The sequence below is a fragment of the Brachypodium distachyon genome, chromosome 5 (assembly GCF_000005505.3).
Source record: "Brachypodium distachyon strain Bd21 chromosome 5, Brachypodium_distachyon_v3.0, whole genome shotgun sequence".
Classification (NCBI taxonomy): Eukaryota; Viridiplantae; Streptophyta; class Magnoliopsida; order Poales; family Poaceae; genus Brachypodium; species Brachypodium distachyon.
In genome coordinates, this window is record NC_016135.3 from 22,989,791 (window position 1) to 23,060,069 (window position 70,279).

Sequence of the window (70,279 nt, forward strand, 5' to 3'; positions counted from 1 at the left end):
CTCGTGGCGCAACTGCCGCTGCGCGTCTTCGGCCCGCGAGTGGACTCGCTGGCCAGCGCGGGCAGCGTCGTGGCCGCTCGCGCGACTGGCTCTGGCGTTGGGAGCCGCTGGCCCCCTCAGCTGGTTGTCCGCCGACGACCGAGGAGACGGAGGTGGCAGCTGCGACTGCTGCTGCACCCGGGAGGGCTCAGGGTTCTCCTGGCCTTGCAACGTGGGCTGCACGTCGTGTGATCGCGTGTGCGCCGCTGGGGCACCACGCGGGTCGATCCGAGGGTCGCCAGCCCGCTTGTGAGGCATAGCGACGGGTTTTGTCGTCGGAGGAGACGAAGCTGATGTAGCTGCAGACGTTGGCGCCGGCGGTCACCGTCGAGCTCTCCGCACGGGCCCCCTACCTGGTGCGTCAAATGTCGTAGCCCGGGGCTTGGACACCAGGGATGCGAGGCACCCCCTTTTTGGTTCGGCAGTGGGTGTTGGGGATCGCTCCGGCGATCGCCGGCGAGGCCAATGACGAGCGTACAATGCACAAGCCTGTTTACCCAGGTTCGGACCACCCGGAGGTGTAAAACCCTACGTCCTGCTTCTGAGTTCATATTAGCCAATGAACATGTGTTTACAGGTTACCGGGGAAGCCCCGGGGTGTTCTCTTCCCTTTTCTGATAAGTGGCTACTTGCTACTTCTAGGCTAAAGGCTCTCGCTCAAACTCCACTGGAGTGTAACCTAGAAAGAACCCGACCCCCCAACCGATGGCGATGGTCCTCCTGTTATACTCAAGGGGATACCAAAGGTGCCTCGGTGCATGGGGGACAAGTGTCGAGTAAAGAACCTAGGCAGCTTGCCCTTACTGCACTGGCATGCATGCATGGTGCAAAGTGCTCTAGCTAGGGCGGTACGTGCCTTAGATTCACTGCGAACCACTCACTGTGGGCTGACTAGACGGGGAACAACTCTTCTGTCAGAGCATTTAATGCTTGCTTGTGCCATACTCCACGCCCTGACCAGCCCTGCACATGAGGAGCCTGCCGGGCGGCCACGTGGTGCCAATATTCTGCTTGCATTGGGCGCCGGCCCTGTTGTAAGCGCCTGCACCAGGGAACACCCTCCCCGGCAAGTGACCTTCCTGGGGGCCGTCCTAACGGGAATCTTCACGCTGCCATCCGAGGCAACCCCCGCAACCCGGCTAGTCCTGCCGGGCTGGTGGCTTCCCGGACTGCTCGCACCGGGCTGTCCGGGGTGCCGTCCTTGCGGGGAGCAAGTGAGGCGACCCACGCATTGGGCAAAGGTGGTACCCTGGGTGCCACTGGTGCGACAGAACAACCCCAAATGTACAAATATTTCGAAATTTAGAAAATATACGAGTTATGCCAAGAAAAATGTATCCGACTGAACCTAAACCATTCCGAGGTGCTCTCTCTGTTTCCAAACAGCTGTATATTTAGGATTGTTCTAAATCAAACTTCTCTAAGTTTGTCCAACGTAGGAACACAAATTAATCTTCTTCCATGCAACCAAAAATGAGAAGAAGAACAAGAAAACATATCACACAAAATAAGAATGGTTTAGGAACACAAATCAGTTTTCTCTCATTCAGAGTATATAGGGTGTATATATCTCATTCATGCCTACGTAGCAGACACATCACAAGTTGCGTCAAAAGAAATTCATACACTTCATACATATCGTCACACGAACATTCCCATCTAAAAAGTAATAACATATCGAACACAGACATTACAATCACGCATGAGATGCATCGACCATATGCACGAAAAAGGCCCCATCAGGCCCGTAGTGAACAACGATCAATGCAGTACTTGAGTACGGATCCTCACTTCTGATTGGCTTACACAACCTAGCTAGGTACGTACTTACACTAGAGCAAGAAAAATCTCCCAGTCTCGGTGTTTGCTCGCTCTCGACAACACAGCGGCACGGTTTCTCGGCATACGCCGGTAAAAAAAAACTTACTTACGGCCACGAGGACGACAACAAATTAAGGAACGCACCTCCTATTGGACCTCGCGGCAGACGTCGACAGAGACGTTTTTAACCCACGAGACAACGTTAAACTAGTTTAACTACACGTACTGTACTTAAGTGTGTATGTGTTCTAGGATTTAACTGGAGTTATAAGTACATACGTAACTAGATTATTTTGATCGCCTGTCAACTTGACTGCGACTCGGTAATTCGAAGTGAATGTGCGAGTCAAAGTGGAGATTCTAGAAGCGAGAGTGGACTAGTTCTTCTTGCAAGGACATGTACGTAGGGCGAAGGAACCGAGGGGCTTAGCTAGCTGCTTTAATCTAAACAAGAGATATATACATGCAACAGCTAGCTAGATAATATAATTAACATGAGAGGAATGTGAGATAGTAGTATGTGCAACCGTCTGGCCCCGCGAGTTTAGTCGTTATATGTGTGGAAGGAAGAGATTCACTGGGCCAAAACACCTCACAACAGCTCAAAATTAGTTCCTAGCTAGTTTAAGACCTGGAGTCTAGTACTATCAGACACGCTGTTTACCTAATTTTGGATTTCCTTTCCGAGGGAAACGTCACCGAGCATGTCCTGTGCACGTACTGAGTAAGAGGTATTATATGTAGCTGACTAGCTGGAACGTGAGCTGCTCTTGTTCTGTATATATGCCGCCGGCAACATGCATGCCAGTTGCTGAAATCTTTATATGTATCAGCTGTTGTCCCTGGGCGCGCCTTTTACCTTCCAGGAAAGCAATTGACTAGCTATGGCTAGCTAGCACGAAACCGAATGAGAGAAGCGCTAGTGAGATGCAGGTTCAGGTTCGGAATGTTTGTTTTTGGATGATACATACTAACCAAAGTTTCCTTCAGGTAGAAGTTAGTCAGGAGTACATAAGAATTATCCCTCTTTTTTATTAGAGAGATTTGTAAAACTCCACATATTATGTACAAGCTGTGCAATTAATAAATGGCATGCTGTTTCTGTTCTGCCAAAAAAAAAACACATGGGAAAATTTCCCGCAACAATAGTTTGTACTCCCTTCGATCCTGAATTCTTGTTGTTGTTGTTTTAGTTTTATAAAATTGCACAGCTTGTACATAGTGTAACTAAAAAAAGAACAAGAATTTAGGATTGGAGTGAGTACAAATACATGGACTTTTGTGAATTTGACTTACTTTGGTGTTTCAAAAGTGTGATCGTACATTTTGAGTAGAAGATAGGGACAACATGCAGAATGATTAAGGCGTTTCTTAAGAATTATTAAGAGCTTTATATAGGTAACATTTACATAGCATCACCAGCATGTCATACATTGGCATTACTCAGCCAATCCACATGCATTCACTGCTCTCCAATGATGCTTCCATGGCACAATAGTGAGCAACTAATTAAAAACCCAAGTCTCTCTGGCTAGCGCTTCTTGTTATAGTTTGATTTGGTTTCAGTGAAATTTGATTCGTTCTATCTAAAACGACTCTATGCTGACCGTTATCTTTGCTGAAAATGTGGCTCAATACCATAAATAGCACAAGTAGTTCAAATTCCCACCCATATTAACTCCAAGACCTCATTAGCCCCATAAAATAGACCGTTCGGTATATGCCGATTCAACAGTACATATATGTACATCTCGCCGAATATCAGCCAGATGACACACAATTGTGCCAATCCACAAGAGAGAGTTTGATCCCTTAGCTATCCCTCCCATCGATCGACTCAGCTCCTACATAGCATGCATGCACACCTAGGTGATACTACCCATGCCAGTCCGGGCAAGCTCTTCTGCGTGTCGCACCCTTGCAGACATGAACAAAATGTTGACAGCGCGCGACACAACCGATGCTCCTCTCCTCCCCTTTGTCTCTCTTCCCAGCCCGGACAGCGACCACCGCCCGCCATTCATAAATACTCCTCCCCGAAGCCGCTCCAACGTCGTCTCGTCGGTCAGTCCCTACCAAAACGAGCACACACAGCTTCGAAGCTAAGCAAGCCGATCGAGCTGAGCTTAATTAAGCTTGTTAATGGCGCCCGCGAGCAGCACCGAGACGAAGCACATTACGCTGCACAACTTCCTCAAGCAGCAGCACCTGCTGCAGCAGCGGCTCAAGCCGGCCGCGGCCGCCGTGCTCTGGAGCTGGCCCGTGCCGACCCGCGGCGCGCCCGCGCACGACGAGGATGCCGATGGCGGCGCGTCCTGGCCGCCGCGCTCCTACACGTGCGCCTTCTGCCGCCGCGAGTTCCGCTCGGCCCAGGCGCTCGGCGGCCACATGAACGTGCACCGCCGCGACCGCGCCAAGATGCGCGGCCACTACGCCGCTTCCGCCGCCGCCTCGGCGCTGGCGCCGCCTTCGTCCCCGTCTCCGGCCGATGAGCCCGCCGTTGCGGCGGCGGAGTACGCGCTGATTTACCCCGTGCTGAACTCCAACAATGGCGCGCGGGGGGTGTTCATACCGGGCGCCGGCGGCAACGTGCTGCTCTCGGCCGCGCCCATGGAGCTGGGCCGCCGGTGCGAGCTAAGTGACGATGAGAACGAGAGCAGCATTGACCTAGAGCTGCGCCTCGGCTGGCCATGATCGAGGACGAACGACGATTAGTGTTTTGCGCGCTGTTCTTTCTTGACGTGTGATTCTTTATTCGTGCTCTAGCTCTACCATTTCGAGTCATTGTTTCATCGAATAATGGCGTAAGATTAAGCTACCAATTGGGATTAAACAAGCAGCCTCCAAAAGGAGGAAGACGTACGAGAGGAGAAGAGAAAAGGGTGCAAAGTAGTACTAAGAATATTATCACTAATATATGGAGTACGGGCCTTGACGCCTCGATTGATCTCAGTTCCATCATGTCGCTTTCTCTGGCAGGGTTTACCAGTATCTGTATTTCCGACAGTTTGAGGAAGCACCGAGGAGTCCGGTCCCAGGATACCCATCTAGAAGCCGCACTTTTCGATTTTTTTTGTTTCTTTAATTAATCGATGGTCTGTCATTTCATTCCATTGATAAGCTTGCATAATTTTAGTGCCAGCATGGCAGCATGTATCATGTACGGAGTATGATGCAACACCCAATGGTTATTATTTGTACCTGTAGATGCAAGAATTGACAATTTTTTGTGCGCCCTGTTTTTTTGTGCGCCCTGTTTCTGTGTTTCAAATCATCAATTTTTAATGGGGCATTGCAAATCATCTGCTAAATATAAGTGGGGGGACAATCAGGGTAGAGCACTTAACCGGGATTTTTATCACTGACGGCAGCGCACCATGCGGAACTCTAGATGTCGAATTCCCAACATTGTTCTGTCTTTCTTAGGCAATTGTTTTTTTTAGGAAGTCTTCTCAAGCAATTATAACCACAAGCCATTGGTTACCAGTAACAGTACACACAATAGATACATTGAATCGTATGGCACCCATCTATTTGGGTGCCCAGCTCAAAATAATACAATTCTCATGATAGTTTTGGAGCTGTCGTGAAAACAGAGCACACAGAGCTACTACAGCAATACAGCTTGAACACAGAAAAACATGTCCAAGGAAATGAAATTTCTAGTTGAAATCATTTTGATGTTAATTGAATAGCGTTTCCAGCCCATCAGTTTGTCCGCTGAAATATTTCCTGCAATTTCAGTTCCATAAGGTTCATTGTGGACTATAGCCTATAGGCTGTTCGATTTGGATGTCTGCAACATATGAATATGGAGGTGAGACTCACCTGGCGAAGCTGCTACCCACATAATCTACTCATTATGTTGCACTTTCTCCTTGCACAAAACCATGTTCATTCAAGTTTTCCTCCAAAACTCCATTCTTGTTCAGTGAGGATATTTCAATCTGTAAAATAAAGTGGAAACCCTATTAGTTTTCATATAGCACAGCTTAACGGAAATAATGTTCATAAGCTAACACAGAAGAAAATTATAATTGAATTCCATTCGTTCATACTTCCAGCAAAAGAATAATATTGTAAAGATCTGTTTATAACTAATCATTTGAAGAGCATTTACACTAACTTGAACATTTGAGTGCATAAAAGTGAAAGTCGGAGCACTTTTTTTGCAAGGAAAGACTACTTTACATAAATTCTCATTCAAAAAAATACTATACATAAATATTCATTATACAGACACAAAATAACACTTTAAAGGTATGAGTTCTATGATGGTTCTACTTCGCTTTCATCTTTAACAAGCTCTTTTTCGACACTGCCGGTCACACGTCTCAGTCGGGACGCCGCTTTGTCAATTGCAAGGTTCAGTTGGCTTATCTTGTCGCCCAGTGTTTGACGAGTTTTCTGGAACACCACAAATATTTAGTTATCAAAATAATACCTTCCATGTAGAAGTCAGGAAATGAGCTACTGAATTAGGCTCCTTACCTCTAAACCTTCATCATAGTATTGGCCATTGCGTGGCCTTGATACCCTTTCGATGCCTTGCTCATCAGTCTCACCATCTTGTCCATCGTCATCCAACAATGTATCTAAAGTTTTGCTGATCTGCTCAAGAATGACAAAACAAATGTCATGTGGGGCCATGGCCAGTCATACACCTGGCTGCTAGTGTTTGCAGAGACAGAGGCGCATGCAGCAGCTGCAGACTCCTAGAGAACTAGGACTCCTTTTCCTTGGCCATTAAGTTGCGTTTAGGTTTTTCAATAAGGAAAAGATAGATTGAATTAGTTGTATTCTAGATTCAATTGTAAACCGATATGTGAGGGGACTGAATCATCAAAACGAGGGAAACAGGAAGTAGAAGGATGGCCCTTCTTTCCCCCATCCCTCTCTTATGTTGCCAGAGAGGCACCTTGCATCTGCCGAGCGTCACCACGGTACCCAAGCGCCGACCTACTCCTCCCCACTCAGATTTTCTGTCTATCTTAGAATATTTAATTTCGTTTGCCAAGTAGCAATAGCAAGCATTGCTTCATTGTCAAGACTTGCTATGCAGTAAGGCAGAGCATTGTTGATCAAGCATGATGGTTCTATATTTCCTTTCTAGAAGGATGCACATGTTACAATGAAGAATGGTTTGACAATACCTGCGGAGCAAAGACATATCCAAGTGTTCCAAAAACTGCTCCTCCTATAAGAAATCCAGCCAAGAATCCTCCCCCGCCTTTAGAATCTTCACTGTGGAATCAAATCACAGGAGACAAAATCTGAGAAAAGCATATAGCACGCAGCTGAAAGCATATCACATTACACTAGTTTATTACAAGATATCCAAGCATGAAAAACTTTGTCCAAACCCAAAATTCCAGGAGATGTCATCGGTGATGATGACAGTCCAAACCTAGTTGGGAAGCACTTTAGCAAACACTTTTGACTTTCAAGACAACATGCCTTAACTGCACCGAAATGTAAGAAGGACATCTTCAGCACAGATCATTTTCAGCCTGATATGAATGGTACATTCAGTATACAATTGCCCCATTTCAGCTTGCTGGTTCTCAAATCATAAGCAACTAGAGTGTAACATGAACACAGACTTAATGATTACCAGTCATCTCTGGTTCTCTGCTGTCACTTAAGCTATAAAACTCTAAGTGAACCAGGCTACATGTTTTCTGCCATAAAACATAGTATAATAAGAAAAAAAGAAATTCTCGAACACGCCGAGCGGCGTGTCTTTTCCATTAAGAAGAAGGCACAAGAAGCTCAAGTACAAGCAGGCAACAAAGGAGCGCCAAGGGGACTCGAAAAAAGAAAAGAAAAAAAGAAAAGAAAAGGAACAAGGAAAAAAAAACTATAGTATAATAAGATGGAAACTGATTGTAGCAACTCTGCCTACGGTCAACTACTTCAGAGTATTTAGTGCTCCAGCTGTGATCATTCAAGCATAAGAACATAAATAATCGAGTAACAGATCGAAAACAATACCTCTGTGCCCGGCAGATGGTTAGCTTTCCACAAAGATTTGCATTTTTTGAACTTGAGGGAACTGCCACCTGCAAGCCATTTCTGTTCGAGATCAACTTGTTCGGCTTGCAGCCAAATGCATTGCTATGTGCCGCACCTTTGACAAAACAAAAGGAAACAAAACTCTCAAAAAACAATTGATGGCACACAGTGTAATAAATACTTCTACAAACTGCATAGAAATAGCAAGGCCCACTTATATGTCAAGCAAAAACACAAGCCCCGTAATGATTTGATTTCAAAAGGGCGGGAGATAGAATCACTATACAGTTGCACTATGAGTAGAACAAGCAGCAGTTAGGTGTTCATACAACCACGCCGCATCAAAAGACCTAATTTCTCAAAGTGTGACAAGCTTGAAAATCTCGTAGCCTCCCTTACCTGACCTGAAAGCTCGTCCTAATTTCTGAAATCTTTTTAATAGTAGCTCGTTTCCTTGGACTCAGTACAGAACACGGCGCAAAGTAGCTACCTAAACCAAAATTCTGTAAATCTACTCCTAGCCCTAAACACAGAACCAGCATGGTAAACATCTCGTTGCTCAACTAATTTCACAGAAGTGATGATGGCCAAATCGATACGTATCCATGAGGGTAACACTGAAGCAAGAGCCCAAGAAATACAAGACTAGAGGAGCAGAGAAGGCTCACCGGAGATGGAGAGGGCGGCGGAGGGAGCGGCCATCGCCGCCGAGCAGGTGCGGAGGAAAGGAAAGGGGAACGAAGCGATGAACTCGGCGGCCTTTCCTGCTGGCCGCCGGCTTCAATCAGAGAGCGGTGCACACGTGGCCGGATCGAAGCGGGGGAATGCATCAGCCGGAGAAACGAGAAAGGCGTTGTTGGGCTCAAAACAGTTTCAGGATAAGTTGGGGTTTAAGCCATTAATAGCCCAGTGCTCTGGCCTTATACAGAAAGCTAATTGGGCTGTAACCCTAAGAAAAAGCCGCTAGCTAAGATCCTAGAGTCCTCTAAAAAAAAAGATCCTAGAGACTAGGGATCCCCCGATCCGTGAAAGAATCACCACACGGCGCGGTACTAGTACTCTGTACTCCGTATAGCTAGCTGCTACATATTTTAAAAAAAGAAAGTAGCTGCTGCATGGAACTAGAAGTAGTAGTACGTACAGGGGTGGATGGATCCTGTCAATAGATGGATCGACATGCATGCATGGAATCTCTCGTCGCGCATATACACCATGGGTCCTTGGCCAATGTAGACTTCTCGATCTATTGGACCACGTCCAGGTACTTGTATTTATAGCAATATATTAAATTAGAGTCGGTAATGATGATACGGTCGCCGTCGTAGATTAATTTCGTTAAAATTATAACCAATATGTCATTGTCCGTTATTTTTTTTCCTCCAGTTTTTTTCACGATTTCTGCTACTCCATCTTACAACCGACGTCACCACACCCACATACCGACCTCGACGGCGTCATGAGTTGCCTACACAGAAAATAAAAATAAATAATTTGTTATTTTGTTGATCCGCAGCAGCAAGGCGCGGACACACCTGGCAGTGTTTTTATTACGTACGAGCTTGGAAATATAGTTGTTCGACCCGGCCGGCCGGCAGTCACGTCCATCGGATCGGACTATCGGACTGCATAGTACGTGCAGGCTTGCATCTTTCTTGTGGCGTCGAGATTCACGGACGATCTCGATGGTTCATTACGATGGTTGGTTTAGTAATTTCCAATCGAATACGCCATCTGTTAAATTAGTAGAGCCGGTCCGGTACAGGTTTTTCCTCCCAAGACCGACACAAGTACAGTGCCTGACTATGCCCTGGACCCGGATACGTGATTGATTCATCGATGTGGCAGAACAATTTGACCACAGATCCACACACGTGAGCTGGTTTTCTTGTTTGTTTTTGGTTGTATCTGGCCGTGACGACACTGTCTGTCGATCCGGTCCAGCCATGGGTTTATCCTGCCACCCGGTCATGGACGTTTTGGACGGTACTGACCACCTTGCGCCAGACGTGAGAGCATCTTCAATGACGTCTCTAAAGTTAACCCAAATGTATTAATCGGACGTTTTGTCCTCAAAATTATTTTTCATGATATCTTCTAAATGGACAAAATGTCATAAGTCTGAACACAGCCCTCAAATTAGGAAGATGTTTAGGGTGTCGGAACATTGTCCGGTGCTCTCTTTTGTCCGTCCCGGTCCCATAACAAGATATGAGAAAATAAGAAAAAAAAGTAAAAAGGAGAAAAGAAAGAAAAACGAGGAGAAGGAAAAGCTAATTTGGGTGAGAAATTTGGGGGATGTGGTTAGGTGATGAGGGAGAACATGGGGGCGGACACATGTCCACTTCTTTTTTTTTCCAACTTGGGTTACCCCCATTTTTCATTGCAAAACAACGGAAACACCATGTTCAGGTCTTACAACATTTTCAGCAGAAGGAAAATAAGGGGGGAAAGGCCCTAGATCGGCAGGAAACCCACTGCGTCATAACCGGCTCGGTTATTTTGCCATGGGACAAAAACCTGCCGCTACAGCTAACAGAAGGAAACAAAAACAGTCTCAAACAGGGCAACAAACCCAATAAGTACTCTTCATTACGGACCTACACAGAGGCCAAATAGCACAGTCTTAACCAAACTTCCACTCAAAACAAACCACCTAAAGAGCTTTCTTCAAACCAGTAGTTATCTTCCAGCAACATCACCCAGTCTTGCATCAGAGCCCCCAGCCGCTCGATCTCTTCTCAGCATCACCACCGTCTCCTGCAGCAATTCACTCGCCACATCCATCATGTGTTGACGTCTCGGCTCCTTCTGCAGCCCCGCCAAGTACTGAAGTAAAGCACATAAAGAGAAAATAACGGATTGAGGGTGCCTCAACACTTTTTTCTCAAAACAAACTGCATTTCGAGTTTTCCATATTACCCAGCACACGGCAGCTAATCCTTCAACAAAACACAAGTTATTCATGTGCACCAATCACCCCAACCAGACAAAATACTGCCAAGGATTCCTAGGGATCACCATCGTACCTAGGAAGTGGCCAATGCAACCCCAAACAAACTTGACCACAGTGCACTCAAAAAATAGATGCAAAAACAATTTGGTCTCCCAGGCCAGTTTCTGCGTTTCATAACATCTTTAGTGAGAATAGCCCCCAAAAACATTTGCCACACAAAGATTTTAATTTTCAAAGGAAGTTTGGCTTTCCATATAAAAGAATAGTCAGTACCAACCACAGTCCTGCAGAGATGTTTATAAGTGGAATTAACAGAAAACTTTTTATTAGGAGCCCATTTCCAGAGCACCAAGTCATCCTGATCATTAAGGGGAAACTGATTCAAAAGGTTTTTCAAGCCATCCCACTACACAAATAAATCACCATGAAGCCATCTAGTGAAAGTAATGAGATTCCAGTTTTCTTACTGTCGTACGAGTGGCCCACGGGGTCCCACTGATACGGGACGCGTGGGTTGCCGGTGACGGAGCCCCATCAGGAAGGACTCCCGGGAAGCGACGAGCCCGGAAAGCCTGCCTCGAGGAGACGACCCCTAATGAAGCTAAAGCTAAGGCCCGAGTACGAGATGCTCCTGGGAACCCCGGTCCCGGTAAGCCGAAGGAACGCCTCCCGACAGCTAGCTGGTGTGCTAGCCGGGAAGGTGCACCCCAGCAACCCGCGCTCGGGCATGCAGGCGGGACCCGCAGAACAGTGAAGACAGGACAAGACGGCGGGCGTAGTGCATTTAATGCACCGACAGGAGTCTTATCAGCAGGCCTAGGCTTGCTCAGCAAGGCTAAGGCGACTACCCTACGAACTATTTTTTCTACCGTGTACAGTTGACCGGGCGTTGCATGGCATCCAGCATGGATGAGTGAAATTCTATTCCATGCAGCTGTGACACGCGTCTAGGCAACGTGTCACGCTGCATGCATAGGCACCTGTGGTATCCCCTTGTCTATAGAAGGATGACCAATGCCACCGGTCAGGGGGTTCGGTTCAGCTCGGTTGGACCTCAGTAGCTGTAACATCCTAATTTTTCCCAAACTTTGCATCACGCATTTGCACTCATAAGCATCATGCCATTTATGCGCTCTGAGCATCTTAAACCAAGATTCAAAATTTAAAATCCTTTTTATTAAGTTTTGCCTTTTTAACCTCCTTTGTTACCTTTTTGAAATTTCTCAACCCATGGGGTTTTGTCAATATAAAGGGGTTTATTGCATCAAGATAAGCTACCTCATAATTTTTGAAATTTATTTTGGAGTTGAAAAACTATTTTATTTCTCAATATTGTTGCACTAGAGGCAACTATTTAAGAAAAACTATTTTTAATAATTTGCTTTTGGAAGGAATCAAGTCCCAGATGCTTTAGCATCGAGGGATATGATTTTACAAATTTTCTGGAATTTATTTGAGGTCATTTGGAGTTCAAAATCAAAAGATAAAAGGGAAAAATAGAAAAAGAACAAAAAAAAAGGGAAACCAGACCGGCCCGGCCGAACCGGCCCAATCGCGCCCGCCCAGCACAGCCCAACACGCGAACCGGCCCCGCAGCAGCCGGCCCCGCCCAGCGCCGCCGCCCGCGCGCCTGCAGTCGCTGATAGGTGGGACCCACCTGTCAGTCTTCTTCTTCCTCGGTCAGGAATCTAGCGAGCATCGTCTTCATTGCTCGTCTTCAATCCGCGATTTAGAGCACACCATTAAACACCCCTCCCACGCCACTATAAAGAGCCCCTCACCCTCTCTCATTTCCCCCGCACCCCTCACTCCACTCGCGCCCACGCCGCCGTAATTCCTCGCCGGAGTTTGCCTCGGACGCCAGCTTTCTTCGCTCGCCGTCGACTCCACGGTGAGCCTCGGTCCAAAAGCCCGGGTTCTTCCTCTTCCTCTCATCCTTGCGCTCGTTTTGACGCCAGAATTTCTGTGTTTGGTGTCTGGTAGCCCCCGGACGCCGCCCGCTCGTCCTCGCCGAAGCTCCCGTGACGCCACCGCCGCTCGTCGTCGTCCTAGACGTCAACCCCGGCCCGCCTCGCCGCCCCGTGCGCGTCATCGTCTCCGCCTCGCCGTGCTGCCCATGCCAACGCCCTCCTCAACGCCCGAAGACCGCCGGAACGCCGTCCGCCCCCACCCCCCCCCCCCCCCCCCCGCCCGAACCGCGCCGCTGCCGGAGTCCGCCGCCGAAACCCTAGGGTCGCCGGAGGTGAGCCCGACGCTCCTCGACCGTACGATCTCAGCCAACGGCCGAGATTTAAACATTTTAATCGAACCGGTACCGACGAATCGCGTGGTGACACGTGGCAATGTATAAAATGTAAATTTTATTCCCGGATGAATTAAATGTTAAAATTGCAGAAAAACCCCTGGAACTTCAAACACTCATAACTTTTGAACCGTTTGGCCAAATTTGATGATCCGCACCTTTTTGGAATCCTCATGACATGGAGAAACTTTTGGCATAGTTTTTTTTTTTCAGTTTTGGACAACTGAAACAGGACCAAGTGACAGAATGCTCCACTTTGAATGTAATCACTTAAAAATTTATTTATAATTATTTTGGACGATTTATCCACTCTTAAAATTTCTTAGAGGCACCCTCTACCCAGTGTAGCCAGACGAAAAATTGTTTATGTATAAAAAATGAATGCATCACCAACGTTGCTATAATCTTGCTTAAAATGGATTAAACTGGCTTATTTTAATGATTTCCATGTTACACCCCATGAACATGACGCTAGCATTTCACCACATAGATTTAAATCACTAAACAAATTATTTGTGACAGAAACAAATTTTAGATTGCATCATGTGGATAGCATCATGGCATAATTCATTTGATTGCTTGTATGTATTGGATGGTTGTTTATTTCGGTTATACATTTTGTGGCTAGATTTTACGGAGTGCAAACCCTGTCTTTGCAACGAGTGTGAGAAAAACAACAACCTTGGAAATGGCAAGTTCATCTTGATCATGAATCACCTATCATCGCACTTATTTTATTCCTATATGCATTAGAGTTGTTTGTAGAACTGCATTAGGATTATATTATTATATTTATGCTAGCTATGTTGTCCTAGTAGAGTAGATCCTCCTCGCCGACATATCCCCACCAATAGCCATCGAACTAGTTTACGCTTAGCCGTGCTACGTAAATATATGTGGGAGGGAACCACTTACATTCTAGAAATATTGTTGATGTAAAAGTTATTTTTGAAGTATGGCTAAAATCAACTACTAATGAACCATCTTGAGTGGGCGGCTTTGAGTATTATGGTTGTATGCGACGTCAGTTCCATTTCTATGGGGCCCGCTGAGTCGTCTGTCTGTGGATTCGGGAGCGTCCATGGGCTGAATTGGGTTCCTATTTAATTTGCCTCCAGTACAACCACATGCTATATGGGCTCTGGCAAGAATAGAGTATGTTGTATGAACCTAGAACCGAGGAATTGTAATGATGTAGCCGTGTAGGTGGAGCGTGATTCTCTCATGGTCTACGGAATTGCTTCTGAAAATCTTGTAATCGACACCGTTACTACTCTATCCTGAGGACAGCAAGGGATTAACATGTCGGTTTCTTGTGGGGATTGTGTACAACCTCTCGAGAGTGTCAAAACTAAGTACTTAGCTGTGTCCCCGATTATGAACGAATTATGAGCAGTTGGATACGGAAACTAAGTAAGGTCTCACTCATTCCAATTTCTAAATTAAACTTGGGTTAGGAGCATTGATGTGTCTACTCAATGTCCTTAGATTTAAATAGGAGCATCGGTGTGTCTACCCGATGTCCAATAGATTTATTATACTGTAAAATTTAATTGTAATAGGATAAAAATGTTATGTTAATTGCTTCCATGCCAAAAAGCCTGATCTCCACATAGCCATTAATTGCATACATTTGTTAGGATCTGTTATAATACCCGGTGAACTTGCCAATACATTCACTGTATTGACCCTAGTGGCTGCAACCTTTAAACTGTTGTAGGGCTTTCCGACGACGAGTAAGGTTACGTTGTTGGGTCACGAGCCTGCATTCCAACATGCACTCTCTGTGGCGTTGAATTGGTTCAATATTTTCTCGCTTTTCCGCTGTTGAACAATTTATGTTATTTTTAAATGCTAACCCGAGTGGTTATGCAAAGTTGTAAGTACTATAAAGTTCTGCATGATGACGTTGTAATAAAATTACATGACCTTTGTTTCTCGATATTGCATCTTGAACTGCGTGTGCTAGTGAGTCGATTCAGGGACTAGCACTAAAAGCACAGAGATCGGACCTTGTACGGGGGTGGTCGCTTTAGTAGGAATCAACTCTATTTAGTTTAGCATTCACCCAAGTAGCCTAGCCCTTAGAGGGACAAGTAGCAAAGCCCGGGAACTCCCCGGCAACCTGTAACAACCATACTAAAAAATACAACTCAAAGCAGGACGTAGGGTATTACACCTCCGGGTGGCCCGAACCTGGGTAAAAACTCTTGTGTCTACACTTCATGTCTACCGCCACGCCGGCGATCGCCGGAGCGATCACCTCACCCTCCACCGAACCAAAAAAGGGGTGCTCGGCATCCCCGGTGCCGGAGACCGTGCTCCGACATCTGGTGTGCCAGGTAGGGGGGGCGTGCAGAAAGCTTCAGTTGACCGTCGACGTTATCGTCGTCAACACCAGCTTCTTCGCCTACGACATCTTCGACAAATAGCTCGGCATGCCGCCCAAGAAAGCGGACGAGCCCCGGGTCGACTTGCGTGACACTCTCGCCATGCGCACTCGGTCCCATGACGCTGCACGCGCGTCACAGGTGCAAGGGGATCAGGGGTCCCCTCCACGGCAGCAGCAGTCGCAGCTGCCACTTCCACCTCCTCGGCCGTCGGCAGACAACCGACTGAGGGGGCCTGCGGCTCCCAGCGCCAGAGCCAGTCGCGCGAGCGGCCACAGTGCCGCACGCTCCCGGCCAGCGAGTCCACTCGCGGGCCGAAGACGCGCAGCACGAGCTGCGCCATGAGCACCACGCGCCGCGTGCGACGTCGACGGAGTCTCGCCCCACTCACCCGAGGGCACCGGGGGACAGGGCGGAGGGCAGCCGGTCGGAGAAGCGGCAGCCTCCCGCCCAGACCCCGGCGGAAGCCATTACAGCCGCGCGTGTCATGGTGCGCTACGAGCCACCGCAAGGCACGCCGGCACATGAAGCATGAAGTGCGGAGCTAGACGCACTCCTTGCACTCGCCGCCCAGCAGCCGCAAGACGAGGGCGCCCCGGCTGGTTCCGGCCAGGGGTAGAACCCGGGACGCGGAGACGCGACCCGCGTCTCGGGGCACGGAGAACACCCTCCCCCGCTGGGAGGGCAAGGAGGCGAGGATCCCATAGGGTGACGCGCGAGGCGTCCTGAACGCCCGCCAGCAGGAAGACCTCTGCCCGCGCTTGGAGCGCCGCGCCGGCGTGAGGCGGAACGCCAACGCCAAGAGGAGCAGGAGGATGCTCCCATGGGCGCCGAGGACGGCTGTGCCGCGTTTACTCGCGAGCTGCGCCGGGTGACGTGGCCCCGCAAGTTCCGAGCGCCGACGCTCGGGACGTACGACGGGACCGTGAACCCCAAGGATTTTCTCCTGACCTACACGTTGGGCATGCATGCCATTGGCGCCGACGACAAGGTCAGGGCCAACTGGTTCCCGATGGTCCTCCAAAGATCAGCGAGGACTTGGTTGCTCAACCTGCCCGCTGGGTCCATAGCCTCTTGGGCTGACCTGCGCGAGCAGTTCGTGAACGCGTTCCAGGGCGAATACAAGCGCCCGGGAACCATGGCGGAACTACACACGGTCGTGCAGAAACCGGAGGAGACGTTGCGGGACTTCACCAACAGGTTCTCCAACCTCTCGTACTCCATCCCTAAGGCGGAAGCGGCCGCCATCATTCACTCGTACGCCATCAATGTCCGCGACCCGAAGATGCGTGAGAAGCTCAACACGTACCGGATCCGGACCACCAGGGATCTCTACGCTCTCACGCAGAAGTGCGCGATGGCCGAGGAAGGGCGCTTGGCGCCCGATCTAGCCACCAAAGCAGCGGCAAACCCACCAGAGGGCTCCAGGAAGAAGGGTTCTCGGAAACGCGGCAGGAAGCAAGGGCTTGCCGCGAAGCCGAGGGCTCCCCAGAGGCCCGCCAAGAAGGCGGCGTCGGTATGAGCATCGGGCAGCAAGCCGGCAGCGGCCGCACGCTGCCCCATCCACACCAACGCCACCCACGATGCACAGGACTGCCGCACTCTCCAGACCATCAAGGAGAAGCGCAAGCAGCACCACGAGGAGCGCCGCGCTGCCGGGGCTTGCTTCAACTGTGGGGACATCGGACATCTCTCCCGGGACTGCCCGAACAACCCCCACGGCGGAGCAGGCCGGGGCGCAGCCGGCGGCGACAAAGGAGAACCCGCGGGGGGTCGCGGTCAGGCCCGTGGAGGCAAGGACCGGCCTCCCCGGGGACACGACAAGCCCCGCGCTGAGCCGCACGGGGATATCTACAGCGACGCCGACGCCGACGAGCCCGGCTTCCAGGAGTCCCGCGACGTCGCCTGCATCTACGAGGGAGCGTACGCTCTCATGTCTCACGCTGCCATGAAGCGGCTTACGCCTGAGGTCTGTGCCCTCCTCCCTAGCATGGAGGTGCAGCAGCCGTTGAGGCGGGTGCTGCATGTGCTGGTCACCTTCAACTCGGACGATCACCCGATCCGTTTCTTGGGTTCAGGGGTGCTCCCCCTCGTAGTGTCGCCAATCATAAATAACGTGACGGTGACCAAGGTACTTGTGGACAACGGGGCAAGCCTCAACCTGCTGTCCGCCAAGCTGGTGGAAAAGTTTCAGGTCCCACTGGAGGAGATGAAGCCCACCGACCCGTTCCGGGGGATCAATCCTGGAGTGGTGCAGCCCATGGGGCGAATCACGCTCCCGATGACCTTCGGTTCCCGGAAAGTGTTCCGGACTGAGCACATCATCTTCGATGTGGCTCACACCCCATGGCCGTACAACGGGATCATTGGTTGGCCAGCGCTGATCAAGTTCATGGCGGCAACGCATTGCGTCTACGGCGTGATGAAGATGTCGTCAACTTACGGCGTTCTCTCCATCAAGTGTGACCTGAAGGATGCTGCTTTGTGTGTGGGTGAGGTCGTGAAGACCTCCGCAGTGGCGGATCCTGGCGACTACGACGTTGCCGGGAGCGAGGATCCACTTGCGGGTGAACAACCCGCACAGAAGAAGGCACGAGCCGCTCCCGAGCAGGATGCCGGGGGCAGCTCCAGCTCCAGCCCGCGCGTAAGCAAGGGCACGAAGCTGAAGGAGGAGGGCACCAAGGTCAAGAAGGTGCCCCTGCATGCCGTCAACGAATAGGAAAGCGCCCTCGTCGCCTTCCTCCGGAAGAAGTCTGACGTGTTCGCTTGGAGCCGTCAGATCTTCCCGGAGTCCCTAGGGAGGTGATCGAGCATCGGCTGGCGGTGCGGCCAGATGCGCGGCCCGTCAAGCAAAAGGTTTGCCGGCAAGCTCAAGAACGCAAGGACTTCATCCAACAGGAAGTGGAGAAGCTCAAGAACGCCGGGGCGATCAGGGAGCTGGAAATAAACTGCGCATGTGTGTAGATTTTACTTATCTTAACCGTGATTGTCCTAAGGACCCCTTCCCTGTACCATGTATCGATCAAATAGTAGATTCTACAGCGGGTTGCTAGTCTTTGTGCTTCCTAGACACCTTCTCCGGCTACCATCAGATAAAGATGGCAGTCGAAGATGAGGAGAAAACAACGTTTATCACCCCGGTTGGCTGCTACTGTTACACGTGCATGCCTTTCGGGTTGAAGAACGCGAGCTCAACATTTCAGCGCGCCCTGCGTGATTGTCTGGGACCCCAGCTAGGCCGGAACATCGAGGCCTACATGGACGATATCGTCGTCAAGTCGCGGCATAGGGACTCGCTCGTCAGCGACCTGCAGGAGACATTTGACAACCTCCGCAGGATCAAGCTCAAGTTTAACCCCGAGAAGTGCACGTTCGGCGTGGACTCAGGGCACTTGCTGGGCTTCATGGTCTCTCACAGGGGAATCGAAGCCAATCCACAGAATATCGAAGCGATCGAGAAGATGGATGCACCCCGCAAGGTTAGAGACATCTAGCGCCTTAACGGGTGCGTTACAGCGCTCGGGCGTTTCATTTCAAGGCGGGGCGAGCGAGCCCTAGCTTTCTTCAAAGTGATAAAGAAGAAGGGTCCAATCAATTGGACTCTCGAGGCGGAAGCGACGTTCCAGGACCTGAAGAGGTACCTGAAGTCTCCACCGGTCCTCGTCGCACCCAAGCTGGGCGAGCCGTTGCTGCTGTACCTGGCAGAAACGGACCAGGTGGTGAGCTCCGTGCTCGTCGGTGAGAGGGAAGAGCAAGTCCCGGGGGCTGAGACGGAAGGGCCGAGGGCTCCCGGTGAGCCGAAAGAACCCCCGGCTATCTCCCCTGCCCCTGGATCCGAAGGACAGCCCATGCAGGCTGCCCCCCGCAAGCGGCTAGTACTTTGTTAGCACGGTGCTACGCGATGCCCGGGTATGGTACCCGCAGGTCCAGAAGCTTCTGCTTGAGATCCTGCTCGCTTCAAGGAAGCTGCGCCATTACTTTCAGGCGCACAGCATCACGGTCGTGTCGGCGTTCTGTTTGGAGAGGGCCCTCACCTACCGTGAAGCCACTGGAAGGGTGGCCGAGTGGAGAATGGAGCTGGCAGAGTTCGGGCTGCGTTTCGCAAACACCAAGAGCATCAAGAGCACCGCTCTCGCTGACTTCGTCGCGGAGTAGACGTCGATAGGCATAGATGAAGAAGAGCCGAAAGCGAGCGGCGTATTGGACGAAGGGTACTGGGTCATGTAGTTCGACGGCGCCTTCTGCTTGCAGGGCGGCGGTGCCGGAGTGGTGATCAATTCGCCCACCGGGGACCAGCCCAAGTTCGTGATACAGCTCGACTTCGCCAACTCCACCAACAACACAACAGAGTATGAGGGACTGCTTGCCAGCCTGCGCGCGGCGATCGCCCTCGACATCAAGCGCCTGGTTGTTCGCAGGGACTCCCAACTCGTGATCAACTAGGTAAACAAGGACTACGACTGCCCCCAGATAGCAGCGTACGTGGAGGATGTGCAAAAATTGGAGTCCAAGTTCAAAGGACTCTGATTTGAGCACGTAAAGCGCAAGGACAACTTATTTGCGGATGAACTGTCCAAGTGGGCAGCGGAATGCAGCAAGGTGTCTCCTGGGGTGTTCGTGCAGAGGCAGTCGAAACCCTCTGTCGATCCGAAGGCAGTTGCCGAGGAAGCCCCTCCGACAACTCGAGGTGACCCTGCAGCTGCAGCAGACTATGCTGCCAAATTGGTGGCATATACTAGCCGGGAGCCACCACCCTGCGGGACGGATATTATTCGCTACCTCAGGAACGGGACCCTCCCGGAGGAAGACGTTGCCGCGGAGCGAGTAGCCCGGCAAGCAAAAATGTACGTCCTGGTGGACGGAGAACTCTACCGGAGGCGTTCTAACGGAGTCATGCTCCTCTGCGTGCCCCAGGAGGAAGGGCGCGCGTTGCTGGAAGATATACATCGAGGCACATGCTCACACCATGTGGCCTCCAGGGCACTAGCTGGGAAAGCGTTCGGAAACGGCTTCTACTGGCCGACTGCACTAGCCGATGCTGAGCAATTAGTCAAGACCTGTGAAGCATGCCAGTTTCACGCTAAGAAGAGCAACCAACCAGCGCAAGCCCTGCAAGTCATCCCGTCCTTGTGGCCGTTTGCGGTCTGGGGGCTGGACATCGTCGACAAACTACCAAGAGTAGTTGGCGGCTACGAGTACCTACTTGTGGTCATCGACAAGTTCTCGAAATGGATCGAGGTGGAGCCTGTCCGAGCCGTCAAGGCGCAGGCGGCCATCAAGTTTTTCAAAGGCATTGTGTGCCGGTTTGGTGTGCCTAACGGCATCATCACCGACAACGGCATGCAATTCACTAGTGCGGCGTTCCAAGCTTACTGCGAGGACATGGGCACTAAAATTCACTTTGCCTCCGTCGCTCATCCGAGGAGCAACGGGCAAGTGGAGCGAGCCAACGCGGAAGTGCTGCGGGGGCTCAAGACTAGAACCTTTGACAAGCTCAAAGGCCACCGGAAACACTGGGTTGAAGAACTCCGGCCCGTGCTGTGGTCACAGCGGACCACACCGAGTCGGGCGATGGGTCAAACTCCGTTTACCCTCGTCTACGGGGCAGAAGCTGTGCTGCCCCTCGAGCTCAAGTATGGGTCACGTCGGGTACGCACGCACGGCGACAAGAGCCAACACACGCAGAGGATTGATGACCTTACCTTCATCGAGGAGATTCGATGCCGGGCTGCTGTACGAGCTTCAAGCTACCAGCGGGGACTCCGTCGTTATCACGACATCCGTCCCCGGGGGCTCGAGGTTGGAGACCTCGTCCTGCGCCGGATACAAGGAACGAAGGTCGGGAACAAGTTGACTTCAATCTGGGAAGGCCCTTTCCGGGTAGTGCAGGTGACCAGATCGGGGGCTGTCCGGCTGGAAACCGAAGAAGGCTTGCCGGTGCCCAATAGTTGGAACATTGAGCACCTACGCAAGTTCTACCCGTGAAATGGTGGCGCCTTACCAACGGATGACGCTGCGGCAGCGTGCCTCTTTAAGATAGTGTAGCCAGGCAAGGCCCGATTGTAATCCGCTAGCACAAAGTTGAATAAAGATAAGCGTTACGTTGGTAAATATTGTGCTTTGCTGTCTGTGAATGCTTTTGTCTCCTGCTCTAGGTGCACAGAATTGTCTCCTCATCCTTGGCTGTGAGCAAGGGGCTGCCAGAACCCCGAAAACCAAGCTCGTTGCCGGGACGCCCCGAAACGAGGCCTAACAGTTGCCGGACATGTTCGCAACGTGTTACGTGCCAGCAAGGCACCGTGGAAATGTAAAGATGCTCACACCCAGGTCTGAGATCGACTCTTCCATGCCCGGGGGCTGGGAGGCAGGAGGTTATCCAGTTTATACTGCTTTTCGTACATTCCGAAAAAAATTGCTACGTACCTTGGGCACGGCAGGAATCTGACATGCAGAATAGAGATAAGGCGAAGGCACACTGTGATGCTCATGGGGTGGTCACGGGTGTCATCGTCTTGCGAGTAAGTTGTGGATATATGGCAATCACTTCGAGGCTTGATGTAGGAAACTGAGACAGGGTCAGTGCCTCCACGCGGCGACTGGTGGTCCCGGGCGTGTGGAGACAAGAGCAGCGCTTCGGCTATTTAAGGAGACCAGGGCAAGTGCAACACCAGCAACGGGCAAGAAAACAAGAGATGTCGCAGAGAGGCGATGGTGGTGCATCCCTCTGCGCTTGTCGCTGAGGGTGTTCCCACCATCGCGGCCCTGCCACATCTCATATGGAGCGACACCAGAAGTGGCGATGAGACAAGCGAGAGGCGTCGTAAAGACGCGGTGGTGGTGCATGCCTCCGCGGCTCCAAGGGTGCTGCTTGAGGGTGCACTGCCACCGCGTCCTTGCCACGGCTCTCAACAAGGTGCAACAAATCCAAAAATAACGGGAAGCTAAGTATCTCATTTTGGGTCCTTGGTTTTTCCCCCTTAGTAACACTGGTTTGTTGGGATAAGCACGGTCCCCGTGTAGCCGGAGCGTAGGAAGGACGCTTGCGGGGTGAGGACGCCCCCGCACGTGGCTCGCGGGTCCGTCCCGGAGGCGTGCGCGCTGGGGTAGTTAACCCACAGGCGGAGTGACTAGCCGCTGCTGTTTGGTCCTAGGTCGGCACCACGGGTCCGTCCCGGGTCCCTAGTCTGGCCAAGCACGTGGTTGGCGAGTCCCCGGGTACGCAAGGCTAAAACACCAGAAACACTACCCCTGAGGACAGTGGGGCCTTCTTCTCCACCCTCGGGTAGTAGTAGTGGCGGAATAGCGCTACCGATGGCATCACCCCCACGAACACTTCACATAGCAATTGGAAAACGACCAATGTGAAGAACGACGTGGGGTGAAGCTTCGCCATGAGGAGCCCGTAGGACTCCATGATGGCTGAGAGGAAGTAGGAGTGCGGCGGCATGAACCCGGCAAGCATGAACCTCCCGAAGATCCGGAAGTAGTGCCCGTCGCGCTCCGCTCCGGTGGGAAGGACCCGCGTCGACCCGTGCTCATTGTGCTTGGTGGCCAGCGCCAAAACTAGCTTGTCGACCCCCTCGCCGTTGTACCCGGGGGGGGGAGAAGGCAAATTTAGCCCGCATTTCTTCCTCCTTCCGGGCCCTGTCCGACAGTTCCTTCTTGCCGGCCTTATCCCCTTTGCTGGTGCTCCCCTTGAGACGGTTCTGGCCCTTGGAAAAGACATCGGCGGAGGAGGAGAGGTGGTTGGGTTGGAATTGGGGAGCGGGGAGCTTGGGAGGAGATGATGGCAGGAGCGAGAGACAATGGGGGGTGCCCCGCCGTCGGCCCTGGGTATTTATCGGGGCTGGCGGACTACAACGGACACCCCCACGATTGGCAATAAAGAGCCCTAAAGAATCGGAGATTAAGAGGGGGGTGCGCGACGTGGCCTTAACTCTCTGGTGATTAAGGGAGATAAGGCACGAAATCGTGCGCCCGACCGTTTCGCTCGGAGAAGTGGAACTATAAATGCGGCCCACGAGGCCGGGTGCCAGGGGGTTTCCCCCGTGGAACCCACGCGTCAGATAGGGCGTAGCCCGGCAACCGACCGAGGATAGCACTTGCTGGAAGCTTCAAGGCTGTCGGCCCACGCCCGGGGGCTACTGTCGTACCAGTGGCCCACGGGGTCCCACTGATACGGGACGCGTGGGTCGCCGATGATGGAGCCCCATCAGGAAGGACTCCCGGGAAGCGACGAGCCCGGGAAACCTGCCTCGAGGAGACGACCCCTAGTGAAGCTAAAGCTAAGGGCCGAGTATGAGATGCTCCCGGGAATCCCGGTCCCGGGAAGCCGAAGGTACGCCTCCCGGCAATTAGCTGGTGCGCTAGCTGGGAAGGTGCACCCCAGCAACCCGCGCTCGGGCATGCAGGCGGGACCCGCAGAACAGCGAAGACAGGACAAGACGGCGGGCACAGTGCATTTAATGTACCGACAGGAGTCTTATCAGCAGGCCTAGTCTTGCTCAGCAACGCTAGGGCGACTACCCTACGAACTATTTTTTCTACCGTGTACAGTGGACCGGGCGTTGCATGGCGTCCAGCGTGGATGGGTGAAATTGTATTCCATGCAGCTGTGACACGCGTCTGGGCAACGTGTCAGGCTGCATGCATAAGCACCTGTGGTATCCCATTGTCTATAAAAGGAGGACCAATGCCACCGGTCAAGGGGTTCGGTTCAGCTCGGTTGGACCTCAGTAGGAATCAGCTCTATTCAGTTCAGCATTCACCCAAGTAGCCTAGTCCTTAGATGGACAAGTAGCAAAACCCGGGAACTCCCCGGCAACCTGTAACAACCATACTAAGAAATACAACTCAAAGCAGGACGTAGGGTATTACACCTCCAGATGGCCTGAACCTTGGTAAAAACTCTTGTGACTACACGTCGTGTCTATCGCCACGCCGGCGATCGCCAGGGCGATCCCCTTGCCCTCCACCGAACCAAAAAGGGGGTGCTCGGCATCCCCGGTGCCGGAGACCGTGCTCCGACACTTTCATAAAAGCAACAGTCACTTTTTTATGATCACAGAAAAGATAAAGCTCGGGATGAATGCTACAGATAGTGCCCCCCCCCCCCCCCGTCCATTCATCTTCTCAAAACAGAGCATGTTGTCCAGAACCAATAAGGAAGTATGTCCCAGCCAGGTAAACATGCTTAACTTGCATAATATATTTCCAACAAGGGGACTTAGACATTTTAATAGTAACAGTACTCACAGAATGATGCTCCAGATACTTCTTTTTAACAATGTCCTGCCACATGCCAACTTTATGCTCTAGGCGCCACCACCACTTACAGAGCAAGCTAGTATTGTAATAAGCTAATTTCCTGAAACCAATCCCACCTTTATTTTTTGGTCTACAAACCCTTTTCCAATTGACTAAATGATATTTTTTCTTGTTACTATCACCTTGCCAAAAGAAGGTCCTTCTTGACTTATCAATCTTTTCCACCACCCCTTTAGGCAACCTGTACATAGCCATATGGTAAGTAGGGACACTTTCTAAGAAGGACTTAATTAAAACAGCCCTGCCACCAGATGAGAGGGTACCTCCTCTCCAGACTTCCAATCTCTTAGCAATTTTAGCACAAAGGAAATCCCAGTGTTTGCTGAGCAGTCTGGATCCCCCCACAGGAACACCAAGGTAATTAAAAGGGATCTCACCCACATTACAGCCAAACAAATCAGAATAATGTTGAGCAACAATGTTATCACACCCCACCAAATATAACTCACTTTTTTAAGAAATAAATTTTGAGACCAGACATCAGCTCAAAAGTGTAAAGAAGTAGTTTAAGGTTGACAGCTTGTTCAAAGTCATGAGGAAAACACAAAATAGTGTCATCAGCATACTGTAAAATAGCCACTCCAGGAGGGAAAAGGCGAGGAATTAAACCCTGAATGAGATTTAAGGACTGAGCTCTAAATACCATTCTTGTAAGGCAATCAGCAGCAAAATTATACAGATAAGGAGAGAGGGGGTCCCCCTGTCTTACCCCTTTATGACTCTAGAAGTAGGGGTCCACATTATTATTCATTTTCACACAAACAGTCCCATTATATAGCACTTGTCTAATCCAAGTCACCCATTGAGGACAGAAACCCCTAGCCTCAATGCAAGCAATCAAAAAAGGCCAACTCACCTTATCATAGGCTTTCTCAAAATCAAGTTTCACGAAAATAGCATCCTCATTTCTCCTCTTTACTTCATGCATAATCTCATGCAAAGAAAGTATCCCATACACAATATATCTTCCAGGGATGAAGGCATTCTGATGAATGCTGATGAGTCTATTGATAACTAGACCCAGCCTAATGGTCAACACTTTTGTAATGAGTTTATAAAGACAGTTAAGCAAACAAATAGGGCGAAATTGTTGAATCTTAGTAGCATCCTTAAGCTTGGGCAAAAGAGTAATAACCCCGTAGTTCAATCTTTGAATGTCTAACCTCCCACAATGAAATTCATGAAACATAAACAGCATATCAGTTTTCATAAAATCCCATCCAGCTTGGAAGAATTAATTGGAAAGGCATCTGGACCAGGTGTTTTATTCTTCTTCAGAGAGAAGAGAGCACTTTTAATTTCATCCTCAAAAGCTAAGTCAAATTGATGTTCTCCTCCACAGAAACATTTTCAGAAGCATCCCAAAGAGAAGGGTCCACATTAATAGAACAGGGATTAAGGACAGGTCCAAACAAAGTTTTGTAATACTTAGTAGCATGGTTTAGGAGAATAACAGGATCAGAGATAGTCTCATCCTCAATTTCAAGGGAGAAAATAGTGTTTTTTTCTCTTCCTTCCATTTGCAATTTTATGAAATTTTTTGGAATTATTATCTCCTTCTAGGAGCCAATTTTGATGTGATCTCTGAAACCAATATAGTTCTTCATCAGCATATAGTTTTTGAAGAGATGCCATAAGCTCCACTTTCCTACAGCTGGAATCCAGCAACATAGGACCTTCCTCTTCCAAGGCTTCCAACACTTCCAGCTCTTTCTTCATGTCTTGTTTTTGTTTTCTAATATGGCCAAATAAACTAGCACCGCACCCTTTAAAATGTTTCTTGCATCTTTTCAACTTGATTTGAAGAATGTCCAAAATAGTTTTAGCTCTAATAGGCTGTTGCCAAATGTCTTTAACTTTTGGAAGGAAATCATCATGTTGCAGCCAAGCAAGATCAAATCTAAAACCAGCATTATTTTTATTCAAAGGAGAACCAGAGGTAAGGAGCAAAGAATTATGATCAGAAAGGAATTTAGGAAGCTTCCTAACAGTCACAAGAGGAAACAAATCCTCCCATTCAGGAGACATCAACACTCTGTCTAACTTTACCAAAGTAGGATTTTCTTGACAATTACACCAAGTATATTTGCCAGCAGTCATTATAATCTCTCTGAGATTATAGACATTGATAATGGCATTAAAGGAATCAGTAAAATGAGAATGCACATAGTTCTGATTCTTCTCCCCAGGGTGTCTGATCAAGTTAAAATCTCCCCCAATAAGGAAGGGAGCATCTTGTCCAATAAGAAACTCAACCAACTCAGAAAGGAAATCATCCTTGAACTCATCATGAGCAGCTCCATAGACAATTAGGAGATTCCATCTACATCTAAGTTGTTTGTCCCACGAATTAATTTGAACCACATAAGCACCAATTTTAGTTGTCTGGACATCAAAAGAGTTAGAATGAACCCCCACCGTAATCCCCCCAGATCTCCCCTGAGAAGGAAGCCAAGACCAGAAAAAGGCACTAGCAGGATCAAATCTACGAAGGAGAGCAGAAGTAATCTTATGTTTCTTGGTTTCTTGAAGACAGATGAAATCAAGTGCATGTTCCGAAATAAGTTCCTAATATAGGTGTCCATACCTTTCTTCCCACTTCCCCCACAATTCTAGAAAAGACCACTAATCATGAGAGTTTTCGACGCCCCCCTTTCTGTCTGTATAGATACACCAGACGGAGCACTCCCAGCATTGCTGGGGCCAATGACGCCGACTGAACTCAGTCTAGTCTTGGACTTTCTTATTTTCCTAGATTGAACCGAAATAAAATCATCCTCCAACTCGCAAGGGAGCATAGAGTTGTCATCAAACTCCTCACTAGGAATAGACGGAGAAGAAGAAATAGTAGGCTCAAGAACAGGAACAAAAATATGCGTCTTAAGAGAAGCACGCGCAGTTTCTAACTAACGCAAAACATCCACACAAGTAAAATCATCATTCGGAATCAAAGCCCCCAACGCTTGAGCACAAGAGATTATAACAGAATCATTAAGTGCAGCAAAGGAGTTAGTAGGGGCAGTACCTTCTAGGTTCTTCTTCTTCAGGAGCGCCTCCGCCTTGCGCAGCACCTGTCCCTGTCCCTTCTGCTGCAACCGGCTACTAAAGCGAACAGGAGCAGCATTCTTCTTAATTTGTGCCGCAGTAGGCAACTGCCCATGCTCACTTGAAGTCTGAGACTCTTGGGAGAACGGCCCCTCATCTTCAGAAAAAGAAAATCTCTCAACCTGAGCAGATGAGTCCAAGGTACCATCGAATTCAAGTCTCTCACACTGGTAAGGGGGAGCATGCGTCAGATCAAGCATAGGGAACATACAATTCAGCATCCCCTTAGCACCAACAGATGAACCACCACTGACATCTCCAAACAAAACCCTATCACGCTTCAACCAAGCAGAGATACTCAGATTCAGACGGACATGTGGCATTACACCAGCTTGCATATAGTTAACCACAAGCATGATAGCATGCCGATACCGATCTTTAGCTTCCTTAGCAATAGTGTCAATCAGGAGACCTGAGCAATCCTCTTCACTATCCTCCTCATCTTCTTGCACATTCACGGTAGCACTCTTCCCCCCTGAAAGGAAGTAGAGGCACCCCCCCCCCCCTAGGAGCTCTTGGAGGAGGATCATTGGGCTTGTGTCTTTTAGGGGTATGCATCTGATCATCATCAGTGGAGACCAAAACAGATTTATCTTTCCCATTCTTAGGCCCCACCACAACAGAATCAAGGTTATAGAAGAAATCATAAATATAGTCACCAATGTATCCCTCAGCAGTAGGTGGCATGCTGTACACATCAGGGCAAGCAATCTTGAGAGGAACATATTCAGGTTTATACATCAAAGATTTATCAATCTCCTTAGTAACACCAACTAAGGATCCCACATATGCAAGCACTGCTTCAGACCACATATCAGTAGGGATGTTACTGACTTTGACCCAAGCCTGCTGAATCTCTCCTTTAGCACCAACAGAAGGGGACCAAGGATCGATATCGATCTTAGCAGAAGAGTGGCGCAAGCTAAACCCCTTGAAATTAGAATACTCCTCCACTTTTTTAGCATTAGGAAACCTCATAGTGAACTTGCCAGGGCCAATAGGGCGTGCCGAACAACGCCATGTGCCCGCAAAAATTGCATTAAAAGCATTCTCAATCTGTCGTGCATTAGCAACACCCTCAACCACAGTGATAATCACAGAGGAGTTCTTGTCTTTCGTAGATTTCTTACAGGGGATCGGAGAAATGAAGAAGAATTCCTGATTAGGCGACTGGAAACCACACATAGGAGCAGTGTAGTCTTCCAGGAAACGGACAGAGCATTCACGCACCTTGTGGCCAAGGAATCCACACTTCGCACATGTACGCGCAAGGGGATCATGGATCTGCCCCTCACGGGCTTGTTCCTCACGCTGCGCCTTACCTGGAGAACGAGGTGGACGACGAGGAGCCGCCACCCCTTGCGAACCAGTCGACGTCGTCTCGAGCGCCGAACCAGCCGCTTCCTCCACATTTGGAGCTGTGGGACTCCGAGTATCCTCACCATGATGCGACTCCGTCTGCACCTGCGCAACCTCAGTGTTTCATTCCCACACCAGGCCACGCCCACGGCCACGATTCGCGTCGTGGCCACGACCGGCACCAAAACCCTCACGACGTTGGCCATAGCCACCCCTCGCTGCCACCATAGTAGGTCGCCGTACCTTAGGAGGCACTGCCGCAACTTGCGTTTACGATCTACAGTCACCCGACCTCACCCCCCTCCACACCGCCGCCGGATCTCCAACCCTAGAAGGAGGTAGCGAAGGCCGCCGCCAGAAGTGGGAGAGAAGCGACTCCAGGGAAAACCCTAGAACTCGTGGGGAAGTGGATCAAATGGGTGGGGAAGGAGAGCGCAAAGGCTTATCAACATGTGCGCCACGCGTCGGCACCACCATGGAAGGACGTGGAGCAATGGTGTCCACATCCCTACGCGGTGGCACCACACCCAAACCAGGAGGCGCCGCACCGAGAATGCCCCCGACCGGACCAAGCTCAAGGGGACGAGGAATAATCAGTATCATAGGAAGCGAAAGCGTACCGATCAAAACCGTCGTCGCCGGTGGGAGGCGTGAAGGCGCCGCCGCCGACGGAGCAAGCGGGCTTAGATGGCCCCCAAATGAGACAAAAAAATGACATTTAGGACAAAATTTGAGGGATTTTCTCATGTCGGGGCAGCTTGCGTGTCCGCCCGGTCGGTGACACGTACATGAATGTTCTTATGTGCGCTTTCCGTATGTGATCGACCAACGAGGGTGACCGAACGGCGCTCGAGCAGTCGATCTGATAACTAACAGTTGTAGGTAAGCAAAACGTGCTGCGAGTCTACGAGGCAGGGCGCGCCGCGCGCGCCCTTTGGATCGCCACGTGAACTATAGAGAGCAGCTAGTTGCTAGCGTGCGTTTGCTCGTGCGGTTTTTGCCATGGCAATCGCGAAACAGAGCAGTAGAACTAGAAGGTCGAAGACTTGGAGCCACCGTCACCATGAGTCCATGACAGAGCAGGGCCCGGGACGTATGTCCAAGGGCATGAACGAGGCAAGCAGGGGGCGCTACGCTAGGACTGCGCGCAGGTCAGGTTGCTCGAGCCGATAAGCACGTATACCGACGCACGTTCATCGAACTTTCAGAGCACATGAGAACACGGGGGTGCGCCCAAACTGATCCATTGACCGCCGCTCAGCGGCTGCAGTACACTAGGCTCGGGTTTCCCGGCCCAGCCAACCGGGACCTTGCTGAGGTCGACCGCGGCCGCGCCGGTCATCGGCCTGCAAGCGCCACTGCTGGGGCAGCTGGCGGCTGCTGCTGCTGACGAGGACGTCGATGAGATTGGACGGGCATAATCATGCATGCATGCATACCGTTGCGCCGCGTCGCTCCAAGCAGACGGCAGGGCCACATGCATGCTCTGTTGCAATCAATTTAGGTGTCCGACGGTCGGTCGGTCGGTCCGTGCGTACGTGCGCGCGCGTGCAGATCCCATCGTCGACACACCGCTTTCACACTCTCGCTTCTCGGCCTCTCGATCGATCGTATTCACACGCATGCGTGCATGGTGCCGCGCATGCGTGAGAGTGAGAGTCAAGACAGAAAGCCGACGATTCCATGCATATAGCTAAGCTGATTCCATGCATGCATTAAGCGACGACGACTCGATGAGATCCAAAGCTGGCACTTTTACGACCTATTCTGTTTTTTTTTCACGCAGGTCTTGCGTTCATAATTCTTGTCTCAAAATTACTAAAAAATAAATATATTTATTTTTTAAAAAATATCTATATACATGTAATATTTGACAAGAATTATAGAATGGAGCGCCGGTAGACCGGTCCTCCTCAACTGATAAACTGATAGCGAATTAGCCAGCTCGTGTACACATAGCGCATAAGAGCTTTTTTTTAAGGAAAAGTCGGACACCTGCATGCATGGAGGAGTTTTGGACGCGCAGCATATATACTGTGCAGGAGACATACTGTCGTTGGGCCCTACGTACTGCAAGGTCCAATCAGAAGGATATACGTACAAAAAAATTACATCTGACACGATCGAGCAGGACGGTCGACGAGGTGCGTGCCTCTTCTATGCTGCCACGTTGCCTAGCCGGCCATACGTACATAGTAGGATAGTGCTACAACCAGCGGCCAGCTTGGACCATACATGGTCCAACCTGTCAGGGGAATCCATGTGCTCAGCAACCCTACTCCTCCTGGAGAACCACGTCACAAACAGTCATGTACTATAGCTGGAAATCTGGATTCTCTCTACCGTACACGGCAATCACTTTTGGAACGGCTCGGTATCACCAAGCTTTCCAGGATTGCTTTTTTTTTTCCTTTTCATTACTAAGGCCTGCACATATTTGAACGTCTAGATTGAAACAGAGGTAAGCCTCGATCGGTGTCGCAAATCTGGTCCGATGCTTCTGCCGGCAACGGAGAACGGAGCCACTGCAGAAAAGAGTCCCAGCGTTTGTGTTACGGCATTGTCCTGCTCCGTAAAAGCTGCCCAGATTCTATCGAAATTGTATACTAATCTGGTCCGGTCTCTAGCTTAGTGTTCTGGGCTATAGCTGTTCCATTAGTGTCATCTAGCTGCCTCATGCCGTGTCATGCATGCATCGATCTGCTTAACCTCTACGCGGTTGCATCCAAAAAGACATTCTTGCTCGAGGGATACTCGGTACTAGCGAGTTGGTGCTAGCCGCATATAATAAAAGTACATCTAAACTTTTCCATCGAAATGGTGGCGAGCAAGCTAGGCAGGCACGTCGTAGTAAACAAAGGAGCTATCTGCTTCTAGTACTGTAGCTGCTGTCTGGACCACCCCACTATTCAAGGCCACCGAAGTCTAACTTACCGTGGAGTTAGGATTTTTTTTAACACAGCAAAGTTTGCCTTAGTCGATTAATTAAACGGAAAAGACGTGCTTAGTTAATCGGGAAAATATGAAGCGAAAACGAAAAGTTCAGATACTACTGACTGGACTGGGATATGGCCACAAGAACACAACACCGTCACACACCATCGACAATATTGATTTGTTGAAACCGTTCGCAAACATTATAATCATCACACATCGCCTTGCGATATGGTAACTCGGACTTTATTTTTGGCGACAACGACTTCGACTTCATCATAGATGTGCAATGATCACCGCAATGGCTATCATCTGATGCCAATAACAAGATAGCTCTGGTTTCTGCTACATGCCCTTTATGAACTGCCTCAACCTCTTCCAACATGTACCGATTGCAATTGGTTAGACCCACAACCGCGGCATCAACCATAGCCCATTGGGGTCTTCCACACATGTCGTTGCCGTTCCAAACCCACTCTAGAACCGTGCGACATGCTTGGCAACTAGCAAATGACAAAACTCACATAGAGAGCCATCACGCTGGACTGGAACGTCGCTCACTCTCGACAAACATCTTGAACCACCACCATCTCACACAGTCTGCATGCTCATAGGAGATGTCACGAAGAGGAGATCTCACACGTGGATCTGTCATGCCAGATTGGAGCTCCGCTCATCTCTGGTCAGACATATTGAACCACCACCATCTCACACAAATGTGCATGCTCACGTGAGAGGAAATCTCACACCAGGAGCCATCTCATGCCAGACTGGAGCGCCATTTGTCTCTCGACAAACAGACCGAACCACCACCATCTCACTCGGCGTGCTTGCTCGTGAGAGGAAAGGCGGAAATTGCATGTGAGAGGGGGGCGGATAGGAAAGGTGATAAAGAGGAGGAAGAACGGAGGAGGTGACAATGTAATGGTTGAGGGGAGGCAATGGTCACACAAAAAGATATTGTAGTGTTTCAGGTGTGCGTTTTAACGGTGGCCATATATAGCTAGGCACGTTGATTGGACGAATATATGCCGACGTACCGACCGGTGTACCAAAAGTTGAAGGCCCGGTTGGATCTGGGTGGCTTGGATTCATTGCCCCGGAGCAATGAATTATTTTTCTCTTCAAAAAAATTCATTGCCCCGGAGCTTATTAGCTTATGCGGAGGATAGGACAGCATGCAGGCGCCCGTCCGACGACCCCCGAAGCACGAATGCGCGATCCAAACTGCATGGTACACATGACATCGATGATCGATCCATCGCCTAGCTAGCTCGTGGCGCTCCTTTGTGTCCCGTTGCCGTTCCGGCCACTGTTGTTGCATGTGGCTAGGGCATACACCTTTGTACTGGCCCACACCACACCTCTCGGCTCTCTCCCGTCTCCCCGATCCATGCACGCATGTGATAGCACTATTCTTTCACTGTTCAGCGTGTAGGCAGCCGAAAATTTGGTGTCAAGAGAAACATAGAGTATCAGGAGAAGTGGTAAAACTCAGTCCACCGCCATACCGATCGATTCCCAATCATGCAGAAAGAATCCTCAACGGAAGAATGAAAGATGCTGCCGTGCGTGGGGCCATCCTGCCTCAGCTAAGCCAGCATCGATCCGCAGTGTTCATTTGGCATACCGAGAACGGACATACATCCCCCACACTCCCACGTATCGAACCAAGGAAGAAAAAATCACCGAGAGGAAGACAGACAGAGACCACACCTCTTTGGCTCTTCCATCTCTCTCTCTCTCTCTCGCTTTTCAGCCTTCAGCTGAAGGAAGGCAGCAGCGGCAGACAGGTAAAGCTAGGCCACCGCACGTCTCTGCCCTGTCACGAGTAGTCTCTAGATCGGCTCGAGAGAGGGGCTCTTGCCCCCAAAGGTTTCACCGCCGCCATGTCAAAAGAAAGCGAGCTTTTGGTTCCAATCGCTTGGAGCATTGCGTCTTTGACGGGAAATCGACCGATCTATCCGTCTCATCTCTCACCTGCCAGCCCACGCATCTGCGCCGCTAGCAAAGCAGCTGCTGCCGCGCCCACTCCGCAAGCTTCCCACGACTCTATTTCTGCACCATCTTGTGCGTGCCTTGCCCCCATGTCTCGCTAGAAACGCACACGCGTACGAGAGCACCGACCGGCATCGACCGGCATGACGCTGGATGCCGTGTGCGGCGCGGCCACGGACGCCCTCGTCTACGACACCTTCAACGCGGCCGCCGCCGCCCACGACGCGTGGACGGCGGGGACGTCTGCGGCGGCGATGCCGGGCGAAGAGGGGGACGGGGAGAAGGTGCAGGGTGGGAGGAGGAAGCGGCGGCGGCGGCCGAGGAGCTGCAGGAACCGGGAGGAGGCCGAGAGCCAGCGGATGACCCACATTGCCGTGGAGCGCAACCGCCGGCGCCAGATGAACGAGTACCTCGCCGTGCTCCGCTCCCTCATGCCGGACTCCTACGCCCACCGGGTACGTACACCAAACGGGTGCTAGCTCCTCAACTCTCATCTGCTCTGCATTTTCATGTTGATGTTTTGATCGGGGGAACCTCACTGATTTCGATTGCCGTGCTTGGATCGGGTGATGGTAAAGTGAATCTTGTGGAGTTCTTGTCTCGTCCGTTCCGGTCTCTGTACTTAACTAGCAGACCACACATCACCTTCCAATAATGGAACGGATCCTTCCTCCGTGAGTACATTCCTCGGCGGTCATCTTGTACCATTAATGCGCCTCTTTCTTCGTCGTTGTTTCACTCAAAGTTGTACTAGTAAATGCTATCCCAATTTCCCAAATGTTTTTTTTTCCTTCTGAAACAGAATGTCGCCAAGTCAGGGCTGATTCTACAACTGTTGTTCGCTTTCTAATTCTTTTTTTTGTTGCGAGGAACGCTTTCTAATTCAATCGACGGGTTGTGTAGGGTGACCAGGCATCCATCGTCGGCGGCGCCATCGATTTCGTGAAGGAGCTGGAGCAGCAGCTGCAGTCCCTGGAGGCGCAGAAGCGCGCCCTTCTGTCGTCGCAGCAGCAGCGCAAGCCGCCCATTCGCGACGCAATCCCAACAACGCCGAGCACTGCCGTCACGGCCACGGCGGCAGCGACGACGAGCAGCGGCGGCACCGGAGCCGGAGAAGAACCATCCTCTCCTCCGGCGCACGAGGAGGACGCGGGCGCCCCGTTCGCGCGGTTCTTCACGTACCCGCAGTACGTGTGGCGCCAGCGCCGGCCGCGAGAGGACTACAGGCCGACGGAGGCGGAGCCGGAGGAGAAGCGCGGCGGCGGGACGGCGGCGGCGGACATCGAGGTGAGCCTGGTGGAGACGCACGCCAGCGTCCGGGTCATGGCGCCGCGGCGGCCGGGGCAGCTGCTCAGGATGGTGGCCGGGATGGAGGCGCTCAGGCTCGCCGTGCTGCACCTCAACGTCACGGCGCTCGACTCGCTCGCGCTCTACTCACTCAGCCTCAAGGTAACCATCGATCCATGCTGCCGCTAATATAAATTCAGTGCAGAAAAGCTTGAGGATTTGCGCCTGTTCCGGCTGTGTTTAGCTTCCCAAAACACCCCCTAGAAAATCTGATGGTCATGTACGTGTCCAATTAAAGCAAGTCCATGTACAGAGTGCAGACAACACGGTCGCCCATACAATTCCGGGTACAGTCTACGTATACGCATCTTCACAACGATGATGACCGATGAAGCCAGTAGCCAAGGAAACAAAATCATTCCCCATTTCTTGTTTCCTGACGTGAACAAAACCATGTCAGGTATTATTCCCCTTCTCCCCTTGGAGGCTTGGACTAAAATTCCAGCGATGCAAAGGTTGGCATGCATTGCCAGCTTCTGCCATTCGCCATGGCTAGGATCATATAGACATAGCTGATCGATTGGCTCGAAATCTAGAGGCCATAGCTCAAAATGACACGAGCCCCCGGTCAAGGCAATCGAGCCAGCCAAGCCAAGCCATGGGTGTCTGCTTTTGATCAGTGAGATTCCAGAACAGAAACGATCCAGAGGTTTTTTTGCTCCCTTTGGTGCATGCACTCTGCTCTCCTCTGCTTTCCTAAGCTGTAGCAGCTCCGGACTTGACCTGCCTCGATCCGTGGTGGAACTGCTGCTGCGATGCGGCTGCACTATATCAAGCCATGACACTTGAAAGCTCAAAAGCAGAGGCAAAGTGCAGTAAACTTTCATTTCCTATATCTTCTCTTGCTACTACACAGGTTAAAAGTAAGCTCGAGCTAGCTCTATGTACAGTGTCACCGGAGAATCTTCCTGCCGGGCTCGGGCTGTATCCGTGTATCGTGGCTTCACATCGCGAGATCAACAGAGAAAAGGAAAAGGCTACAGCCTACAGCGTTGTCGCTGCTTTTGCATTGAGCTGTTCCATTGCAGGATTGCTTGCAGCAGCGCGTCGATGACCCAGGCCCCATGGAGAATCTGTCTTTACAGGATCGCTCTGAGAAAATGGCCTGCTTTTCTCGGCTTCGCGTAGGCGATTCGATTCCCTCGCTGCAGCCTATTCGATCACCTGCAGCTAGGGATCGACGTACTTTGCTGATCAGTCAGTCACACCTGTTCACCTGGCCTAGATCTTGCTTGCACTGGCCCGGGTGTATGTAATCATGTGCAATTGTGCTACCGTAAACATCATTAATTCCTGAATCCTGATGAGTGTATTGCATTGCACCGTTCCAATTTCCAAAGCTTCATTCTTTTTTTTTCCCTTGTGCTCACTGCAGGTGGAGGAAGGGTGCGGGCTGGCGACGGCCGACGACGTGGCGGCGGCGGTGCACCACGTGATCTGCATCATCCACGGCGAGGCGACGTCACAGCAGCGGATGCTCACCGGCAGGCAGCCGGAACTTTTAAGTTAAGCTAGGTAGGCGGTAGGCGCACATGCCGGCGAGACGGCGCCGCGTAACATATGTGAAGCGTAGTGGGGCGCCGCGTAACATATGTGAAGCGCAGTGGGCCCTGTGTAGCCGATGATTCCGTGTGTTTTTTTAGAGGAAAAGGGCATTCGCCCTTGTTTCATTCATTCAGAGAATGAACGAAACAAAGCAGTTTGTAGCATCTCTGCTCCAGGAAGATAGCAGTTTCTAGTTCACGGCCGAAGAGGCCCTAATGCCACTATGATTCCGTGTTGGGCCAACAAAATACGGTGGTCTCGTTTTCCCATGGGCTGGTGGGGGGATGGAGGTCCGGCCCAAATCTGTTTTCAGGGCCTCGCTGGAACTGAAAGAGAATGCGCTCTCGTTGTACTTCCTACTGAAACTTTTACGTCGTATGTTTTCTGAAACGGAAATACTCCAGTTGGCTAGCGTAGTTCGCTCCAAAAGAAAGTTGGCTAGCGTAGTGGAAAATGCATACCATGGCCGTGTATTCTCAGGCGACGCAGTAATCGGCTCGGTCTCTACAATAGCGCACACTTTTTTTAAACGCGCACACTCTCTCATTCAAGTTCAAGTCCTAGATTTGACATGTGTGTCACATTTTCCTGAATTATTCAGGATTTAACTGGCACTATTCGCTATTTTTTCAAAGGTAGGTGACGTACCGTCCACAGCGAGGTGTCTGCGGTGATTTCGTCAATCTCTCAAGTTCTGCCGGCTCAATCATTTGGAGGTGCTCATAGGGGTAGGATGTGCCTGTGTTCGTTCATAGGGGTGAGTGTACACGCGTGTTGTGAGCGTCTGTGGTTGTACTGTGTTCCTAAAAAAAAATGCATACTATGACACCATGATATGATGCACCTATAAATGAACCTGAAGATGACCTTTAGGATATCAGAAAATGATCTTCTATACCGCAACTTTGTGAAATAAAATGAGCTCTATCAAAACAGACAAAAGCATGTTGTTTATCAGCTATAGTATCCCTCTGCCAAGAGATGGTGGACGTGACGGAGCGTGTCGAAGAGGCGCGGCCGCTTGGTAAGACAAGGGCAAATAATGTCGCTTCTATTATTTTGCTACTATGTGCGAAAGAGGCGAATCTTTCAGCATAAACTTCTTCTTCCTTCGGCCGTGTTCATTCTTATCAAGGACGAAGCTGCGCTTTGGAATCGTGCGGGAGCTGGCCTTGACGAGTTGACCTCCGGTTCTGATGATGTGCCCTGATGTATTTTCTTAGATTTTTCCTAGTTGATCTTTCTCCTTCCTCCTTTTCTCGTGACTCTTTTTATGTATTTTGTGTACTTTCCTGGGGTTGATCCTCTTAAACCTTTTATTGGCAATAAATAGCTTGTTCTGGTTGTTTTGTAAAGAAAACATATCTTAAGAATGTGACTATTTGGATTTATATTATAAAAACATACGCAAACAAAAAAAATCGAGGAGACCACGGAACAACAATTTACACTTCAGGAAATATGATTCCTTAAAAGAAAAAATTCACTTGAGGCATGGGGTATCTTTTTGGTGGATAAGCAACAACATGTTTTGGTCGTTGCAGCTAGATGAGTCGCCAGTGAACAAAAGCCGTGGCCACACCTGCATCACTGGAGTCATTAATTGCTCGGGATTCCTCCTTTGCGAGCCGGTGAGGGTATTACATCCATCGTTGAGCCGACACAACACAAGAGGAGGCGACAATTATCGGCCACAACATCTAGATCTACGTTCAAATGGTGCAACGCCAAGAGATACATTGAGGAGCTGATCGGTGGGCGGTGGAGGAGGCGTGGATTGGGACATGGCGGCGCGAGAGGATGAACAGAGAGGAACAACGTGGAGGTGGCCACTCGTGTTATGGCATGTGATTCTTTTTTCACCCTGTAGGCGCTGCTGGGTTTTCAACCTGAGGTAGACGAACAAACAATCATGATGGACGACACTATGCATCGGGCGACAAAAACCGCCAAACCTCTTATGAAGCCCCAAGGCAGTGACAAGGGGGTGAGCGAGCAGAGTGAGAAACAGCTGAAAATCCATGGCACCAACTTACCGAGGCAGGCTAGAGGAAGGATTGGAATACTTGGACGGATGACTTTGCGCAAAAAAAAACCTAGATGAATGCACTTTGACAACGTTAAGGAGAAATGAGATTTCTTAAATATGTTGTTGTACTACTATACTTTTATCTATTCAATAAAAACAGCTCACTGTGAAGTGAAAAAAAAACACGTAGTTAAAAAAGAAACGCTATCCTAATATAATCAACATAATACAATTTTAGGGAAAAGGACAATTTTGAGTTTTGACATCCAATCGTCTATCTCCTGGGGAAGTCGGTCAAGTTGGGTTCGTTTGAACTTCAAATAAATAGAACAAAGCTTTCACGGAACAAAACTAGCTCATTGTGAAACATGGAATTCTGCACTTATAGTTGGGAAAGAAAACATGGAATGAAAGCGCCGAGACTCACGCAGTGGATCCAACGTGGCATTGCATTTCTTTATCATGTACTACGACACCGCAACAATTTTTTTTATGTTTTTATGGGGAGTTCTTTATCTTGTACTACGACAAGGCAATAATTTTTTTATGGAAAAAAATCGTTTAATAAAAAAAATCGAGTGCAAAATAGTGGTTTAATTATTAAAAATAATGGTCCCGTTGGGATTTGAACCCAAGGCCTATGGCATATCAGACCAGCACTCTAACCAACTGAGCTACGGGACCACGTAACTATTTATATTAATCAGTCTATTAGAATAAAAATAAACGATTTAGAGAACTCAACGAAATTGGTTCCCTGCTATTTCCACGGGATAGAATTCTGCAAAACTGAATTTTTGACATCCGCGCGGAGATATATAGACAAAACTGTGACAGCTGGGACTGACGCAGGGGATCGTTTCCAAAAAGAGAAAGAAAAAGAAGGTGCGGAGATCAGGTGTTTGGGGGATTGCAGGGGGTTCGGGGGATTCAAGGGGGACACCTTTTGGGGGTCGCGGGCTCCACACCCCGTGGTTCCATATATGACGCTTGGCCGGCTCCTTGTATCCTCGCGTTCTTCAACCAAAAACCCAATCAATCCCCTAGCGAAGTCTCTGCATTGCATCCTCCCCCGGCGCGGTTCGATGGAGCGGAGCAACAACACCAATGTCAGGCGCCTCGGCAGCCGCAGCAAGCTCGAGGACCACCCCTTGGTGAGGCGCCTCCGTAACCGGCGGCTCCTCACCTACCTCCGGACCCAGGGCTTCGAGCCCGCCTACGAGTGGTAAGTGTACGCCCCGCCCGCCGGCCGCCGGCAGTTAATTTCACTTGCTCGATCGTCTGCTGCTAACCAACGCATCCCGGCCGCCGGCCTTTATCGCCGCGCGCGCGGCGCAGGATAACCCTGGGCACGGACGCGCACATGAGCGCGGCGCATCTGCGGCGGCTGGTGGCCCGCTTCCAGTTTGGTGAGGCCATCGGCTACGTCCGGCGCTTCCTGCCGCCGAGCGGAGGGCGCGACGAGCCCCGTTCCCTCGTCTTCTTCATCCAGTCGCTCTGGACCCTGGCCAACGTCGCCGCCATGGCGACGGGCGTCGACGCCGTCCCGCCTGCCGTGTACTACCGCGACGTCACCACCCTCGTCACCTTGTGTAGCTGCGACTCCAAGATCCCTTCCATCCTCCAATGGCTAACCCGGTCGCCGGAATTCAGGTACGTACGTACTTACCGCCACCAGTTTTCGTGTTTATTGGGCCTATATGAATATCCTGGAAATTAATCCGGCCGGTCTTGTAGGGCGTCCCTGGACTGGGGACTGGTGACTGAGAAGGCGTGGTCTATTGCCGTTGACTTGGCTCTTGAGGCTCCAGAGCTGAGGCGCAAGTTGTTGCTGCCTGCCGGAATTGGTCCGCAAGACTTGCTGCCTATTGGGGGGGTTCCTGTATTCATTCATCCAACCTTCCTAGATCATTGATCCTCTTGGACGGTTTTGTTTGCTAAGTTGCTATATCAGTCTACGGTCGAGTTTATACGGTTGTTGTTTTTACTTTCTCTCGTACTATTCAGGTGCATGTCAATCTGATTGATCATCCCATGCATGATCATGTTTTATTTGTTAGTCCCCGTCAAAATCCAAGGCGCCACTCGAGGGAACGAGCCCCGCGGCTAACACCACCTGCCATTGCCAAGTGCTATCTCAACAGAAAGAGGAGGTACGTATAAAACATATTACTAGTAGTGCTATTTATCATGGGATGCAGTGATCCTCAAATCGCAGTGTTGTCTCTGGATTGTCACATGACATTAATGCACAAATATTCGTTGCCTTTTGCAGACTGCCTTCTGTAAGCCCGTTTCACGGTATGAACATTCGCATACAAATACTCCCACAATAACCTCTGGATGTGCGAGGTAGTTATCTATGTTTTTCATTGCAGGAGTGAACAAGGAGGCACTGAACCGGGTGCTGGATCTTCTCGGTAAACTAGTCTCTATCATCTAATTCCAGTTTGTAAAGAAGATATCGGATAATATATATTTTTCTGCTGTTCCTTCGTTTGTGAAAATCACTATGATTATGTGAGTTGCTATGTGCTGATAAAGTTCTCTAATAACATTTAGAGGTGTGTTTAAAAGCTGGTAAACGACCGGAGCTCCATCAAGATCAAGGGCACCCACTTCATTCGAGTGCGGAGGAAGGTAATTAATCCGCAGTTGTTTCCCAAGAGCTTTATCCTTCAGTTTCAAAGACCTTTTTTGAGCTGTTCTCTGGTACCCTGGGATGAAAACTGTCCGTCCATTGCTCAAGATCCGATGGCCCAATCAAAAGTGTACTGTTTGACTAAAAAAAGCAGTATAGAGGGTAATTTAGGAACTTCTAATTTTGTAAGCCCATCGTCGGCCCGCACGGCCCACCAGACACCCGTTGAGCTGCTAGACGATTTTGTTTCCCATCGTCTTCTCCCCCGCTCCCACACAGCCGCCGGCACCAGTGGCTCCCGCATGGCCGCATCGGCAATGTCCACCGGTCCACGAGGTCGACGGCGGTTCTCGCCGCGTTGGCTGGGTCTCCAGCGGAGGAAGGCGGCAGCGGGGTCATCGCGGCGATGGTCGGTGGCAGCAGGTCGGGGCAGCGACGAACGGCCCCTCCAATGGAGGAAGGCGGCGGCCGCGGCAGGCAACAACAGCGCTCCAACATGGCAGCAGGCAGCAGGTCGTGGCGGCGATAAGCGTCGATCCAACAGAAGAAGGCGGCGGCGGCGGCGCAGATCACGGTGGCCGATGGTGCGGCGTGGCTGTGACTGTGAGTGACGCGACGTGCTGCGAGCCGCAAGTTCCGAGCGTAGTATGTCCTACGAGGCGCCGGCGCGAGCGGAAGAGACGTGCGGCGAGCGCTTGCTGACCCGATGTACGGATCCGTCGGGGCATAGAGATTATTTCCCATTTCTTTGGAGCACTGTTCGTTCTCCCGGGCGACAAGCGGCTGAGTCCGGCAAGGCGGCCGGCGCAATGATCGTGGGATCAACGGCGTGGCTGTGACTACTGTGAGTGACCCTAGGCAACGATCGATGCAAAGTTGCGAACACACGATTGAGTAAATGGGCTCTAAAGCCCAGGAATGCTATTCACGAACCCAGAAAAAGAAAAAGCATTGGCCATTAATTATTTTAAATAGAAAATGACTGTCTTATCCTCAACAAAACAACGGTGGAGATTTGTATACTGATTCCTCCCTTCCAAACAGTAAAGGGGCACCGTAAAAAAGGTCCCTTTTTTTTTCTGCGGGTGCTTTCAAAGACCTGTATTCAGGTTAAGTATTTTAAATCTGTCGAACACCTGCATTCCTTTCCAAAACCAGATAAATCTTTCTGCTATGATCTTGTTAGAGAACACCAAATGAACTAATCAAAGGGGCTGTATGCATCATTTCTAACTGCAAAATTCATTTCAGGTGCTTCTACTTTCACGGGTCAGCCAAATTATAGTTGGAACCCATCAGTTGCAATTTCAGGTTAAGTATTTTAGCTTTGTTGAATATACATGCATTCATTTTCAAACCTAGATTGACCTCCATATTTTACAGCTGTCCCTTGAATGGTTGGTTGTTAGAGAACATCAAATTAACAAATCAAGGGGCCATATACACCATTTTTAACTGCAAAAACTCGTTTCAGGTGCTCCAGCAACCTGATTCACAGGGGAAAGAGTGACTCGTGATGGGAAATGTGACGTATTTTTGAACCTATACGTCACGAGTTGTGTCCAGTGGGCATCTATATGTATTAAATCAAATATTTGCATAGAGTGAAAGAGATACAAGATGGAATGTGGTGTTCTTTTCTTTACTAGGTCTATTCTCACGAGTGGAACTCTTATCTCTGAATGAAACGTTGTGAACCTCCACCTGCATGTGTGTTCTGAATGAAATTAATATCATTTCTACATTTCCAAATCGTTAACATAAAGCTGAAACTCCCACCTGGATCTGACTTTTGGTGGTTTTGGCAACCTCTCAACTAGTTCCCTCTGTGATGAACAATACCGACTGATTCTTTTGTAAAAACACTTCCCCATCACTGTGATTTTGTAACAATGTTTAGGAAAGTTGCAATCAGTTCAATATAAAGCATGAATGACCCGTATATATTGAATACTTACACATGCTATACAAGCAACCCAATCTCCCCAGAAAGAATCATGTCAGATTCGGAAGCATCAGTCTTCAGTGTATGGACATAAAAGATTGAAAAAAGAAGGCCAATCTCACCTAGCCCACGCGGCCTTTTGACTTGCTTCTTCATCACCCTCTCTTCCGCCGAATGCCACAGAGAATTTGAAACAAAAGCGGAAAGAGTGCAAAAAGTATCAATGGTCGCTCGCGCGCCGCGGCTGCCGGCTGCACTACCTTTAGACGGCAGCTTTGCATACAGTCCAGTACTAAACACATGGAACAATGCAAGCGCCGAGGACAACCATTTCATTGGTTTGCAGGGGGGCACATCCCGAAGCCGACAAGATCCAGCCTTCGTCGTTTAAAGTTCTGTTTCTTTAGACTACCAGAATGCCGTTGCGCTGTTACGATCCAGGCAAACCAATTTTAGGTCTTTTTTTTTCTTTTGAGCCACACCAGTTCTCTCTTTCGGGTCAGATTCCCCGAGAGCGCCTGGACGAGCGCCCGTGCCCGTCTTCCTCCTCGTGCCAAAAGCAGCACACACGCGCGCCGCCCTCCGCAATCTTCGCCCTCGACGATGCCTCCTCGGCCCGTGACCCATTCAGGTGCTCTGAACCGTATCCCACGGCCCTTCCCTTCCTTTTTCCCTCCTCAATCATCCCCCACAATCACGGCTGAATCGCCTTAGCGCGCGTTGTGGTAGCGGCTCCCGAGTGATCGCCGACGTGGCGAGAACACGAAGTGTGACACTGAGGAGTTTACCCAGGTTCGGGCCACCCGAAGGTGTAATACCCTACGTCCTGCTTTTGTGCTTGGATTCCATTGATTTAAGCGTGTTTACAGGTTGCCGGGGGTGGCTCCCCGGCTAGTTACTTGAACTCCTAAGAGCCTCTCAGCTCTGCCTATCTTAGTGTTACTATGTGAGGGTCTAACCTAGTCAGAGACGAGCTCAGTCTGAAAGGAACCAGTGGGATGCGAACTGAGTCAGAGTAGCTCAGATCAACAAAACGTGGATGAGGGCTGAGAGAACGAGGTTGTTCTCCTGTTTTCTCTAGAATTAAACGGCGTATGACAAGATGGAGCCTACATGACAGAGCCACCGGCTCTCGGATGGAAGGAGACACCGCATGCTGGACCATATGCTGCATCGCAAGATCAATCTGCCGTTGCACCTACAGATAACGAGTATGACCAAAGCAGGAGAGTAAGGCCGAATGTATGAAGAGATATCTTTGGGCTTTTAATTGTGTTTTCTCCGCCGCGTCAGGGGAAGCATTTTTGTTGGATTAGAAAGGGTCTCATATTGGGCTGCGCCAGGAGAGGGGAGCTCGGCCGTATGGAGCCGACGAAGGAGTGGTTTGCGTGCGGGCAGACGAAAAAAAGGGAGGAAAAAAGGTGGAATGGTCCGTATTTCTTACATTGGTATAGATATAGATATAGATAAATTCGGTGTAGGTAATGGGTCAGCCGGCTTAGTAGGCCTAATATACATGCAATTCTGGGGGCCACAAATTTTATGAGATATATATAGATAGATTCGGTGCAAGTAATGGGCTAGCTGGCTAAATAGGCCTAATATACATGCAATCCTGAGGGCCCACAAATTTTATGAGAAGTTTGACAGACGAGGGTGAAGGAAACGGTCTGTATTTTTTAGATAGGTATAGATAACTTCTCCGATTCAAGTTTTAACCAATAACTTAATGCTTTAGTTATACCTGGGTTATGCTAGTACATAAAATTGAGATCACCTTCGAAAGCATTTTCTTATGATGTTTTATAACCACTAACAAAATGTTGTACAGGTAAATAAAGCTCCAACTTACACAGTTCAAATACATACTCGTAGTACATTTCAAAGAAGAGGAAGTACATCATGCCCGGATAAACAGCCTATGAATTCTCGGCTCTTGCCAGTAAATTAGGCATTTAGGAGCTTTTCTTGAAGTGCCTCATATTGGGACAGGCTACATAAAGCATGCTGTACCTCTAGCATCAATTATTTTTCTTGTTTCCTTTTTCTTTTTGGGGATTATCACATGGTTCATCTTTAGTGGAACCGCAAAAGGAAAACGGATTCGTATATCAACCACAATTGTGAACACCACTTTTGATTGATGCATGTCAACGACAATTGTGAACACCACTTTTGTTTTATGCATTTGTGGGTGTCAAGGTATGATTCTTCCATTCTCTAGAAAAATAGAGATCACTACCAGCGGAACAAAACAGGTTTTCAATGTAGAAAGTCGAGTGACTTGGTGCATGAATAATGATTGAGGAATGTTGATACACAAACAAACAGAGAATGGCTTATACCAATTGCCAGGTTACCAAATGCCAGCCAGGCATCGTCAAGGTTTTCAGATTCGTATGGTCAAAGCCTCAGAGCCACAAGCCCACAACATTTGCAAGCTCGTAGTGTTCCCCAGAACAAACTTTCGTAGATCAACAATTCAGAGATTGTGTGCATCTTCGAATGCAAAGTTCAGAGAAGAGTTCTCTTTTAGTACCTTTTTTTTTTCCAACAATTCTCTTCTGTCAAATCAATCTAACTGTAACCACGAATTTGGAATATGTATTTTTCAACGCCCGAATTGGGAATATCAGAAATGCATGCTATATGGAGTCCAAGGCCAAACCACGAGATTCCCGAATCGTCGTTGTTCCAAAAACTTCCACAAAACCTGTAGGCAGCTAGGAACAAAAGCAGACACAGATCGAATAATTAAAACCAGCATTCTTTTTGCTGCAAAGTGGATTTGGGGAAGTAAGGTTCCGATTGATCTGAAACTGAGATCTGGCTAAGAGCCGGGCATCAATTCCCCCAACAGAAAAAACGTGCAGTACAGTATAAAATTAGTATTCTAAGAATAAATAAGTGTCTGTTTGCAACGATATTAGGAGTTAGGACCACAGCAAGCTTCTGAGACAAAACAGGCTGGAAATGCACGTTATCTTTCATGCGACATAGGTCACTACAAATATGATGATATTTCAAACGGCGCTCCTGAATTTAAGCTCAAAAGCGTTTTTTAACAAAAAAATAATGCTCAAAAAAGATGTGTATGCAAGAGAACAGTCCTTTAGGCTCCTGATAATTCACACTAACATTTGATCCTTCAGGTTTTGCGCTCAGCTCACTTTGCAACTAACAGCAAGGCATAATTATGCACACAGAACACAAGGGGGGGAAATCATGGTGGGGAAAACTTTAGCCTGTTACTGCACTCAGAGTAAAACATGTCCACTGAAAGAATGGACAAACCTATGTGATGAAATGTGTAAGAGTAAAAGTAGAAGAGTCGAAGAGATCCATCATCTGCTAAACTATCATCATAGAAGACCTTACCCAAGCATCGCACATGGACAATTTGGCCGCAGCATCACTTGTGAGGGAAATCAGCATTATCACAACTTCAGAGGACAATATCTCCAAATTATGATGATTTTCCTTGCTTCCCCATTTCCATCACATCATGCGAAGTTGCGAACAAAAAGAATGGATGCTTCTCCAGGATCAAAGTAGAGGGCATTAGAGTTGAGTGCCTCGCACAGGGTGATCTGAATCCTTTCCTCTGCCACTCTTGCTGCTGAAGCACGACCTTCCGCTGGGCGGCAATCGCTTCATCGGTGCGGAGTCCATGGCCTCCTGCACAGAGCGCCGGTTGCGGCCCCATCCATCGCTGTTCTCGCCTCGGCAGCGCCTTGATGTGCCAGCGCCACCTGCAAGGAGGCCACTCTCCCTGGCCGCAATAAGCTCGTCTTCCATGGTTGACTGCAGCACGTCAGCAATGGACATGCGGTTGTGACACTGCGGGTCCAACGAGGACGACGACAAGCACACTGTCTTCGGTGGGGTGCCTTCTTCTCTGATCTCAGCTGTGCCATTTGCCTCCTCCATTCCTTCTGATCTGCACCTGGCCTCCTGATCATTACCGTCAGAATTGCTGCCGCTGCTGCTCACCACATCCTGATGTTCTTCGCACATGTTCTCCAGATCATCCATCACCACAACCACCTGGTGGGCGTCACCGCCCTCCGGCTCCGGCGACACCGCCCCAACGGAGACGAACGTGATGTTGGAGCGGCAGAGTGGGCAATTGGAGTGCGACTTGAGCCATGTGTCGATGCATTGCTGGTGGAAGGCATGGCTGCATTTGGGAAGCAGCCGGAGGCTCTCCCCGTCGTGGAACTCCCCGAGGCAGACGGAGCAGTCCGTGGTGTTGACGAACCCGTCGCCACGCCTGTACTTGCACACCGTGATCTTGTTGATTAGGGTCTCATCCAGCCCACTCGATGGCGAGACGTTCCACGATTCTTGGCTCCTGGACTGCCCCTGGCCGCTCCCTCCGCCGCCGCCAGCGTTGCGGGCAGCGCTGCTGGAGCTGGAGCCGAAGATTCTTCCCCGGAGGGAACTGAAGGTGCCGCAGTACTTGGAGATGAAGGTGTAATAGCTGACAAGGAGGAATGCGCTGGCTAGCACACCGATGATTGCAATGACGAGCGGGGAGAAGACATGGCCGGAGGAGTCGTCCGGGCTGGGGCCGGCGAGATCGAAGGGCGGCGGCGGAGGGAAGATGAAGTAGCACCACTGGGGGCAGTACGTGCTGCACAGCCCCTGGGAGCAGTCTCTGGTTGGCTCGTAGGGGACCCAGGTGGGCTGTGCCCCAATAATTCCAGGAGGCGAAGACGCCATTGCCTCCTCTCCAAGCACGAAATCTTGGCAGCTGCAACAGCAGAGGGAGAAAAGGTGAAGGAAAAGAGACAGATGTTAGCTATAGTACCTCACTCAGTCTGAGACTGAGTGTTCAAGTACTAGCAGAGGATCTCTCTCAGTTTCTGGGCCAAATCATTGTGGGGAGATGAGGGACGAAGACGGATGATGAGCCTAGGTGTATGTGCTCGATCCATGGTACTTTCTCAAGGTTAGGCAATGGGAATTGCGAGGGGAATGGGGGAAGAGATCAGATGATGCCACTGGTTGATGCCTTGATGGGGATCTTTTGGAAGGGGACTGGAGGAAGAGAGAGATTGTCTGCAAAGCAAAGTGAGGGAGGAGGTGGTGGTAGGTTGGGGGCCTTCTCTGCTTTTGTTTTTGGTGCTGCAGCTCTTCCTTCTTTTTCTTTTCCTTTTGTTCCTTTACTCTTTAATTAACTTCCATGTGTGTTTCTTTTGCCACAGAGGTCAGAAGAGAAGGAGAACATGTCTACCGGATATGATTAGATAACATATGAACAGTAAGCATCAACATAATAATTCGCCAGGGAAGTGGAGCATTGCTGCATCAGTGTAACCTAGCAACACAACCACACAATCTTGGGACTGATGGTTCTTTCCTGAAAGAATGAAATCAAATCTCTTGAATTCTCCCAGCGTGGCAGCTGATAAGGTCTAGTGTATTATTTCTTTGTTTCACTCTTCCCTGGGTCCTAGCACTACAAGGTGACTGAAAGCTAAAGTTTGCTCTAATTCCGCGGTTATCTGATTTATAGCTACAGATCTGGTAGTCTTTGTGAAAGCAATTTAAAGGGGACATTTAGAAGCTTTGCTAACTGTCAGAGAAGTAACTTTCATCAATGCTAAGCTGCTAAAACTCCACTGTCCTTGAAAGTCTCTTCCTCAACAATCCGTTTCTTCTCTCTTCAAGCAATGGAAGTAATGATTACCAGCACTATTTGACAGCTTTCTTCACACTTACTTCTCCCTTACGGACACTAAACTTGTGGTTGTGTCAACTTTAGGCAGGCTTTAATGGCTTGCATCGGAATGAAAGAAACTGGCCTCTTCTATTTCTTCAAGTTTCTTCTAGTCGACGGACAGTGTTAAATATTCAGATGGAAATTTGGATTGACTATTAAAATTCACGTATGCAGCTACAGTTAGCCTCACCCTGTATGCAGCTCAAACCTAACAGTGTGCACTAATCAGAGGACTATAATTATCTTTCATACAAGAAAAAATAGCAGAAGAGCTGACAAGGTTATAGACTTACAGAGAGGCGAATCGGTCAAACCGTAAATTAACTTAGAATTAAAAGGAATTCTTCTTTGGCAGTACTAACTGTGAAGGACAATGAGTTCAATAGGCTTCTTTCTTCTCTTTCAGTTTGTGATCAGGCTAAAGGGATTGTCAGTAGTGCATAAGAGAAACATCTGAAAAAATTCAAGCTTTGTAGACAAAGGAAGCTGTGCAATTTCATCTAGTTGAAAGCTAAGCACATCCATATGCAAGTAACCTTGGCAGCCAATTTCTTGGACACACAAATACCGTTCAATGAGTTTTCAGGTTATTGTGGTTCAAAGAATTGGAAAAAGACAGATGGCTTGATGGGTTTTCTTCTTCACATTTGAAAGGTATTGTGCATACATTAGAAAGAACAAGATTACACCAGATGCATCAAAGTTAATTGGGAATAGTTTACCAGCAGGCGACCTAAGCAGATTGCCCACCACAATTGATAATAATAAAAAAATAAAGACAAAAAGGGTCTAAAGCTCAAGAACATACTTATAAAGCAAATGAACTGAAACAAATAAAAGCAAGTATGTGTGGGTGTAGGATACCACGTTGCAAAGGAAATGTATAAACAACACCGTGTATGAAAACTTTTGTAAGGAAATAGTAATGAATTACATTCAGTGGTGACAATAAGCTAATTGGCATATTAGTGCTTTTTTAGAACACAATGAGCCGTCAATGTTATACATGGAAATGCAGCTGCTCGGTGTACATACCCAGCTACTCACTCTTCTTCCATATTTTCCAAGAAACAAACGAAACAAGTCAAATGACCATGTTAAACTTTTGGCATGCTTGCTATGACCATCTAATAAATGTTGGATGTGTGCATCTATTATGCAGAGGCTGGAGGTAATAGAACTTCCATTTTCTATATTAAAAAAACGAACATGTTAATCTTCAATACCTACCAATTTAGCTGGATAGTGCCTACTAGAACTCAGGCAGGGTCCAAGGCTCAAAAGAATTAAATAAGGAGAATCAATTCAACTGATTTTGAGTTCCACTGTAATTGTGTCCCTATATCCCCTCGTGGAGATTGGGGAACATTACTGCAAGTTAAATATGTTATTTACAAATTTCCTACACCCCCCTGGTCCTGGGCATGCCTGCTCTGTCCTGCTGGAATAAATTAACGGAAGGTTTGTTGGATAAGTCAGATGAAGTTGAAGACCATAAGAAATAGGATCTTCATTTTTCCTTCCCTAAAGCATGGCCAAAACTAGGGATGCTTTTATGACTGATGACCCTTATGAGTTTTTTTTAAGAAGTCTCTTATCTGGCTAATTTTGGCCTTAAAATCTAGGGAACGGCTGCTTTAACGTTTGAACTTGTTCCAATATTTTCATTGGATGAGAATTTGGCATGATTAAATAGACGACGCAAGTCAACTTGTTAGTTCAATAGCATCACAGTACAAGATGAACACTCCAGCGTATCCATTCCAATACGGCATGATGGATCTTTACTTTGCTGGAGAAAAACATCCAATACAGGCTTTACTGAACTTTGATTAGGTGGGATATTATACACTGGACTGGACTAAGCTTACAAGTAATCGAAAACCACAAAGGATAAAACATAAACCTGTACTACCTGGAAAAAATGTGTACTGAAATCTTAGAAGGTGATGACACTTAAACTGGCCCGCTGGTCTATTCAATGTTTCTAACTACAAATGATGAGTTCCTCCTTTGGAAAACTTTACAGGACAGTACAACCTAGGGAAAAGGTATGCTGCAATTTTACATATAATGGCTACTGTAAGTTGCAAGCACCTGAGTATTTGAAAACCGAACATAGGTCTGGAGTAATGGAAGGTCCGGATTAAAGCTTCAAAAACATGGAGTTAGAGTTTTCTTAGTTAGGCAGCTTGCAATTGGGAGCCTTTGTTTGGCTTATTAATGAAGACATCAAGTTACGGAATTCAAGGCAGCAACTAACAGCTTCATTAACAAGCAATGGGACTGAGATTATTTACTGTGAAGTAGATGCTTCTAATATTAATCATGATGTCAGCTTAACTCGCAGAAATGACTATAGTTGAGTTATTACTGGCTACCATAAGTGTGAATATGCCAGCGAAGCAAAAGAATCTTTCAACTTAAGTGAAAAGGTAGTAAAGCAGAGTGTATTCTCTATTGACTTTTTAGCGCCTTCAACTCGTTTCTCAAGGTTGCGTATTTATGTTTGTTGAATGATAAATTTTAAAGCAAAGATGCGAATGAGAAACCTATGACAGAAATTACATCAACGGGATAGAGCATCTCACATGGTAGATTCACCACAAAGTAGAAGATAAACTTGTTAAGGAAGACTCAAGTTGAAGGATGAACAAATATGGGACCTGTACTTTCTGTTACGAGACAGATTTTTTAGTTATGGCTTTCGTAAAGGGTGATCAAGTAGTTACTTCATCCCTTCATTTCCTTTTGATTGCCATGCCTTCAAATGTTGTAGACTTGCAGCCTGATGAAGTTGGTGGGTTGCTTTTGTTTTGTTGATTGGGGAACAGGTTCTGGTTTCTAATAAAAGAAAATTTTCCCTCCTGGACAGAAAAACGGAAGTAGTAGAAAATATTAAGCTGTAGTTTAAGAATTGCCTAAAGCTTATTGGCGAGTGATGAAACATTATTAGTGAATTGAATGCAAAATCAAGAAACTACAAGCACCTCAGCAGGCTTCGTTCATGGTCTTAATGAAGTACAAAAGGTACAGACCAATACAACAAATACATGACTCGTATAAAATAGCGAAGCCAATTACGCAAGGATGATATTTCACCTTGATCAGAGCTAATGCACTTTGTTCCCATTTTCCTTAATAGCACCAGGCAGAAACCGATGCTGCAGTCTTTGATTACAATTGCCCCTCTATTTTGTATCTGCAATAAAAAAGGGCACCATATCTGAATTACTGTCAAATGATATCCCTAAGTGAAATGATAGATGCATTAGTCACGCGTCATAGTATACAAAAGCTTCTACCTGTACACTGAAGGTTTGCATCTGCACATTTATCAATAAGGCTACTGCAACTTTCTCCCACCACAATACTGTTAGACTATCCCTGTTTATCTTCACCCTCATCCTCACCCCTGTTATCAGCCATCACACCTTCAGCCTGATCATCAACCTTTACACCTTGAACTTCACCATCAGCCTTTACACCTCCTTTATCATCCCTCCATCTCAGGAGAACAGGCCTTTCCAGAAGTTCCTACCAAGCAAATAGTAGAAACTTAGACACTATAATGTTTAATGTGCTTGTAGTCCAAAATCTCTTGCATCTGATTTTATAAGAAAAGTGTAAGCAAATGGGTCAGAAGACACTTCTTATCATCTAACAGTGTGATAACTTTTTTTGTCACTCGAGGCAAGGACCTTGTAATGCTTCTTTCAAATAGATATCTGGCAAAGCATTCCACGGCTACACCACAGAAATTATATCTTCTACTGCACAACTTGTACACATTCATCACAATTTGGAAAAGAATACTACAGTCAGTAAGTTGTTTTATTTTGTTGTAAAGGGGATTATGCTGAATGAGGCATCCTAAGTGCTCACCAAAAAGTGAACATGAGAAACTAGTAAAAAAACTTGCATCAAGTATGACAGGTCAAACATCACTGCAGCAGTTACATCATGAATGATCTATCTCAGTACTCGCCTACTTGGTGTAAATTGTAAAACTGATAGGTAAATGTTTTTACAATTATTACCTTTCCATTGAGTTCACTGAGAGCAGCCTCTGCATCCTCTTTTGTTTGAAAAGAAACAAAACCATACCCAGCTGATTTTTTATCATCGAAGACTACGTTAGCAGAAATTGGGTTAAACTGTGAGAAGAACGCCTTAATATCGGAAGACCTTGCTTTCCATGCAAGATTGGACACGTAAAGCTTGTGCCTAGCAAAAATTGTGCTTGGAATTCGAGGCGGGGCAGGTTTTCTGAAGGTCTTTGAGAATTCCACCTTGATGATCCTTCCCATGACATCCTACAAAGGGTTGGTGATGTAGAAACTCAGCATAAGTGATTTATGGACAAGTTTCCAAAAGAGAATATATGGCTATTTTTTTCGAAAATGCCAGTATCTTATTTGGGGGAAACCTCAAGATACTACAAAATTTAAGTGGTATATTTGGAAAGAGTAACTTTTGAGTGGTATTTGAGCATTTGGGCAAATTCTTGATGGTATATATGGAATTCTCTCAAAATTAAGATCTAGCTTCAAAATTCTTGAGAAATTTAGTGAGTTTTCCAGTAGAATGTGTGTGAGAGCAATGAACACATGAAAGGAAAATCGTCGTAATCTGTCACTTCACGTGTCAAAACAACATTGGGCCGCATTTTTGGTAATGTAAGACGGAATTCAGCCGGGCGTTTCATACTGACATGCAACATATGCTCATGTCTCAAGAGATAGCATGGCGCAAAACAAAAACACGTTTAAGCAACCGTAAACACACTCACGTAGGAGTTAAATTTCTCCACGGCGGCGGCGGCCTCTTCAGCCGAGCCCATCGTCACGAACGCGAACCCCCTCTTCCTGCCGTCCTTCATCTTGATAACCTTCGCCAAACAAACACGAAAAAAATTCTCATGTCAGAACACGCGCAGAAATATACAGCACCTCATAAGAGAGGCAATCGGGTTGTAATGATTTGTTGTGACATCCTCGTCTTTCACCTGGACGTCCTTGACGACGCCGCACTCCGCGAAGAGCTTCTCGATTTCCACCGCGGGGAGGGTCCAGGGCAGGTTGGCGACGTAAAGGTTCCGCCGCCGCTCCTCCTCCTTCTCCTCCTCGCCCCCCTCCGCCACCGCCTCGGCGTCGGCGACCTGCGCCTCCGGGGCCGAAGAAGCCGCGACGGCGGGGGCTGGGAGGCGCAAGCGGAGGCGCGGGTAGGGCTGGCGAGGGGAGCGCGTGAGGGGGAGGAGCGCGGCGAAGTGGGTAATGCGGGGGCGCTGGAGCGCCGCCGCGGCGGGGTGGGGGCTGCGCGCGAGGGAGAGCGCCATAGGTTCACCAGAGCTTTGCGGTTTTGGCCTTTGTCTCGCGATTCTTCGGTTCTGTTTTCCCTGGTTGGGGAATATTTCCGGCTGGTTTTGGTTCCGGATAAGCGAGAGTCGCTGGCGGGATAAGAAGACGGCGATGGTTTGTTTGTGGCCGCGGCTGCGCTTACTACGGTTATCTCGTGATTTTGTTTGGGCCTGCGTGCAAGAGAGTGGTTTCAGGCCCATTACAGCAAGAGGTAGATCCACTCTGGCTGTAGTGTTTAAGCCCAATACAGTTGAGAAAGAAAGGTGGCTTTATAATTCCAGCCCATGCGAGCAACGGAGATGCCTCTCTCTCCAAAAAAAAAAACGAGCAAAATAATTTCTACACGTGTTTTGGACTTGCAGCTCAAATGATTCAGGATTCCGATTCTCCCAGCAAGATCATGTCCTTCTGCTTTAAGCCATCATTCTTGATCGTCCATGTCCATATCTACCGGCCCTTTCCTCCCAAAAATGGTACGGTCACTTTGTACTGTTCCAAGAAGAATAGAAAATGGTTCTTTCTTCAGTAGAGTAATAACACATGCAAGACAGCAAGAGGCTAGCACCTAGCAATGGCGAATATCATATTGTCGTCTGGTCGAGATGCCTTCAAGTACGAACACACCCACCTCACGGAGTCATAGCTGATCCCTAATCAAGGAGTATAAAAAAATTCTGTATTGCTAGCGTCCAAAAGTACCCAGATCCTCCAGATTCAGTGCATATGCGAGAGTGCTCGTGCCTTCCATTCAGATATCTATCCTATGCAAATCAAGCAGTTCTATTTGAAGTGTGACAACTCACAAGGAGATCGCACTATTTTGCCCAGATGACGACAGATAACCATATTTGCCGGTGCCGGAAATGAGTTATCAGCTTATCGGTTTTGTCCAGTCAACTGCAGTTAAAAGCCTCCTGAGAAGTTTGCAGAATTGGCCGGTTTATATCCCAACATTCCATTGCTAACATTTTTTTTCTCATCAACATCTCATTCTGTATTCATCCGAAGAAAATCACTTTTACCGGTGCACACTCGTAAATGCATGATCCAATGCTTGTGGCGCGACGCATTAGTCGTGGCTAGATTCCACAGCTAGGGACGCATTGCCTGGGGAGACCGGGGAAGAGGTCAAGAAGATCCATGGCCTGGTGCGTAAAAGGAACTAATAAATTCAGAGACTGGAAGCGAGCACGCACCACACAGTGCCTTGCCGAAAGCAAATGCAAAGCAGCCCCGTTCCATTCTCTAGTCAATGCGTGCTTGTGCCGTGGGGAGCGAACTATGCCGAGATGCTAGTGCAGAAGAGCAGCACACAGTGTGTTCATTGTCCTGACACCACCTGAACCTGATGGTCGTTTCTCGTTTAATTCAGGCCTAATTCTGTAGTAGGACCCAACCCAGGCATGATTATTCCGAGCTTTGCTGATTTCCTAAGGAAGGAACTTCCTGACAACGCCTGGTTCCCCGGGGCATACCAAGAGCTTGGCCCAGAGAAACCTTTCAACGTCTCCTTTTGAACGAAAGCGCGTACGGGAGGAAAGAAAATCCGACACCAACTTGGCCCCTCGCCAAAGTCATAAGCTTTCTAAATTTTCTTCGTTGGAATTCATCGCAACGGAGGGGAAAAAAAGAAACGAAAACCCCGGCTAGTGCCCTGTGAGCCGTGCAGGGCGGAGGAAAGCGATCTGATGGGCCACGAACGGAAGGGGAAAAAAGCATTTCCCGGAAATAAAGAGGTGGCTGATAGGAGTTTACGGCTCCAATCTGACCCTATTAACAGGCCGTTGATTTGTATGCACATGCCCTTTTTATCATGCTAAAAGACTCTCTCTCCCCGTCACAAAGATTGCTCAGGATCTAGTTATTGCCCCCACGGCCAGTTCTTTGCTTTGCTTTTTATCACGTATAAATCCATTCGCTTGCCCGTTCTCTTCTGATCTTCTCCCCCTCTGAACTTATCTGATCAGATAGGAGGTGCGCCCACGAAGGAGTGGGGGCAGCAACAGAACTGACTGTCACCACAACCACTAGACTCCAGATTTATCACGCTTATATGTGGAGATATATTATGATGATGCAATGGTGACTGGTGAGCGTGAACAGGTGAACTACGTCCAACAGTCCGCCCACCCACCCACTCACCCATCCACCCATCGTCGCAAAGTGAAAGGAGATTACACGTACTCTCGTCAAAAGCTAGCATTGCCCGGCTCGAGTTCGAACAGTGCTGCCTAGTGCCTACACCACAGTTAAAACCTTCAGGCACTGCTACGGTTCGCAAAACAAAGCAAAAATGCAGCAAACCATGACGGGGTGCCCCCATTTGTCTGCCGCTGGTTGCAGAGAGTTGGGAGGAAGGCCGTGCGTACGCCCAGCAGTTTGGTAAACAAACGGGGCAAGTACGGCGGCCCGCGGTTGCTTTCGCCGTGGAAAAAGCCGATAGGGAACTCGAGAAATATCCGGCCAAGCTATGAGCAAATCCAATCCAATCCGGGTCCGTGGACCACGCGTCGGAGTCGAGACGAAGAACCTATCTTAAAATAAACCAAACCCTCCTCGCCACGGTCACCGCGCCGCCCCGCCCCGCCGTTCGCCGTAGATTGCCGACGCGAAGCGGCCGTCCGATGAAGGCATCCACCAAAACCGGCGGCGAGGCCAGAAGGCGCCAAAACCATAGTGCAAGCGCGCGTGATACGCGTGGGTCGCCGCCGAGTGCGCATGCCGCCACGGTGCGGCACACGTTGGTTCTTCTTCCGGTGATTTCCCACTATTTCTAGTACATCGGTCACTACGACAAGTACTTTTTTTTTAAAGAAAGATAGGGCTTCTGCCCCTGTTCCTTTCGTACGAACGAAACAGACCAAAACATTGTCTCAGCAGTCAGTTCTAACGAGATTCCGGCCATACAAGTCCCTAATGCTAATGCCAATCATCTACGAGTAGTTCCAGCGCCTCTTTTACAGGCAATTACATCTCCACACGATAGCTGAACAAAATGTCAACGACTATATCACCGAAGGTTTTTGATCTCTCACGGGGAGGGGTCTTTGAGGGACATCGACATGATGCCCTGGTAGGCATTGAGTGTCAGCATCGAGATGACCCTCCTCTTCTTCCTCTCAGGCGAAGCCTTGGGGTCTCCCCCGATTTGTCCTCCAACCGTCAAAGCATAAGTGCTAGAACGTCCTGATTTGTGCTTGAACGGAGAAGCTTCCACGAGCGTAGGTGTAGCAGGACCATTCGCCAGATCACCTGCATTGAAGACCATACAGAAAACGAAAAAAGAGATTATTACGACATTTCCATAACGACCAAAGAACGGCTGCAGTAGTCATATTAAGTACTTCATTTCTCCTATTCCCCACCCAGAAATGTGCAATTTGTTCTAGGCCAGAGCCCAGGGTTTTTCCAAGTAACAAACTCATGAATTCCCAAACAATTGTGGCCACGACACAGTCAAAGAACATGTGTTGTGTAGTCTCAGGTTCAGCACAAAATAAGCAAGTAAGATCATTAACATGTTGTCTCTTCTGCAAGTTATCTCTAGTTAGAATTCTGTTATGACTCACTAACCAGAGGAAGGTATGGATCTTGGGTGGTACATGTAATTTCCAAACAGTTTGTACAAAAACAGGTGTGATCCCTCCTTGAAGCTACAGTTAGTGAGAGCAGTCGGTCTGTATTTTTTTATACTAGTAGCATCAGCCTCCTTGGGGATAAGGGTAATCATAGCAAAGTTGAGTCTATACAGGTCCAAGGTGTTATAGCAGAATTTGGACACTAAGGACATTAAGTCTGTCTTAATGGTCCCCCAAAATTGTTGATAGAATAAGAAGGGGAAGCCATCAGGGCCAGGGGCACCCCTAGCATAAGAATTGAAGACAGCTGTTCTAATTTTCTCTTCAGAAAAATCCTGAGTGAGTAGTTCATTTTCTTCAGAAGAAATCAAATCTGCATCATCCCAGAAATCATGGGAAAGGGAGATTTGTAGTAAGCTAAGTGAGGTTCAGAGCTAAATAGAGATTTGTAGTAAGCTACAGCAATCTCCATCATACCCTTATTATCAGTGATAGGTCCATTGTCTCCCTCTAGGGAGAGAATCATTTTATTTCTTTTCCTTTGATTGGCCACAGCTTGGAAGCTGTATTTAGTATTTCTATCTCCTTCAAGTATATCTTTTTCCCTAGATCTCTGTCTAGCCTTAAGTTCATTCCATATATCTTTCGGACGTTGGTGTTTTTCAAGGAGGAGGGTTTGTGTTTCAGACATATTGTCAAGGCAAGTAAATTCAGCCGTAAATGCTTGCTTAAGCTTTTTATTGTCGGCTTCAGCATTTGAGTTCCAGCCTCCAGGGAGCTTCTTGAGTCTCGTGATCTTGAATTGCCGAATTTCTAAGGGGTCAGACCAAGGACGGACGTGAGAGCTACTACGGCAAGTACTATTCCGGATTCCAGAAGTGGAGGAAACAGCATTGGAATGATCGACCTATGTTGTGAAGGATGATGGCGTTGTTGTGTTTGTGAGAGCATGGGCATTTGACGAGATCCGGATCGAGGTCCACCCGTCGTCATCTTGTGCGCGCTCTGGTATGGGGCACACGCGGCGCCGCACACATGCCAAAGAGCGAGCGAATGGACGGCCACCCGTGCACGCATCTGCCTGCCCCCCTCAGGCCCCGGCGAGCGCGTTGGTCCTCCCAAGCCCTAGCTTGGCTCCTGGTAGGCCGACCTTTTTTCAAATCTTTGAGCTTGACGCCCGGCACGTGCCCTGCTTCCTGCCAAGACATGTATCATTGGGGGCATTGTACGACCGATCTCAAACTCTAGATCGATCCGTCTTTTATTGTTGCACTTGCAACCATGGATGGAGTCATGGAGAGAGAGGCGCCTGGCCGCCGGCCGCCGTGATAAACGCCGGACGGCGGTTGGACGACGTACCCGGATGGCTGTTGCGTATGGAAAGAAGCAACGAGGACGAGAGGATGACGACAACGTCCGCATCAGTCGGCCGCTTTCCTTCCCTTCCCTTCCCTTGGGCGAACGGCGGGTCAAGCAAGTTAGGCAGAGGCGGCTTCCAGCCCAGCTGACACCGTACCACAGTTCCTCTTCCTCCCACTCCATCTCACTTCTGCAGGATGCTAGATTTCTAGCAGCAGTAGTACGTTTTTACCCTCTAGCTTCTGTCACCCTGCATAGCACGATCTGATCTTGACCAATTCAAGCATCTTCTGGTGGTAGAAATGGAAATGCAGAAGAAGAATCCAAGCAAGAAACAAGCATTATGACAGATACTGAAGGCCGTCAGGATTTCAGGAGCAGCATTCCGAACTTTATTACAGGGAAAGCACAAGCAAATATGAACACCATTCCCCATCTGTGATAAAGTATACATACATATATGTACATCTAGCCATATCAAGCACACCTAAGAACACCTATAACAAGGAAGTCGCAAAACTTAGTGGCTATGAGCCAACTACGACGGAGTAACTTCTTCTAGTACTACCTCCCGCTCTTCCGGGGAGATCAACAAACCCAAACCGTTGTTACTAGGACAGTAACCGTGTTGTAACAGTAACTATGAAGAAGTAGGAACTAATTAACCCGCATTGCGTTGCACCGGCCTCCTCGTCCAGAAGCGCAGAGGTGCAATGGGGGATCTGTTATTTTTGCTTAGCTAGCTCCTTGTGTACTTACTGTAAGAACAGCAAACTCTAGAGATAGATATGTGGATGTGTATGCTACAGTGGTAGTGGTACCATTGCATCTCCCGTTCTGTCTCGGAGATGGGGAGTTTGCTCTGCTTCAGTCTTCAGAACTCCACCATGAGGCTGCCGAACGGCGACCGGTGCGGGATGCCCTTGCGCCGCTTCGCGGAGCGGTAGCTGTTGGCGGTCGCCGGCGGCGTGGACGGCGTGAAGCTCTGCACCACGCTGCTCTTGTCGCTGCCGCCGCCGGTTATCGTGGACGAGTCCTCCGAGTCCGAAGCCGCTGCTGCCGCCGCGCCCTTTTTCAGCTTCCTCTTCTTGCCGCCCGCGTGCTTCTTCCTGCCGCGGTACTCGCCTGAGGTGCCAACGATCTGCGCGTCCACAGAAACAAACAATTAATCAACAGAGTATTAGTATTACAATGCCGCCGCATCAGCACTGGCAAACTGAACTGAAAACTGAATCGAAGCAATTAATCTTGGATCGAATAGGCGTTGACTGAATGGTATACTGTATGTACCTTGCAGCCGAGGGAGCAGAAGCGGAAGGTGTCGAGGAGGCTGCGCTCGCAGACCTCGCAGGTGTTGGTGACGCCCTTGCCAGGCCTCGGCTGGGGGCGCTCGTTCAGGAACACGACGCGGGCGCTGTTGATGATGTACGTCTGCACGCCGGTGATGTCCAGCACCTTCTGAATCTCCGACACGCGGATCACGTCGTGGTACGAGGACCTCCTTATCTGCAAACCACAAATCCAAACAAGGCATCGTCGTCAGAGAGGAGAAGCAGGAGAATGGAACAGGGGTGGTGTTCTCGTTTGCCAGTTGAAGAAAGTTAGTTATTATGCCCCCAAATCCTCGGATGTTTTCCCGGATGCGTGCGAGGAAAGAGAGGCCGTTGGGAGCAGCTAGCTGGTGGAGGATGCAACTAAAAGTCTCAAGAGAGGGACTACTGGCTACTCTTCCGTTCAAGGCAAGAAGCCTCCTCGGCTCGTCGCCCTTTTGTGTGTTTCAACGGGAAACTGGAAAGGGAAATGGACGGCATCTTCTCCGTCTCCGATGAATCCAGTGTCAAGAAACGAAGAAGAATGAATGCCGTGAACGGTTGATTAGCTCACCTGGATGGCGTGGTGGCCGTGGTGGTAGGCGAGGCACTGGGAGCAGAGCGCGCCGTTGACGCAGTCGAGGCAGTACATGTTGCACTCGCACTTGTGCGCGTCCGCGTGCTGCTTGCATTGCCCGAAGAAGCTCGTCGCCAGCAGCGGCTTCAGCCACGGCGGCCACCGCTGGTTCTCCGCCTCGTCGTGCTCTCCTCCCTGCCGCATTCGATTCACCATTAATTAGTTTCGAACCAATAACCGCAAGAAACAGAGCATTCAATTGCTCAACACGCATAAAAAAAGCAAACACAGAAGCAAAAGGAGTTGGGGGTTACCATGTGGCCGCCTCTGGTATTGATCCTGAGCGGCGGCGACTCGTCGTAAAATGCCATCTGGATGCTGAACCCCAAACACAGCAAGGTGCGGACTGCAGAGCGAGGAGAATGCCGGGCTGAGGAGAGGATTCGAGAGAAGAAAAGAGGGGAAGACGAGAGAGAGAGGGGGAGGGGGGGGGGGGGGAAGGAGAGGGAGAACGGGGGCGGCTTTGGAACAAAGAAGTGGAGGAGGATGGAAAGCTGAGGTCTTTGTAGACCGGAGAAAGGTTTTTGCAAGTGTTACAGCACACAGCACTTGCAAGCAGCAGCAGCTCAATGAGCAGTGGCGGTCAGTGGCGGTAAGTAAACCAGCACAACAGGGAAAGGATGCTTTCAGGGGAAGTGTTTGTTCCATAGCGAGCCACCTTGGCCCGTTCTTATCCGCTCCCAACAAACAGGTCCCGGGTCGCTGCACCGCCGCCCGGCCCGGATGGCATCAGCGGCGAACCCGGCTTGGACTTTGGGCACTCTCTCCTCGCCTTGTCACGCTTCGGGAGACGAATCTAGTCCCTTCCAAATTCCAGTACTTCTCCGTGGCGGCAGAGATCCAACGGCTGATTTGATAATAAACCCAGAGATCGATGGCATCGTGGGAGGTGGTGGCCAATGGCCGGAGCTTCATGCCGCGCAGGGAGGAGTGGCGCCTGTGGACGGCCGTGCTGTCCTGTCGAGAGAAATTCACACCGGCGTGCAGTCCGTTTCTGCCGGTGCCTCCATCAGCACTGACGTCGTTTGGCTCTGGGTACGGGTCTGGGTTTACGCCGCTGGTATAATAATATCCGGACCCGGCCGACTACGTTTTGTTTTCTTTTTCCCTGCTTTGTTTGATGCTTAGTTTATGCCTGGTGCTTCGTGCGGTTTCTTTCCTCGTTCGTCACCGGTAAGATTAGCTTTGCTCCACCACCGGTACGTGCCAAAAGAGCACCCCCGGGACACGGTCTCTCCGCGGGAAAGTTACCACTAATTTAACCTCGCCATTTGCACACTTGAGTGTAGCTAATTAATTAGCTAGCCACCAAGGGGCGCATGCATTTGAAGGCGGAGGAAATTCACCATGGCGTCCACTCGGTTTGTTTAGTTACCCCTAGTGGACGGATGTCTGAAAGAAAATTTTACCCCAAGACAAGTGGACGGGGAGAGGGATCGGATGCTTCCTTTCGCATTCTCGATTAGATGGTGTCTCGGGTATAGCTGATCACTGTTAAGAATTTAAGATGCTTTCGTATTGATAGATCCTGTTTCCTGCCTCCTACGGAGTATATTGTTGTTTCATCCTACTTCGATCTATGCACCCACTCATTGCAAATTTGATCATATATGATCAAATCCTTCCTAAAAACATGTTTATGCATCTTAAAAAGCAAAAGAAAAAAACAATTAATTCAAACGTCCGCACCAGTGTCCATTGGCCACTCCGGCGGGCATTACAAAAAATATGACTTATGTTTGTTGATTAATTTTTTATACTAGTTTAGACTGATGATCTATTACTCTCTCCGTCCCATATTAAGTGTCGAAATATTACATGTATCAAGATATTTTTTAGCTATAGATACTTTCATATTTGGGCAAATTTGAGTCACTTAATATGAGACAGATGGAGTATATAATTAAACAAAAAGACAAGAAGTCACAACATTCGCCTAGAATACAACGGTCTAGATCTAAAAAAATATCCGGACAGAAGTACACATATAACCGTGACAATTTAGAAAAGAAAACCACTAAAAATTTGATAGAAATAGAATCTAATTTTACTTAACTAAAACTGCCACAAAATTTTATATAAAAAAATTGTGAGGAAAAACTATAGTGGGTCTAGCCGCACAAATGCACGGGTCATTCAGCTACTTATGTAATGGTAAAGTTCACTGAGGCCCATTTTAAGCCCTAACTTACCCGACTACATTGAAATTGGATTAATCTTTTTTTTTTACCTCCCATCCAGATTTCACGGTGGCTGTTTGCATGATAGCTATATATTTTGATGTATGGTACACGCTCGCTCTCCATGATGCACGGATTGAATTGAATTGAATTATGCTTCCATGATTGTGCTTGATGTCTTTGTGTTTGAAGAGGTCTGATATCAAGCCATTGCCTTTTTCCTTGAGAAATCTAAATGGCTGCCTCCCTCCTATACATAAGGTGTTGGATCTTTCTTGATGATTTCTTGTCGATGATATAGAACCGGTGGTTAAACATTTTTTTTGGGGGGATATATGATCACTAGCTAGTACCTCCTCGGATCGGAGTGACTATATGTTTTGATTGGCCAATTTGGAACGAAGCAAGTGGTTTTTGGTATCATATGTTTTGGAAAGTAATGTAGTAGGTTAATGAACAAAAAAGAATGCGTCCTTTATAGATTTTCTTTCAAAGCCAGGTACGGCATTCGGTAGTTTGGTCAACTACTCTAACGCCTTTGGACTATTTGTGTACTATACGCTGATGCTTTTTTAATGCTCCAGATGATCTATAGCTGAGACATGCATGAGAGAACTGTGGAACACACTAACAGGGCCTTTTTTTTCAGAAGAATTGTTGAAGGACGAATGCATCATCACCTGGAAACTATACTACTCAAGGTTCGGTCAATCATCTCACAAATAATTATGAATATGATTTGTTTTGATATTATAAGAAGTATCACGCATGATACGGGGATATAATAATGGTGTAGAAACACAAAAGAATTCTGCAAGCAGGAGGCGCTTCCTTGAATTTTTTCTTCCTGTTCGGTTCATTTTTTTCATAAGGCCTCCTCGGTTCATGTCAAGTTGATTAATTTCCAGAATGAACGATCATTTCCACGGAATCACTGTTAGATAGTCCTATGTGATATGCAAATTTGGCGTTCGTGAATTATGTACTCCTACCTGATTAAAGGTCGGTTACAACAACGCCTGTCTCGTATAAACTAATCATGTTGCGGTTAAACATCACATCGTCTCTTGGAACCGGTCCTAATCCATACGTTGATGACGATGCACTGACCAATTAACAACTCGCCAGCAGGCCCAGCATGATAAAGCAAATCGGATCAAGCTGGCGAGGAAACGAGAACGAAAAATACTGGCAAATTACTGCGAAAGAGAAAAGAGTTTGACACGAAGTTTTCTTTTTCTTATTTAGAAAAAAATCATTCCTGCATTGAGTAATTGAAAGTCCATCTTGCATGCTAGGTGCATTATGCACGCATTATTGGGTCTATGATATAAGCGTGACGCGCTTCGACCGACCCCCTGATTCATGGCCTGAAGTCTGAACTCTGAAGTTATTGTATGAAGGAAATCAACCGTATTCCGGAGACCAATTAACGTACGTGTCAATGATTTAGACTTTTATGTTTTGACAGCTACTCTTATGTGTTCATTGTTAGAATTTGTGTCGTGGGCCTGATCAGACCAAACTCAATTTTAATAAATTCTGAAAAATCTCAAATGCCCGTTCATGAAGTGGGATGAGGAGAGTGGGAAGGAAATAGTCTCACCTTGCTAGTTTATAGTGAGTGAGATCAACATATAAAGAATGTTGCTTCTCACCTATTGAGCAAGTGAGTAAGGGAAATCCCCATGCGCGCTCCTCCTCCACCTCTCGCCTCGTCACGACGCGTGCGCCGCGTTTCATGGATCGAGTCGTGCCGGGCCGGAGCGGGGACGGGCCTCTTATTTTTTCGTCACGCGTGCGAGGTATTTTTGGAATCTTTTACGGACGCGTGCAGATTTTATGGAGTCGGTTCATGTTTTCTAAACCGAACCGACCTATATCTGCGTGACTATATATACAGCCGGCCGTCCCTCCGATCGGTACGCAACACAACCGCACTAGGGTTTCACCCGTCTCTCGCTTTTGCGTCGTCGTCGTAGTCTACTTCATCTCGAGTGCCGGCGTGCACCAGCGATCGGGAGAGCAGGTCTCCGGAACCTTTCGCCTTTGCGATCCTGTACGGGAGAGGGCGAATAAGGTTTTTGGGAAGCACTCCGTGCGACTGCTCGCTTTCCTGCAACCACGGGTCGTCTGCCTTCTCGATCCGGCGGGTGCGCGACGCGCCGCCGTCTTCTTCGTCAAGCGAACGTAACAGCAACAGCTTCCTCTCCACCGCAACAGTACGTACATTGTGATTCGATCTGTTGTTTAGTTATGATTTGCGAGTTCATATTGCTGTTCGTTGGGCTGTTTAATACTTCTAGTATTTTCAAGATGCGTCTGCTAGTTGCTACTGTCGTCATGATCTATATTCTGGAATCATTCATTGAATTGTTATTCTCGAAATTGCTTAATTTTCCAACAATCCAAAAACCTTATTGTATGCAATTTTCTGATTTAACTATGGGTTTAGCCGATGCATTGAAGCGGATAAATTTTCTGGGATGTACTTCAAGAGATGGCAATCAAAGGCCATGCTCTGGTTGCAGACTTTGAAAGTATTCTAGGTGACAAACGGCAAGCCAGAGGAAGATTTATCTGAGGAAGCTCAGAAAAATTTCCAGGATGTCAATGTTGCCTTTAGAGGATTCATTCTGAGTGTTTTTTCTGACCGTTTTTGTGATGTGTATATGCACATAGAAGACGGGAAGGAGCCGTGGTATGCACGGGTTGCTAAATTCGATGCAACCGATGCAGGCAGTGAACTGTATACCATGGAGTCGCTGAACGACTACAAGATGGTGGATAACCGTTCTGTAGTTGAACAGGTGCATGAGATACAGATCATTGTGAGAGAGCTCAAGCTTCTCAAGTGTGATTTACCCGACAAGCACGTGGTTGGGTGCATTATTGCAAAGTTACCTCCCGCGTGGAGGAAATTCGCCACGTCTCTAAAACACAAGAGACAAGAGATATCAGTTGAACAACTGATACTGTCCCTTGATGTTCAAAAGAAAGCTCGGGCTAAGGACACCACTGAGAAGGCTGCTGATTTTCCGTCTAACGCCAATATGGTACAGAGGAACTTTCGCGGCAACGGAAAGAACAAAGGGAAGAAGTCCGTTGTTGCTAACAACAACAAGCCTGCGCAGACTACTACCTTCAAGAAGAAGAAAGTAAACAAAGGCGAGATGAATTGTTTCACCTGTGTAGAGCTCGGCCACTTTTCCAGAAACTGTCCTGATCGTGCAGATCGGAGAGGGAAAAGGGGGCAGAAGACTGTCAACGTCGTGACCGCTAGCAACACTAACACGTACGGTATTTTACCTACTGTTCTTTCAGTATTTCAATCTCCATGTTGGTGGATTGATACGGGTGCTATTGTTCATGTATGTTCTGACATCTCTTTGTTTACTTCTTACAAGCATGGAAGGGATTCAACCGTGTTGATGGAGAACGGATCGCATGCAGTTGTTCGTGGTGTTGGTACAGTCGATCTGAAGTTTACTTCGGGAAAGATCGTGCGGCTAAGGAACGTGATGCATGTCCCCTCCATGAACAAGAATCTCGTTAGCGGTTCCCTTTTATGCAGAGATGTTTTTAAGGTAGTTTTAGAGTCTAATAATGTATTGTGTCCAAACATGGACAATTTATTGGTAAAGGCTATGAGTGCGGAGACTTGTTCCGTTTTTCCCTTTCTGATTTTAGTGATATGTCAGTGAACCATATTTGTGACAGTGTTAATGATAATGCAAGTGTTTGGCACTCTCGTTTATGTCATTTTGGTTTAATGTCTCGGCTATCCACTATGAGTTTAATTCCTACTTTCACCATTGTCAAAGGTTCTAAGTGCCATAGTTGTGTGCAATCAAAGCAACCTTGAAAGCCCCACACGGCAACCGAGGAGAGAAATCTGGCACCTCTAGAACTCATACATTCTGATCTTTGTGAGATGAATGGTGTGTTGACAAAAAGTGGAAAGAGATATTTCATGACGTTAATTGATGATGCTACTATATTCTGCTATGTTTATTTGTTGCGAACTAAAGATGAGGCTTTAGACTACTTTAAAATCTATAAGGCTGAAGTTGAAAAATCAATTGGATAGAAAGATCAAACGTTTTAGATCGGATTGTGGTGGCGTGTATTTTTCCAATGTATTTGATGAGTTTTGTGCGGAACATGGTATTATTCATGAGAGGACGCCTCCCTATTCTCCCCAATCAAATAGGGTCGCCGAGAGGAAAAACCACACGCTGACTGACTTGGTGAATTCCATGTTAGCCACTGCCGGTTTGTCTAAGGCATGGTGGGGGGAGGCGCTACTGACTTCATGTCATGTCCTGAATAAAGTTCCAAACAAAAATAAAGAAAAGACTCCCTACGAGGAGTGGGTTGGAAGAAAGCCATCACTTTCTTACTTGCGCACTTAGGGATGTTTGGCGAAGGTCAACGTTCCAATTCCCAAGAAACGCAAGGTCGGACCGAAACAGTGGATTGTATCTTTCTAGGCTATACTCAGCGGAGCGTGGACTATAGATGGTAGTTAAATCCGAGGTACCTGATATGCATGTTGATACTATTATGGAATCTCGTGATGCAACATTTTTTGAGAATATTTTTCCTATGAAAGATATGAATAGCATTGCTAGAATTTCCTCTGAAATATTAACTGAGTCTAGCATATCTGAATCTAATACATTTGATAATGAACCTGAACATCCTGAGGATAATGTTGAGAAGGATGACAATGAAGATCCTTCCAGGAGTAAGAGACGAAGGATTGCAAAATCCTTCGGTGATGACTTTATTGTGTATCTTGTGGAGGATACTCTCAAAACCATTGCAGAGGATATGCATCTCCGGATGCAGATGACTGGAAAGAAACTGTCCAGAGTGAGATGGACTCCATTCTTTCGAATGGGACTTGGGAGATATCTGAACGACCCCACGGTTGTAGGCCAGTAGGCTGCAAGTGGGTGTTCAAGAAGAAGCTAAGGCCCGACGGTACGCACGCTTGAAGGTGTAGGCCATATAGGAGTGCATGGTCACGCCGGCCATCCCCGGCCCATTTTTCTTATCTGATCTGGTGAGACAGCATCTCGTTCCCGGGGAAAAGAAAGACACCTCAAAAGCCTACGGCCGGCCGCTGGCTACAGGGCTTCCCTTCCTCTACATAGACACCTCGATCTCATCATGCAGTAGTACTGCGTGCATTATTCAGTTTTCCTCAAGTTTTTTTCATGCCCTGGCTCGTGAGATCGATAAATCATCTAGAAAGATACTTTGTTCCTCTTTTGTGTTCCGTCGTCTCGCTGGGACCCCCGTCCGGAAGCGGATGCTTTCAGAAAGAGGAGCTCGATCTAATGGTAGCTAGTGATATGAATCTAATTGAAAGGATGCATCGGTTGGGTACTCATGCTATCATTGCACCCGGGGTTGGAGCTTCATAACTGCAATCTCTCATCCCAGCCGTTCAATTCCAAGGACGAGGCGACTTTTCCAGCAAACAAATTGGCGGGCGATCGGGCTGGTTAACACCACGAAAGCATTCCATATTAATTAGCGCATAGACATGCTGTATTTTGTAGTCCTGTACCGCCTGTTATGTTGGCATGATTTTGATCTGATCTTTTCGTAGCTATGTGAGCTAGGGGGAAATTAACCATTTGCAAAGCGACGGCAAAGTGAAAACTCCACCACGCACACTTTACTTCCGGTAAAAGAGATGTAGCGGTAGCTAGTACCGTAGTGATGGAAAAGCATTGACCCCGCCACGGCATTGGGCCGCATGCGGACAAACAACATGTTGTGCGAGTGTTTGCTGATTTCATGGCGGCTGCCCGGATAGATAATGCTGGAGTACCGTCCGGATACGGACAAGCCGATAATAACGCGCGGCAGTATTCTAGCTGTGGACGCTTGGCTTTCCTGTCCCCATGTGGCACTGTTTTAGGCTATACCATTGGAGATGGATACTGCCGTCATCGGGGCTCTTCGGGAAAGAAATTAAAGAGGAAGGAGACGCAACCAGAACTCCTCCTCAGGTCACGTACTGTACTACGTAGCGCGCGGCGGTTGGCTCTCCGGCGAGGTGGCTGATGAAGCCGACCGTGGCAAGTATAATTAAACAAACGACGCGACGCCATGATTGGTTGTGATGAACCGTTCCGGGGAAATGGGTTATTTCTATCGATGGTCGCACTCGCACTGATGTGAGGTGCCTAATTGCGTGGCGCGCCGATTAGTTTAAACTCGGCCGCTGCTTTGCGCGCGTGTCCTGAATCCCGCGGCTAGCTTCCGGGGAGGGCTTTTTCCTCGTAACTTCCTCTCTCGGGCTCTCGGCAATTGTGATGCATTGCATTGGATATTTGGAATGATGGCAACTTCAGGCC

The 70,279-nt window shown here is 48.6% G+C and overlaps 5 protein-coding genes and 1 non-coding gene across 9 annotated transcripts; 2 read left to right on the forward strand and 4 right to left on the reverse strand.

Annotated features, from left to right (window-relative positions):
- The first annotated feature begins 4,002 nt into the window (after window positions 1-4,002).
- On the forward strand, window positions 4,003-4,554 carry LOC104581417 (probable transcriptional regulator RABBIT EARS). The gene has a single exon (XM_010228938.1). The coding sequence runs from the start codon at window positions 4,003-4,005 to the stop codon at window positions 4,552-4,554; it is 552 nt and encodes a 183-aa protein (XP_010227240.1).
- A 761-nt stretch (window positions 4,555-5,315) lies between these two features.
- LOC100840179 lies at window positions 5,316-8,710 on the reverse strand. Its single transcript, XM_003580420.4, has 7 exons — window positions 8,544-8,710; window positions 7,855-7,990; window positions 7,014-7,104; window positions 6,352-6,471; window positions 6,145-6,267; window positions 5,689-5,807; window positions 5,316-5,592 (listed from the first exon to the last, which is right to left on the reverse strand). The coding sequence occupies exons 1-6, from the start codon at window positions 8,575-8,577 to the stop codon at window positions 5,721-5,723; spliced, it is 591 nt and encodes a 196-aa protein (XP_003580468.1). The 5' UTR covers window positions 8,578-8,710; the 3' UTR covers window positions 5,316-5,592; window positions 5,689-5,720.
- Window positions 8,711-33,962: 25,252 nt separating this feature from the next.
- Window positions 33,963-37,359, forward strand: LOC100830904 (transcription factor bHLH96). Its single transcript, XM_003581540.4, has 3 exons — window positions 33,963-34,698; window positions 35,147-35,692; window positions 36,966-37,359. Exons 1-3 carry the CDS (start codon window positions 34,387-34,389, stop codon window positions 37,098-37,100), a joined length of 993 nt encoding a protein of 330 aa, XP_003581588.1. The 5' UTR covers window positions 33,963-34,386; the 3' UTR covers window positions 37,101-37,359.
- A 2,415-nt stretch (window positions 37,360-39,774) lies between these two features.
- Window positions 39,775-39,848, reverse strand: TRNAI-GAU. The gene has a single exon. It is a non-coding gene; the product is annotated as a tRNA-Ile (tRNA).
- Window positions 39,849-46,823: 6,975 nt separating this feature from the next.
- Window positions 46,824-54,900, reverse strand: LOC100835994 (E3 ubiquitin-protein ligase Os04g0590900). 4 transcript variants are annotated; one of them, XM_024455579.1, is made up of 6 exons: window positions 54,487-54,900; window positions 54,271-54,369; window positions 53,519-53,794; window positions 52,784-53,015; window positions 52,581-52,704; window positions 51,981-52,345 (listed from the first exon to the last, which is right to left on the reverse strand). In XM_024455579.1, exons 1-4 carry the CDS (start codon window positions 54,814-54,816, stop codon window positions 52,860-52,862), a joined length of 861 nt encoding a protein of 286 aa, XP_024311347.1. In that variant the 5' UTR covers window positions 54,817-54,900; the 3' UTR covers window positions 51,981-52,345; window positions 52,581-52,704; window positions 52,784-52,859. The 4 variants fall into 4 exon arrangements, with proteins under 4 accessions (XP_014751464.1, XP_024311347.1, XP_024311345.1 ...); XM_024455577.1 differs by having other exon boundaries at window positions 52,581-52,680; window positions 54,487-54,899; XM_024455578.1 differs by lacking the exon at window positions 51,981-52,345 and having other exon boundaries at window positions 52,415-52,704.
- Window positions 54,901-60,144: 5,244 nt separating this feature from the next.
- On the reverse strand, window positions 60,145-62,312 carry LOC100837533. The gene is made up of 4 exons (XM_014896135.2): window positions 61,977-62,312; window positions 61,660-61,857; window positions 61,066-61,281; window positions 60,145-60,916 (listed from the first exon to the last, which is right to left on the reverse strand). The coding sequence occupies exons 1-4, from the start codon at window positions 62,031-62,033 to the stop codon at window positions 60,650-60,652; spliced, it is 738 nt and encodes a 245-aa protein (XP_014751621.1). The 5' UTR covers window positions 62,034-62,312; the 3' UTR covers window positions 60,145-60,649.
- Window positions 62,313-70,279: the final 7,967 nt, after the last annotated feature.

Coding starts and splice junctions, on each gene's coding strand:
- LOC104581417 (XM_010228938.1), top strand. CDS start 4,003: ATGGCGCCCGCGAGCAGCACCGAGACGAAGCACATTACGCTGCACAAC.
- LOC100840179 (XM_003580420.4), bottom strand. CDS start 8,577: ATGGCCGCTCCCTCCGCCGCCCTCTCCATCTCCG. Junction 7,105..7,854: donor ACCATCTGCCGGGCACAGAG/GTATTGTTTTCG, acceptor TTGATTCCACAG/TGAAGATTCTAAAGGCGGGG. Junction 6,268..6,351: donor ACTATGATGAAGGTTTAGAG/GTAAGGAGCCTA, acceptor GTGGTGTTCCAG/AAAACTCGTCAAACACTGGG.
- LOC100830904 (XM_003581540.4), top strand. CDS start 34,387: ATGACGCTGGATGCCGTGTGCGGCGCGGCCACGGACGCCCTCGTCTAC. Junction 34,699..35,146: donor CGGACTCCTACGCCCACCGG/GTACGTACACCA, acceptor CGGGTTGTGTAG/GGTGACCAGGCATCCATCGT. Junction 35,693..36,965: donor TCTACTCACTCAGCCTCAAG/GTAACCATCGAT, acceptor TGCTCACTGCAG/GTGGAGGAAGGGTGCGGGCT.
- LOC100835994 (XM_014895978.2), bottom strand. CDS start 48,475: ATGGCGTCTTCGCCTCCTGGAATTATTGGGGCACAGCCCACCTGGGTC.
- LOC100837533 (XM_014896135.2), bottom strand. CDS start 62,033: ATGGCATTTTACGACGAGTCGCCGCCGCTCAGGATCAATACCAGAGGC. Junction 61,858..61,976: donor ATACCAGAGGCGGCCACATG/GTAACCCCCAAC, acceptor CGAATGCGGCAG/GGAGGAGAGCACGACGAGGC. Junction 60,917..61,065: donor TCTGCTCCCTCGGCTGCAAG/GTACATACAGTA, acceptor GTGGACGCGCAG/ATCGTTGGCACCTCAGGCGA.